Below are 72,089 nucleotides of genomic sequence, written 5' to 3'. Positions count from 1 at the left end.
TAGACTAGGTATTTGTTTATGCTTATAAGTGAAGGGATGCATATATATACACTACACAAAACGAATTTTTTCTAAAAAAATTACACTACCGAAATTTTTTTGAGGGGTATCCCGTGCTACCCCGAGATACCCCTTGGATCCGCCCCTGCATAGATGTGGTTTCAGAAGAAAAGCAAACTGAAGACAAGGATGAGGTTCCAACAAAACCAGTAACAAAAGAAACAAAAACTCAAGACGACGCGGTTCTAGTCGAGAAAAATGGAAACGGCCAAGATAGAATTCCAACAGAAACAAATATAAAAGGTGAAAGAACAGAAACCAAAGGTGATCAAAAGATCAAGAAGCAGTTATGCGGAGTTATTATGGACGGGAGTTGGTGGGATCTGTACATAATACTAATTGGCAATAAACATGTACTAACACAGGAAATCAACAGTGATGGTAACATGCCACTTCATATAGCTTTCGGAATAGGTAAGAACCGTATGGTCAGTGAAATGTTACGGTTAATCAAAGTTGAACAATTAATTAAAATGAAAAATAAGAATGGAAGCACATCCCTTCATATTGCTGCAATAGTCGGCAACACATAAGCAGCAAAGTTCTTGATTAAAAGAAACAGAGAGTTGTTGGTAAAAAAAGACCTTAAAGGCGAAGCACCTTTGCATAAAGCTTTTGACAATATGCATCTCGATACCGTTGAATGTTTGTTAAAAGCCGCCAAGGGGAATGAGAAACCGAAGAAAAATACTTCTTTGGATGATTCTGTTAACCCTGGAGTAAAAATCGTCGTCGAACTTCTTGTTAATGTTGTTTCTTCAAAGCAGTATGGTGCGTAGCATATATATATATATATATATATATATATATATATATATATATATATATATATATATATATATATATATATTGTTTGTGATTTTTGTGTCACCATGTCATTTTAAGTAACTGGAACTAACATGTGAGCTAAGGGGCTTCATGATTTGTACTCTAATACATGTACGGGGTTGTGTGGAGTGCACGCATGTATAAGATCGAGTTAGAAGCAGGTTTGATGACTAGTCGGGAGTCCGGGGGCAGCGCCCCGGGTCCGGGGTTTCCAAAGGGGCGGCGCCCTTTTGGCGGGGTCTAGGGGTAGTTCCCCTAGCGGGGTCCAAGGGGCAGAGCCCCTGGCTGTGGTCCCGCCTAATAAAACCCTAATCGTGTTTAGTATATAAACAACTCTTCCTTTTCAGAAGACGGACGTTCTTTTTACCTCTCGTTTTTCATCACACATTCACAGAACCCTTTAGCATAATAGCTTACGTTTTCTGTGCGTAGAAACGTAGTCCGCTTGGATTATCCTAGGCTGAATTTCTTGTAACCCAGGCATAGGGTAGAAATATCAGTTCGGAAAGTGATATCACGATCCACGCAGGTATCCAGATCTCCACCGCAAACCCTAATTTTCCCAGCATATATATATATATATATATATATATATATATATATATATATATATATATATATATATATCACCTAAATACGCGCTCAAAAGGCTTACTTCTTTCAATATTGCATATTCTTTTGAATTTGCATGCATATTTAGCAATAAAGTTGGTCAAAGATTATCCTGAATTTGTTGTTAAGTATGATAATGTACTGATGGCAATAGCTAGAACCTTTCCCAGCGGGCTAGACTATGGAGAAACACTTATATATCCAGGTAAGTTTCTTTCTAATGTACCAGATATAGTTTCTTTTGTATTCTTTTTTCCCTTTTCTTGACTATCGCTTTTTTTTCTTTTAGTTTTGGACAATATTTGTACAGAGATTGTGGAAAGAGCTAAGTGCCTGCTATTAATATTAGTAAGCCCATATTTCATTTGCAAGCAAATCCTGGAGGACGAAAAAGTGATATATTTTATTATACTACTGGTATTCATCATTTTAGGTGGTGAGCTGCTACTAACAAGTCCATACAAGTTGGGAATTAAGCATATATCTGAACTCACAAAGTATATTGCATTTTTTCAAATAAACATTTTGTGCTTCTGCAGTTCCACTGTTCATGCTTATATGGATCTGTCGATTGATGCGCCTCGTGATATTGATTGTTTATTTCCCATTCTTTATGATTTATTTCAGCTTGTGGAAGGTTGCAGCAATATTCGGTAAGAGCATACAAAGTTAATCAACCCATTACTAATTAAGCTTGAGAGATATAATTTCTAATAGTATAAATTTAATGATTCTACTCCAACTGATTATTCTTGTAACTTGCATCAGTTGCACGATTAAGCATATCGAGAAGCAAAAGAAGGAATGGGAAAGAGCAAAAGAAGTTCTAAAATTGGTATGTGAAGCAATAGACAAGTCCAAGATTGCTAATGCTCATTCTCACTATTACACCGGACCCATTCTTGAGGCTGCTCGTCAAAATGATTATGAGGTTGTTGATGCGATTTTATCGAGATCCCCTGAAGCAATTCGGTATAAAGATGAACAAGGGTATGACATTATACAGTTAGCAGTAATACATCGTTCAGAAAAGATTTATAACCTTATTTATCTCACGGAGGAGCGTAAGAGCATTTATGGAACAATCGAAGATTCATTAAAGAACAATATGTTGCACTTGGCTGGAAGATTAGCTCCTTCCCAGAAGCTCAAACGCAGTATAGGTGCAGCATTTCAACTACAAAGAGAGCTTCAACGGCGAAAGGTACTACATCCTAAATGAACTGTAAAGAATTAATATTTTCATTGTATATATAGTATCATAATCGAGTAAAATTAATTCTGAATAGGAAGTCAAGAAACTCATATTTCCAGCATACATTACCAAAGAGAACATTTTTAAGGAGACACCAGATATGGTGTTCACACGGGAACACGAGAATTTGATGAAGGAAGGAGAGAAATGGATGAAAGCTGTAGCAGAATCATGCAGCATCACCGCAGGACTAATTACCACAATAGTGTTTGCAGCAGCCATTACAGTGCCAGGTGGAATCAATCAAGAATTAGGCATCCCTTTGTTTATAGATAACACTGCCTTCACCATCTTTGCTGTATCAGATGCAATGTCACTATTTGCATCCAGTACAACATTACTAATGTTCTTGTCGATCCTCACCGGATGTTTTTCTGAGCAAGATTTCCTACACCGTTTGCCAAGAAGAATGATTATTGGTCTTGTCACCTTGCTCCTATCTACAACTGCAATGATGGTGGCCTTCGGCACAACATTGTACCTTGTCTTTTGTTATCAAAGACCATGGATGGTTGCTCCAATTTGTGTATTAGCTTTCCTCCCGATTGCAGCGTTTAGTACTCTTCAGATCCCCATCATAGTTGATCTATTTCAGTCGACATATGCACGCATCTTTGGCAAGCCAAGCAACAATTGCCGCATAGCATTTAATCCGAATGATATCCGGTTGTATTTTGGCAAGTGAAACTGAGTATGCATCTTGGAATTACGCATTCTCTTTTACTTCCCAAAGGGTAAAACAATCATAACTTGACTATGTTGTTGTGTATGGCGAGATTTATGAATAGGATTCTAGTCTAATGGAAATCTTTCAAACATTGCATGTCCTTTCAATTAGTGGTATTGATAATTATAGTAACCCCTGTGAAAATCTTTAAGGATTGTCAATGAAAGGTAAAAACAATTGTTGGGGATCAGATAATTGGCTAAGTGTTGAACTTGTAATATGGAACATAATGCATGTCTTATTTGCCCGAGATTTATAGTGTAAGAATACTTAGAAAAGTTGGATTCATCGAGTTTTCGATGCTCCATATTCGTTCGAATTAGACATGACGTTTCATGTTCGATTTCTGCCAGGTGTTATTGGTTCTAATCAGCTATAAAAAATTCAGCCTACTTACCTAGCTGCATGAAAACCTCCATCAAAATTAAATCCATAATTGATTAGTCCATATTTCTTTACACCATCCTTATACAGAATAATTATCATACAGTATTTTCATTGTCGACATTGATGGCTACTTAAAATATGAAGATCGATAACATAGCTAAGGTCAATTGAATGTTTCAAGCTCCATCCCAAATTCATAACCACCAATTATGGATACATTTGGTAACAAAATTGTTAATAGTAGAATAACCGCATGTCTCCTTAATTGAATGTAGGAGATGAAATATATTGTTTAGGAACCATTTAGTAATACAACAATCAGGTTTTGCTAATCGATTATGTAGAATATAAAACGATAAGATATCAAGTCGTGAATAACCATGTCGGAAGGAATGCAAATGAGTATTTTAGTAATTTAGTTAGTGAATAACCACAAGTAAAGAGTTCGATTGTTGAAAGGATTGCAAATGAGTATTTCAGTAATTTAGTTATAACCTAATTTAAAAAAATCTATTTGATTTTAAAGATAGATTAATTATGATTAAATTATATATTTCGGTATATATGTGAATTTTTTGGATTTATATATATATATATATATATATATATATATATATATATATATATATATATATATATATATATATATATATATATATATATATATGTATGTATGTTGGTGCATATTCCACTAAGGTTACCACGACGTGACAACATATGTGCCATGACGTGGCAATGGCAGATGAGCTAATCCCTAATTTTCGGACTTAAGGTCATATTTAAGGGAGGTGATGTGTAAGGTTTCCCTCATCCTCAACCTCCATTAACTCCAATTAATCATTGTGAAATCCTAACCTCCTCCAAGTTTGAGCTCATTTTCGTGATTTTGGTGTTCTTTGAGGGAAGAAGAAAAAGAATAATAAGTTTTGAGTGTAAAGATCAAGCAAGAAACTCCATATTACCATTGGGATCACCATCTAAACCTTTGTAAGTTCCCTTTTTCAGATCTTGTTGGTTGGTTTGTTCTAGATCTAGGTTTACAGGATTACCCTTCATGTTCTTGATGTTTCACTACAAGGAATGATGTCTATACAGATGACATTTTCAACCCCTATTGTAACACCTCGTTTTGAAAAGTACTTCGGTTGTGGTTTCAGAGGCTGAGGGCATAAGCAATTCGGTCTTTTATCGGTCCCTGATTTTATTATAAAAGTTTTAAGGCTTGGGTGTGTAGTTAGGAGCGTAGGGCTGCTCGCCACCTTTTCGTGGGTATAATGTTCATCGAAAACGAACTTAGAATAGAGGAATTATAGCACTTTGAAGTTATTGGCAATATTGGTCCATAATGGAGAAAGATGGAAAGAAAGGACCATGCATGCAAGGTGGTCATCATAAGTGTATGTCCATCGTAGAAGGGTTAAGTTATCGCGGGTGCGGAGGGGTGTACGCCCATCGTACGAGAACTATGCTCAACGTACGCTTAGAGTCCCCAAACTCTAATTTTTAGGGTATGCCATAATATAAAGAATATTATACTCTCAAGTGTTGGATTAGTGTCTAAGTCCATAACTATTTTGGTATGTACTTGACCCGATGGTGCATGGTCCTTTTGGGTTGCCTTCACCAAAGCAACTTGATAGGATGAATTATGGAGAGAAAGGATAAATATGATTTATTAATATATTATGAGAATAATATATTAAAGGAGAAATCATATTGTTTAATTAATATTAGTCAAGAATTAATAAGAATTAAGTTTGTGACTAAAAGAGATTAATTAAACTTAAGGGACTGGAATTGTAATTATAAAATAATTGCAATTGGGCTATGGATTGCCTTATATTATAAGGTTGGACGAATTCTATGGGGAAACCCACTAGAAATCGTCCAAGGCCTTTAATTAAAGGAGTCTATGGGTTGCTTAGTGCTTAAGCATCCAAATTAGGGTTTCCTTGTTAGATAACCCTAATAGCCTCACTATATAGAGAACCCTTATGCTCCAAAAATGTGGTGAACTGAAAATATAGGGTTTCCACACGTTTTTGAGAGCCTCCTTCTCTTCTCTTCTTCATCCTCTTGCTCTTGGTGTTTGTGAACCATTAGAGGAGTGACACTTGTGACTCTAAGCTTTCTAAAGTCATTACAAGGAGGATTTTTGATTGTTATTGCTACATAACAATCAAGGTATGATCTAAACCCTAATTATATGTTATCATATGCTAGATCTAGGGTTTATAGTCTTGGATAAATTGCATGTACAATAGAGAAACCTAGATCCAAGCATTAGAGTTTGTATGAGCACATAGGATGTTCTTATAGCTAAAACCCATCAGTGGTATCAGAGCCTTGATTGGTTTCTATTGTATTGATGCCTTGTATGTTTGTTCAAGTTGAAAAATTCGATTTTTGTGAAACTGGATGATGAACTCGGCCAATCCCATTGTGGACTCGGCGAGGAGGCCCCTACTCGGCGAGTCCATATGGGTACTCGGCGAGTTTGAGCGTCAGAAAGAGGGGATTTCGGGATTTCTTGCTGTTTTTCTCATGGATAATTGCCTTATCAGTTTTAGATCAACAAAATCCGATTTTAATCAATTTTATGAGTATATCCTTGATTAAACACAAGATATTTACCAATTAATTAGATAATTACTTCCTTATATGATAAAGTTTGATTATTTGTATTAATTGCGTAACTTATTTTGCAAGAAATTAAAATTAGGTCAAATATAGATAATGATGAAATTAATTGTTTAATTTATATTATTTGTTATTTGATCCTTGTATTATGAAAAGTTTCAGTTTTCCCCTTTAGGTTTTATAGTTTAAATTTAAACTCAAAAGTATAGTTTTGAAATTTAAATAGTTGAAACCCTAATGTTTTGAAAAGGTTTCAAAACTTGCCCTCAAGTTTTGGCATTTAAATTCTGATTAAAAGTTTAATTTTGATGTATATTTAAATTCTAAACCCTAAGTTTTTGAAATGTTTCAAAACTTGTCCTCAAGTTTTGGAATTTAAATTTTGATTAAAAGTTTAATCTAGGAATGTTAAATTCTAAAACCCTAGTAGTGTTTTGAAAAGTTCATATCACACCCTTATGGTTTTATTAATTAATTAAGGTATATAATTAAAAGAGGTTTAATAAATCCATAAAAGTTTTGGGTATATTTAATTGAATTAAAAGTATAATCGTTAAATTTGACCACCTAGTATTTTAAAAGTGTAAAATACACCCTATACTGTATATAACATTAATAGTCTAACATTATATATATATATATATATATATATATATATATATATATATATATATATATATATATATATATATATATGAGTAAAAGTCAGTCTTACCGTTAGTAGGCCTCATTCACGAAGCTGGTCTATTAGGGGTGTTTAAGGAAATTGCCTATAAAATGGCGAATGAATGGGTATCCATTCTTACCCACCGCACTCTTGACTAGTGGAGGGTCGTTAGCCGAACGGGTAGGGTAGGACAAAACCTTCCATTATAAGTATAATGAAGTACAAAAGTAACTAAATATTTTATGAATTCCCAATCTTAGTTACTTAGGCAAAAGTGAATTGATGCAATTCCATGAAATTACACTTTGTGCCCTTGCGAAGACGTTAGTGGAGCGTGTGTGGTTTATCGGCACACTAAATGGGTCTAAGCAAAGGTAGCAAAAGGTGACTCAATGTTTGTCATAGTTCGGTGGAGCGTTTGTGGTTTATCGGAACATCGAATAGGTGACTGTAACATGTGAGGGCACCATGTAAGTTTGCATGGTTATTCACACCCGCTTTGTGATCCTCGGCATCCCAGTCACAAACAAGAGGGGCATATCAAGATTTAAACATGCCATTGAAATGTTCAATGAATCTCAAAGGATCTAGGAGTTTTCATAAATTTAAAACTTAAATTTCTTTTTCGTTTTTCGTGGTGGAAATTAGTGAATCGTCATTCACTTACCTTCAAATATTCTGCAAACTAGATTACGACATCCCTTTTCTAGGTTGTAGCATATTGTGTTGGGTCCTAGCCTTAGTATCTCATTTGGGTGATTTACTAAGGGCTTAATCAATCAACTAACTTGAATTTGTTTTCTCCCGTTTTGTAGATGTCAAAGTACGACAACTATGGTCTTCCCAAATCCCGTGGAACAAGCTTTCCACATGAAGATGATATTTCACGATTCGATCGAGGAACAAGAAATCATGCTTCACTTCCTCCACCTCCTCCAACTATTCTCCCTAACCCACAAGTTCGAAGGCTTGAAAAGTTCGAGCTCACTCAAGCCCTTTTGGCAAGTAAACATGAAGAGGGAAAGTTGGTGTATGCACACGTCCTAGGGATGAAGTCACACATTGATAGGTTAAGAATGTTGGGATCCGTTGACTGTGAGGAGATGGTTGTTGATAGGGTTCTTCAGTCACTTCCTAACTCGTATAGTGAGTTCGTAAGAGAGTACTATATGATGAACTGCGACGTGACCCTTATAGATCTCACCTATATGCTTATTGCTGCTGAATCAGCAATGGTTTGGCGCAATAGGAAAGCAAAATTGATTGGTGAATCTGCCTTCAAGACCTCTATGGATATATAGACAATGGCAACGAAATACATGCTATGATCAAAAAGTTTGATCATAAGAGAAAGGCAATGTCTGAAGTAGTTCCATGTCCTGTTCCAAAATAGTCAATTTGCTTTTATTGCCAAGAGAAGGGGCATTGGAGATGAAGCTGTCCTATTTACCTAAGAGATCTAAGAGATGGGAGAGTCAAAACGTATGAGTCTACTTTAGGTAAAATCCGTTGACTAACTCTTTTAAGCTCCTATTCTAGATTCTTAATACATAATGTGATAAGATTACAATTGATGTATCGAAGAAAGGAGAGGAAGCTTAAGGGAAGAAGTGAGCAGAATCTAACCATGAAGAAATGGATTTTGATCGCATTACTTGAAGATTAGATTCTTGAGCTACTACTTAGAGTTAGATTGCTAAGAAATATGTATTAGCATAGTTTTTCAATGAATTGCATTGTAAGGAAAAAAAATTCCGCAATAAAATAAATTTTGACTTTATATTATTTATTTATTCTTGCAATGACGTGTATGAAAAATTGATGTTTGGATGTTTCTACTATTAGCAATAATGGATTTGATTCTTAATTATGGAAATGTCGAAAATTTACCAAATAAGGAATGTTTCTCATCGCCCAAGTTTCAATTGGACAGAAACTTGGAATCATGCAACTTGGTTGCATGATGAATGAGAAATTTCATATTTGGAAATTAGACTAATTCATTGACAAAGAGTCAAGTGAAGGACTAGGAGATCAAGTACACAAAGTTGCGTATTGATCAAGTCCACCATAAGAGTAACCAAGATATTCGTCATGATTTACTAAATGTTTAGTAAATATGATTATACTTATAAGATTAAGTGTAATTCTGAATTGATTGAAAATGTTTAAATCAATAGTAGAACGAACAAGAAGAATCAAGTAGGCAGAAAGATAAAAGTTTCTCCATTCTAAGAAGAAGGGAGAGTACCTTTTATGCTTTATGATAGGTCTTAATGATTAAAGAACCATATCTCAATTGATCCTCTCAGTAAGTCTTAGTACAATTGTATGTCTAAGAAGAGGAATCAAGAATTGAAGAAATGGTTAAATCAAGAAGTAAATCATACTTTGTTCCAAAACAAGTCTTAGAGTTAAGATTATGACATTGAGTAATAAGTATTAAGAAGGTTTATAACATTCATCAAATGTGGAAAGTTGTGATGTCTTGGATAAGACAAAGACCAACTAGGACCAATTTATGAAGTGTTTTGATAAAAACTACACTAACTCTTGAATATTTGTTTGTCAACAAATGTCTATTGACAAGAGAATCTTATATGTCAAGGAGTCAGTGGGAGTCTTAATGGTCTTGAAAAGTTTCAAGAACAAATCAAAAATAAACCTTATCGATCATCACTAGCACACAAGTTGAGGTTTACAACCTATCGTGTTGACACTATTTTGTTTCTATGCCATTCCAATTAAGTTAATTATGCATATGAGTTCTATGAGTTCTCAATTGAACGCATAAAAGGTAGGAACCTTGATCAATGAAAAGTACATTGATAGGAAAAGGTGAGCTGCTTAACTACTTGGAAGACATGGTGGGTAGCTGTGCTACCATAAGGCAAGAAATCAAGATTAAGAAAGTTCGGTCCATATGAGTTTGAATTTGTCGTAAACCTTGGTTTTGACAAATTCACATGGATAGAAACACATACACCATTAAAATCTAAGTGTCATAAGATTTTTTCCTTCATGAAAATGACTGTGAGAAAATGCTTTCACTAAGAGAGATTTTAAGAAGATAGCAATTGTAAAATTGCATTCTCAAATTTGATTATGGTTACGGTACCCCTCTCCATAATTCGAATTGTGAGATTTGGCAATTAGTATTAATTATTTAAGACACATATGAGCTATCTTGGATAAAGGTGTATGAGATTAAGAAGCCTTGATAAAGGATTATCAAAGCATTTAGTATTAGAAACATGAACTTAAGAAATTCAATAGGTATTGTTTTTCTGTAAGTTAAGCTGTTTTCAGAATACATGTCATAGCTAGTGGGAGCATAAGTGCTATGTTTATAATAATCATCATGATAGTAGGAGCATAAATGTTATGATTGTATGATTATTATGGAAAGTATTGCAAGTTAGAAATATTAATTATAGAAAAACAAGAGTTATACTTTGCAGAGTCGCAATAGTTGAAAAGTTGTTTTGCTATAATTAAGGGAGAGAATATTATGCTTCATTTCACAAATTTCGATTATGATTATGGCATTCCTCTTCATAGTTCGAATTTTGAGAACGTAGCACATAAAATATTATGGCAAAAGATTGATAAAGTATCAAATCTGTATGTAAGACATTATGCATCGTGTCCCATACGCTTCGGGTTTAGGATCGATTGCAAATGCTATAATATTTGACCATTCTAAAATTTTCCAAATGTCTGGCGCATTAAGAGGGAAAAGGATAAGAATCGGTTTTGACTAAGATAATTAAACAACTATCAAAGGACAATCCAAAGTTTGTCGAGGATTGGTTACTTGTGACTAGTTGGAAGTATAGTATTGGATGAAACATATCGACATTATTATAAATAGATAAGATTCTATTAAGAATAAGTTGCCATATGGAAAAATATGGAAATGTGTCCATATTTGGAATTGAATATTGAAAATCTATGTCTAGATTAGATACTTTTATGCAAAAGGATGTTCAAAGGAATGTACTTTGAGTGAGAGACATCATATCTAAGGAATTGTCTTGTAACAATCTCCGATAGAGGACTTTGTAATCTCGTTGGCAATAGTCTTTGTGACTTTTTGTGCTATGACATTACGAAAAGGATCATTGCATAAAATGTTAGAATCTAACATATTCTATAAGTGGCAAGAATTTGATATTCTTTCACTTATGAAAAAGGATTTGGAGTTGTGAAATGAGTATGATTGGAAATGTATTCATTTGATCTATTTCACAAAGTAAGAACCATAAGTAAAAATTGTGTGCATGATAAGAGCATGGGACAAGTGTAATAATTCAAGTAAGAAGTTGATTACCCAAAACAACAAATAATGAGTAATCGATATGGTGATAAATAAAAGGTGTTTTAATTATACTCAAAGGTTTGAGGCCATATGGGATTAGTATTATTCTTGTGTTTCACTTTGCATGTTTTGACTTCCTGAATAATTTAATTGGTTTAGAACAATCAAATTATTCGAACGGGCCACATTCGTTCATATGTTGGAAGTAGGTATGAATAAAGACTGTCGTGAATTGGTGTGTGGATTGTCTAAAGAGCATTAGACATAAGCAAATGTTTGCTGCAACGTTCATGAGTGCTTATGAATATGATTTGAGCATTGGATTAAACCCACGCTCACTTGGATCACTCCATGAATTGTATCACAAGTGATTGGTGAGACGATAACATCTTATATTCTTGAAACTGAGATGTGTGAGTTGTATCTTGCAAATCGGTTACACATTGATAATATGTAAACGCACCAGTAACTTGGTGTCATAAAACATATTCTTGTGTGTGATTCGGTGAGTAAGTGCAAGCGAGCATTGAATCAAAGTTTATCTATTCCTTTTATTCAGAGTAGGATAGAAGCGATATCTTTGGGCCCCTCGATGATTTAGTGATGATAAACGTAAATGCTCGGTCGGGCTAGGGCTAATTTGATTTGTTCAATTAGTCAGTCATCATAAATCAGAAGTCGAGAAATAGTACAGAAAAATGATTTGAAATCATGTCTTATACGATATCTAGAATGGAGGAATATATGATCCCTTATCTAAAGGACACGCGTATCTGATAAGATCAGAGTTGACAACGGCTTTGGAAAGCTATGATTGCAGATCAGGATCTGAAGTCATACGCATAATACTTATTAGACTTATCCAAGTGGGAGACTGTTGGATTAGTGTCTAAGTCCATAACTATTTTGGTATGTACTTGACCCGATGGTGCATGGTCCTTTTGGGTTGCCTTCACCAAAGCAACTTGATAGGATGAATTATGGAGAGAAAGGATAAATATGATTTATTAATATATTATGGGAATAATATATTAAAGGAGAAATCATATTGTTTAATTAATATTAGTCAAGAATTAATAAGAATTAAGTTTGTGACTAAAAGAGATTAATTAAACTTAAGGGACTGGAATTGTAATTATAAGATAATTGCAATTGGGCTATGGTTTGCCTGATATTATAAGGTTGGACGAATTCTATGGGGAAACCCATTAGAAATCGTCCAAGGCCTTTAATTAAAGGAGTCCATGGGTTGCTTAGGGCTTAAGCATCCAAATTAGGGTTTCCTTGTTAGATAACCCTAATAGCCTCACTATATAGAGAACCCTTATGCTCCAAAAACGTGGTGAACTGAAAATCTACGGTTTTGACATGTTTTTGAGAGCCTCCTTCTCTTCTCTTCTTCATCCTCTTGCTCTTGGTGTTTGTGAACCATTAGAGGAGTGACACTTGTGACTCTAAGCTTTCTAAAGTCATTACAAGGAGGATTTGTGATTGTTATTGCTACATAACAATCAAGGTATGATCTAAACCCTAATTATATGTTACCATATGCTAGATCTAGGGTTTATAGTCTTGGATAAATTGCATGTACAATAGAGAAACCTAGATCCAAGCATTAGGGTTTGTATGAGCACATAGGATGTTCTTATGGCTAAAACCCATCATCAAGGACCATCCTCCTTCTAATCTTTAGACAACCACCATGAAACCCTAACCCTCCCTTGAGTGTTCTTGGAGCTTTGAAGGTCATTAAAGACCATGTTGGTGATTCAGAAGCCATTTTCAAGCAAGTGAAGAGTATAGAAAGGTGGTGGATCAAAGGGGAAGCTATAGATCCGAGTTTGGAGTTCCATTTCAAATCACTTGGAGGTATAAAGTGTTGGATTAGTGTCTAAGTCCATAACTATCTTGGTATGTACTTGACCCGATGGTGCATGGTCCTTTTGGGTTGCCTTCACCAAAGCAACTTGATAGGATGAATTATGGAGAGAAAGGATTAAATATGATTTATTAATATATTATGGGAATAATATATTAAAGGAGAAATCATATTGTTTAATTAATATTAGTCAATAATTAATTGGTAATTAGTTTTGTGACTAAAAGAGATTAATTAAATTTAAGGGACTGGAATTGTAATTATAAGATAATTGCAATTTGGGCCATGGATTGTCTTAAATTAAGGAGTGGACGAATTCTATGGGGAAACCCATAAGGAAATCGTCCAAGGCCCTAATTAAAGGAGTCCATGGGTTGCTTAAGGCTTAAGCATCCAAATTAGGGTTTCCTTGTTAGATAACCCTAATTGCCTAACTATATATAAGACCCTTATGACCCAAAAACGTGGTGAACATTTATTCTAGGGTTAGAACATGTTTTGGGCAGCCTCCATCCTCTCTCCTCTTCATCCACTTTCTTATGGTGTTTGTAAGCCATTAGAGGAGTGACACTTGTGACTCTAAGCCTTCCAAAGTCAATTCAAGGAGGAATTGGGATTGTTATTACTACATAACAATCAAGGTAATATCTTAAACCTAATTATATGTTAATATTGATTTCCATATGCTAGAATTAGGGTTTATAGTCTTGGATAACTTGCATGTACAATAGAGAAACCTAGATCCAAGCATTAGGGTTTGTATGAGCACATAGGATGTCTTATGACCAAAACCCATCATAAAGTTCATAACTTTACCTAAGAGTTCTTAGATATAGTGTGGTTTAGTTTTGAAGTCATTTTGGTCTAAAGCTTGAAGCTTTATTGTCCAAAACCGATTTCTAGGCTAAGGATTGCCACCCTTGGTGCTAAATGACTCCCTAGGACAGAAAGTTGACATCTTGGTGATCTTAATGAGTTCATGCAAGAGTTGATACCACTTTCATGGAAGTAGAATATCATTTTTTGGATTTTGTACTTGTTTAGGGTATGCAAAGTCACCAAGTCAGTGACTTTATGGATTAAGTCGTTGAAAAGGACTTGGATCTATGATTGTAGCTTCTAGATCTGAGTATTAAGCACTTTATCGGAAAATGACTTAACAGGGGAGTACGTTGAGCGTACATGCAGGTACGCGTACATACCATTTGGCTAGTAGGCTTAGCGTACAAAGGAGTATGCCCAACGTACTTAGTCGATATAGGTTTGGCTTGTTTTGGGCCTCGGTTTGGGCTATGCATAGGATTTTGGTTCTTTGGGTCTTAGTGGGCCATCAGAAGTCAGATAATGTGGGCCAAAAATATGTTTGGGCTTTGGGTAAGGCCTATTAAAGGGTTTGGAACCAATTTAGCAAATTGGGCCATTAGTAGGGCACTAGTGGGCTTGGGAAGCCTACCTAGTGTTGGGCCATTTTTAGTACTTAGTTTGGGCCTTAGATATGGACCAAGTTGGACTAGGGGATAAAAAGATCATTTTACCCTAAGTAAGATTATTGATTTGGACTAGGTGATATTTTGGTATTGATAGCTCGGGGAGTGGAGGGATCAACAGTTTGGGGATCTGCCATCTAGCAACGAGGGGTTATTCGCAGGATTCTATAGTCAGCTTACGATGTGAGTTTTCTCCAACAGGAACGGGTCTAATGCACCAATGTCGGCATGTTTATGTATACTATTGTATATCGGATTTAGATCCGATGTCGATGTTAGCCTGATGTAGTTTATACGTTTTGGATTTCGGTCCGATGTCGGGTGGTACCCGAGGCAGTAGTGTATGTTTAGTGATACTTGTTTTCTTTGTGATACTTATAGGTTCCTGGTAGGGAGATGAGTGTGGGCGGGGGCCTGTATCTCATCACTAGTTGAGTGTGGATGGGATTCCATATCTCAATAGTAGCATAATAGGAGCGGGGCCTAAGATAGGCGGGGCCTTGAGACTAGCAGTTATAGTATAGCGATTGTTCGTTATGTACTAGTATGATTATATGTTATTATTTTATATGTGAAGCGGGCGGGGCCCGGAGACAGGTGGGGCCTAGTAGAAACAGATATGTATACCGAGCGGGGCTCAATGCCAGGTGGGGCCTGATGTCGGATTCGTCCAATGTCGGGCGAGGCCCGATGTGGTGGGCTAGCCCAATGTTTGTAGTACGTGATTATGTGTATGGTATGTGGTAGTATGGGGAACTCACTAAACTTCGTGCTTACAGTTTTCAGTTTTGGTTTCAGGTACTTCCGGTAGCGGAGGGAGGAGCTTGGGATAACGGCATGGCACACACAAAGAAATTTTAACTTGGGATGTTTACTCTGATAAAAAGATTATGTTTTGGGATGATACTCTGATTTGATATAATGATTTTGTTTATGAATGAAATGTTTGATAATTATGGTTTTTATTAATGATTTAAAATGAAATTTCGGACCGTATTTTTTGGATGTTTCACCTATGCCGATGACATGTCATGGGGACAACCTATACCGATGACATGTCGTCGGTATAGAGCTGTCACACAGATCACCATTTTTTATCCCCACGACATATCATCGGGATAGCTCTCTACCAAACGATATCATTATTAATTCTTGCACAAAGGAAAATAAATAAATCACAATCAAATAATTCGTAACCTATACCGACGACATATCGTCAGGATACCTCTCCACCAAACGACATCGTTAGTAATTCTTGCACCAAGGAAAAAAAATAAATCAAAATTTAAAAATTCATAACCTATACCGACGACATGTCGTCGGCATAGGTTTTCAGTCTACCACCAAAATGTTTTTCATTCCTACTGCACCTATGGAGATGAAAAGTTGTTGGAATATAGTCCGAGGTCAATGTTATTTGGTCAAAGTAAAATTTAGACTATACCAACGACATGTCGTCGGCACAACAAATTTTTTACCGACGACAGATGCTGTTGAAATAGATGTCGTCAGGAAAGATTTTTATTCTTGTAATGTTTGGAGTGGATGGATTCAATAATGTTTTTGCAACATTATTGATCATTGGGATCCCAAGGTGGTTTGGTGCTCCAGATCTGATGAATTTTACAACTTTGAGTGCATGCATGGAGTTTAACCCTATTTATAACCATTTTTGACATAGTTGAATAAAGGACATGCATGTCTATAAAATTTGGATTTTTATGAGCCTTTGGGAGACCCTAGAAGCTTTATGGAAGATATGAGTTTTGGGCTTAATGGATTTAGGACTCAATCCATTAAGTTGTCCAAGGATAGTAGCCACGACATGGTGAGTTAGGTGCCAAAACGTGGTAAGATGACGGATTTGTGATGGTTCTTTTGTATTGCCATGGCATAGTAGTATGCTGGCCAAGACATGGAAAACACTTAATGATCACGACTGAGACTAGAGAACGACGACGTGGCCATGGGTTGGCTACGACGTGGAAGTCAAATGGCCTTGACTTTGACTGTTGACATTTGACCTAGGTTGACTTTTAGTGAAGTGGGTAGTTTTAGAAGGTAGACTAAGGGTTTACCTTGTGCAATTTATTCGATGGTCTGTAGCACCCATTTCTTGGATGTACGAGTTGGTTATTTGTTGACTATGCTGCGAGGTGAGTCTTATCACTATACTATATATGTTGCTAGACCGTCTGTGTAACTTTAGCATGGAATATCGTGAGAGGATGATGACACTTGTATTAAAGACCATGGGATGATCATGGCAACCATAAGGAAGATGATAGTAGGACCATAAAAACGAAGAATACAGGAGGACTGCGAGAGTGAGTGATTGTAAGACTGTAGGAGGACCACAACATTCACACATTATGTGTAATATTCATAATATGTGGTATTTTGGGGATCTTACTTAGCTTGGTTCTTACAGTTTTATGTTTAAATATTTTGGATATTTCTGGTTCCAAGGGAATGGGCCTAACATGACTGCATCGCATCCACCAAAGATTCCACATTTATGATTTTGTATTTACTCTAATGTTATGTTGAAATGCCTTTAGATACTTAACTATCTTTTGGGAAATTATGAATGACTTATTTGGTTGATTTGAAAATGAAATTTTTCTGGATTAGGGTGTCTAATCCAATAACTAAATTGGTATATTCTTTAATTAATAACAAAGTCCTTTTTAGGTTGTCGTCAAAACTAGTAACCGAATAGAATGACTTTTCGAGGGACAGGCTGATTTATTAAATTATTATATGATTAATAAATTAACTATAAAACAAAATAAATGATTTATTAATATATTATACAATTAATATATTTGATGTGACCTTGGCTCCGACCATCGGCTCTCGAAGTGTTTGCTATTGGCAGAGGGATCTGTAAAGTCACAACAAAGAAGGCCGTCAGTCGTTTCCCGGGAGGAGGTCCCAGAAATACACTCCGATGGTCAAGTCAGTGGGAGATATCTAGGTGAGAGTGATAAGAACTTAGAGAGATAACTTACTTCTCAAGGTAGGGAAAAGACCCTTTTATACTAAGGATCCCCATTGTTCCATACACGGAACAGGGACTGCAGTTCGGATAGGAACCGTTACTATGGTTGGCTACTCGTGTCCCCTGCTATGTCGGGGCTAAGGATTGGCTCAGGAGTTAGGAATATGGGCATACTCTTTGTCACCTGGTGCCGTTATATTTTTCCTGTAACGGGACACTCTTGACGAAGGCCGACTTCTCACATGGGCGTTCCGCCTTGAGGGAACGCCAGAGCGTTACAACTCTTGTTAAGGTATCCGGGATGGGCTTCGCTGGGCTACCTGGAGGATCCTTCAACCTAGGGATCCCACACTTGGCCCGCGCTAGGAGTCGCGTCATCAAGTCCCGTAGTCTAGTAGTCACAACATTTGCTAGCTAGCTATGATGTTCTGGACTTAATGGCTATACACACATGTTCCGAAGTTGTTCGCTCGTCGCTTCAATTTTGGCGATGTGATCGCTTATCCCTTTTGGCGGTTACGTCATTTGTCAGGTTTTTGAAAAGCCCTGCCCTCTAGCTTCTTTCTTATATTTTTGAGGAACTGTTCATCTTTCCCACTTTCTTTCTACAGTTTATCTTCCTTTTCTTCTTTCCAGTGATTTCTTATTATGACAACTCCATCTTGTCTTATTCCTACCGCTTCTAAGTTTCGCAACCTGCAAGAGACATATGGTTTGTGTCCGACGGACGGAGTGGAGTTCCTTGTTCCTGGTGTCGTGATCACTTCCCCTCCAACCGGGAAGGTCGGTGTTTACTTAAAAATGCTCGACACTATATTCGCCTGCCTTTGACCGAATTCCAGGTGGAGCTCCTCCACCGTAATGGTTGTAGCATCCAAATGTTGTGTAACATCCTGATATTCAGGCAATTTTCAAATTCATTCGTATGGTTTTAATTTATGTGATTTTGGTCCATGTAACTGAAGGAACTATCCATCAAAATCCCTAGTAGCAATTTTGTAATTATGGGACATGAGGAGTATGCTAAGTGTAAACGAGGGTACGCTGAGTGTACTACGGCATGCCCTAGTATGCTGGGCGTACTCATGTCTGGAGGAAACCCTAAGTTTTAGGGTTTGAGGTGTATTTAAACATCCTTATGGCTCATTTATCCCCACCTTTTCAGCCTCCAACGTCTTAGATCTATTCTTGAAAAACCCTAGCCTGTCAAGTGTGTGTTTGAGCTAAAAAGTGTGTTTTTGGTGTGCTTAAGGAAAAAGGTGTTGTATCAAGGAGCTTAGCAGTTGAAGCAAGCTTGTGGATCTTGGATCATTACCTTCTTAGGTGTAACACTCGGAATCTAGAAGGTTGATTATGGAAATTAATCCTCTTTTCTAAGGGCCAATTAGTCGAGTTCTTGGAGGGGAACTTGATGCGTTGGTGGTCTTTGGCACTCACATTCCTAAGGACCAACTCGGTGAGTTAGTGAAGGCAACTCGATGAGTTGGACGATGTTTGAGAAACCCTAATTTTTAGGGTCTTGCACCATATTTAAAGGCCATAAGTCTTTGTTTTGGCCTCCTTACGAGCCTTCATTGTTCCTAAAAACCCTAAATTGAATTTTAGCAGTTAGGACATAAATTTTTGGTTTATACTTTGATTTTCAAGGCTTTCATATTTCTTGGTTTAGGACCAAAATCTTTACGATATCGGTGGTGTTTGGACTGAAAATCACCATTTGATTTTGGTTGGGTTATTGGGTTGGGACTTTCTAACTGAGTATTAGGTATAAAATGTTTGTTATTAGCTCATTCTAGGGTGGCTATTTTTCAAGAACAGGGAGAGAAAGAGAGAACCGAGAGTGTAATTGTGGATCTTATGTACTAAACTATTATCAATATTGTGTGCATTGAAGATTCATCACTAAGTTCTTATTTCATATTTAGGATTTGTGGCATTCGCTTGATTGGGATTCCTCAACAATTAGAGTGATTTCGATTGATACATTCAGATTGGGTATTACAATTGGTATCAGATCTTGGATCGGTATCAATCGATTTGGCAATGTATTATACATTTATTGGAGTTTTTCTTGGACTTTCTAGCGTTTTTGATTTATTTTGACAAAAAGTATTGTTATTTGTTCATCATGTTCTTCATTATTTTAGAGTTTTTGATCGAATTTGGTTTGAAAATTTGAAATTTTCGTGTTTTTGGCCAACTTTGGTCTCAACTTTGAGAGTTCTCGGCGGCATACCTCGTCCTCGGTTAGGGTTTTAGGATTATTCAGTAGTCAGCAAAGCGGCTTCGGTTAGGTTTTGACAGTTCTCAGCCAGCTCCTCGGTTGCACCTTCATTCTCGGTTCCTATCTCACAGTTCTTGGTTGCGACATCTCATTCTCGGTTAGGGTTTGAAAGTTCTCGGCGGCAGCGATGGTTCTCGGTTAGCATCTCGATTTTTGAGATTTCAGCTATTATATTAGGTCTAAAAGCCTCGTAGTCGGCCAAGAATCTAAGTTCTCGGTCAGATTTTATTTCAAAAAAAGGGGAACGTTCTCGGTTTCATTTTTTTGGTTAGAGAAGCATTTATTTTTAATTTTTAGTCAAAATCCATTTACGCAATCAGATTTTGTTTGTTGGTAAATAATGAGTTCTTACAATAATACCAAGTAGGTAAGTAAAACCCCATGGTCTCAGGCCTGTGAAGACAAAATAAATAAATACTGTGAGCATAATGAATTATTGATTAGGGAAATTGAGGATCTTAAATATGAATGATATACTCTCATAAAGGCCCAAAAACCCTTAAAAGAATATTTGGAGGCTCAAACCAAAGATCTAAAAAGAATTAAGGAAGAATACAACACTAAATGTGATCACTATGATTATGCTTAAGAAAAGATTGTCAGTCTAACTGTCGAGCTTGACGCATTGAAAATTGAGTTTGAAAATACAGATTTTAATTTAAAAAAATTTGATGTGTTAAGCAAGAAATTTGAGACAATAATTGAAAAGAAACTTAGATGGAAAGACAAAACGAATGTAGGTCTAGGGTATGATAGTGTTCCTCCTCCATTCAATGATAACTACACTTTCACTCCTTTGACTGAGGAAGAATTAGCATGGGAAGCGCATCTACGGTATGACAAAGCTATTGTAGTCGAGACAATAAACAATGATAGTGTGGACGATCCTAATGCTTCTACCTCATGTGCAGAGAAGGTCATAGTGCAAGATGGGCATGAGCAGAACAAAAATAATTCTAGTTCTGCTGAAAATGATTCAAAAACATATGATGATGATGCTCCCACTGTTGAAAATCTCAAGCCACAAAAATCTGTTATTAAGTATGATAAATGTTCACGTGCTTGTGCTTGTGGAAGTTCCTTGAAACAAGCTTAATTTGGACAGGGACTAAGTAACAATCTTATTTATTTGAAAAGACGGACTTGTTTTAAGTATGGGACTCCCGGTCATATAGCTAGAAATTGCCCACATTGTTCATATGTTTCCTACTATGAACAAGGTTGGCAGAACGTGCTTAGGGGGAGATCTTCCAAAAGAAATCCTTTGAGGTTACGTTCACACAATAGTGATTGGATTGCTAAAAAGGCCGAAAATCAAACTCCCAAGGACAAAAAGGGCATAACGGACAAGAAGCCTAATTCAAGAGATGGTTCAGCCAAACTGAAATCGGTAAGGTCAATGTAACACCCTGATCTAAAAATAATCGTTTATGGATTTCAGAGGCCAAGGCTAGTGTCATTTTGGTCTTTTAAGGGCTTTAAGTTTTATTTGAGAAGTTTGGACTGATGAGTGTTGCTAGAAGCGTAGGGCTTCTCGCCACCTTTTCGTGGATATAAAGTTTGTCGGAAATGGACTTGAAACGAAGAATTATAGCACTTTGAAGTTATTGACATTAATGGTCCCTTAATGGAAAACTTGGCAAAAAGGACCATGCATGCAAAGTGGAAGGTGCGTAGGTACGCCCAACGTATAAAGGAAAAAGGATCGCGGGTGCTTAAGGCATACGCCCAATGTCCAGAAACCCTAATTTTAGGGCCAAGCCATTATATAAAGAACATAACACCAGGTTAATAGCCTCCATCTCATCTTTATACAGCCACCATGAAACCCTAAATCTCTCTTGAGTGTTCTTGAAACCTTGGGGGTCATTAGAGAGCATTTTGGGTGTTGTAAGGCCATTTCCAAGCAAGTGAAGAGATTAGCAAGGTGGTGGATCAAAGGGGAGGAAGTAGATCTAAGATTGTGATTCCATTTCAGACTATTTTGAGGTATAAAGTCTGAAACTTTCCTTAGGTAATCTTAGATCTAGGTTTATGGAGCTTTGGACCTTTTTCGGTCCAAAGGAGGGACCTTTATGATGCAACATCGTCTTTAAGCTTGGGGTTGCCACTCTCAGAGTTAAAAGTGTCCCATAAGCAGTAAAGTCTCAATCTTGATGGTCCTAATGAGCTCATGCATAAGATTTAACCCTTGTTATGGAAGTTGGTTGTCACCTTTTGATTTTGGGCTTAATTGGTGGTTTGCAAGCCACCAAGGTAGCAACTTTATGGATTAGAACATCGAAAAGGACTTAGATCTATGTTTGTAGCTTTTGGAATGGCATATTAAGCACTTAATGAAAAAGTGGCTTAACAGGTCTGTACGTTGGGTGTACAAGGAGGTACGCACAACGTACAAGCCATCAGCTAGTACGCTTAACGTACATAGGAGTACGCCGCACGTACTCTGTGAGTTTGGGGTTTCCATTTTTGGGCCTCAGCTTGGGTTGTGTTTTGGACTTTGGGACTCTAGGCCATAGTAGGTCAGCGTGAGTCAGCTGATATGGGCCAAAAATATGTTATGGGCTTAAGGTAAGGCCCATTGAATGGATTGGGCCCAATATAGCAAATTGGGCCATTAGTGGGTTTGACAAGCTTACCTAGTATTGGGCCTTGTGAATCATGGTAGTGCACCTTGGATATGTATCAAGTTAGGCTAGGAGGGGTAGAATGGTCATTCTACCCTATGAAGAATTATGGTAGTGGACTAAGTGATGTTTTGGTATTGATAGCTCGGGAAGCCGAAGGGGCAACGGTTCAGGAATTTTCACATAGCAGCCAGAGGGATATCAGCAAGGGTTCAGCAGTGCAAGGTCAGTTTTCCTCTAGTAGGAATGGGTCTAAGGCACCAATGTCGGCCAGTTTAAGTAGTAGAGTATGTCGAGGTAAGCCCAATGTCGGGGTTAGCCCGATGCAGTTTGTATGTTTCCAGACGTTGATCCTATGCCAGGGCGGTCCCGAGAAGTAATTATGTATGCTTGATGTCTCTGTGATTCATGCATGTTTATGTGTTATGTGTTCCGGACTCCGGTCCGATGCCGGATAAGCCCGATGCAGTATATATATATATATATATATATATATATATATATATATATATATATATATATATATATGATTAAGTTATATGTTATGTGTTCCAGGGTAAGCCCGATGCCAGGGCAAGCCCAATGTATGTTAGTAATTATGCCATCTATTATGTATTTCGGGGCAAGCCCGATGTATGCTAGTTTATATGTTTAACGTTGTTGTTATGGGCTTCGGTCCGATGTTGGCGCAAGCCTGATGAAGTTTACGGGATTATGTTATGTGTTTATGATATATTTTATGTAGTGTATGTGTCGGGGTAAGGTCGATTCTGGGGTGCGCCCGATGCCTGATGCGGTCGGATGTCGGGGTGAGCCCGATGTCGGACAGGAGTCTGATGTCGGGTAAGCCGATGCAGGGATTCGTCCATATGTAGTTGGGAAGAGTCCTAGAGTTATGTGATTTGTTACATGTGCTTTGTATGGTATGTGGTAGTTTGGGGGAGCTCACTAAGCTTCGTGCATATAGTTTCAATTTTGGTTTCAGGTACTCAGTTTTCAAAAGAAGAGCTCGGGAATATTGTAGTGCACACACCATCTATTCAGCCTAGGATGTTTATACTCTGATATTTTGACAATGGTTACGATATATTGAGATACACTATTTATGACTTTTATATGATGTTCGATAACTATGGTTTTATTATTAAATTAAAACGAAAATTTTAGACTGTATTTTAGGGATGTTACAGACAAATTCATCTTAAGGGTCGTCTTCTAGCTCACACTCACAATAAAAGCCTAAATCGAAAGGTAGTCACATCCCAAAGGTAAGTGAAAAAGGTCCTGATCCGTTGAACAGGAAAGTTCACAAACTTAATTACCAATGGCTTCCCAAAGGTCATGTTTCAAAATCAACGGAAAGTCTTGTAACTTCTTTATGTTCTTTTTCTAATAAACAGGATATATCATGGGAAATAGTACCTTGTCTAGATAGTAATGGTAAATCCAATTTCAAAATGGACTAGGTTCCAAAAACCAACTGATCTCACACTGTGTCGTAGCAGCTTTGTAGGAATATCATCAGACTTGGTATGTTGTTAGTGGTTGTTCTAGGCACATGAGACTTGGTATGTTGTTAGTGGTTGTTCTAGGCACATGACAGTAAACATCTCTTAACTACACGACATTCATAACTTTAATTGAGGGTAATTATTAAAAAAAATCAACTTATTTATTAGTTTAGTATAAAAATAGTTTAATTACTATGAATAAATATTAGTAATTAAATAACTATTTACTTTTTAATTAAAATAATATAATTTTTATTAGTTATTACAAATTATCATAACTATTAGTATTATAAATAATAATAATAACTAGAAAGTTTCCACCCGCGTTGCGGGGGGCAGAAGGTGTTGCTTTTGCATCAAATTAAAGTACATTGCCTAAGTTGTTAGCCACAATAAAATACGTTGCCATTGTAGGAGATTTGTCCATTTACAAAAGTGTAAATGCTATAATAAGAAAATTTTGAAAATACAATCCAATAATTAGATAGAATTTTCACAGGACAATGTGTTAATAAGAAATGATATCAAAGTGTTGTTGTATGCTATAAAAAAAAAAGAATTTACATTGCTAAATTGAAAGAGATTATACAGCAGGTCTTAACAGCCCCATCCATCTTCCCATCCTATTCAAATTTCCACGATGAAATTAAATCAAATCATTATCTAAGACTAAGACCGACATCCCATGCAACTATCAATTTCTCCAATGCTAAAGTTCATACGATACTGAATTCTCCACTTGTAAGATTTATTCCACACAAAAAAGTGTAGATCTCGTCTGTTGAATGAAGAGAAGATGAGAAACCGTAAACATATCAGAAAACCACCAAGGCAGCCATCATCACAAGGGCAAAAAAGTTAACACACCTTCACTGGCCATTTGTTTAGGGGTAATTAAGTCAATTGTAGTACAACCACCTTCTTTAGGGAGTGATGTTGAAGCATCACTTGGACCTGTGGTGTTGAACTGTGATTGAACAAAATACATATATAACAATTATTTTTCCACAAATATTTTAAAGAAAAGAAGAAAAATGAAAACTATTATTACCTCATTGATCTCAAAATGATCAATGTCCTCAAATTGTAGAACGGCAGCCTTGGCTGTAGCTGGAATCGCCAGAAGGTCCAATTCCCATAATTACTGGTGGTACACTAACAGAAGCAAAAGTCCTAATAGTAAAATTATTTTGATGTATGACATTCTTGGTTTCAACATGGTACCGGGTATTTTGTATTTTGTACACATACAAAATAATGAAATTAACAGGAAAAAATTATTTTGTTATATGACATTCTTGGTTTTAACTTGGTAACAGGTATTTTGTAATTTGTACACATACAAAATAATGAAATTAACAGGCAACCACAAACAGAGATGATTTCTAGCTAACGAAAAGTAAAATTGAACTTCAAATTACAAAGAAATATCACAAAGATCAGATGTACATACTTCCCATGTTCCTCTTCTCAAATCATAGGCAACACTGTTTTCAAAACAAACTACCTGCAACAAGGAAATCAAACAATAAAACAAATAAACATAGGGTCTCCTGATGAGCAAACAATAACAAATTACAGAAGAAATCAAATAACCCAACTGAACTGAATATTTACAAAACGCAAATGAAATAATTAAATAAATAAATAATAAAAAAATTTGTCAACCAAATCTGGTTAAGTCGAATTTGAAGCTTTTTTAGGGGAATTAAATCTTGAAAACCGAGATGTGTAGCAATACGTATGTACAAATTCATAAAACATAGGTGGGTCAATTGAAAGATGTAGGTTGACATATGTATGTACAAATTCATAAAAGTTAATCTGAACAACAGTCGAAATGTAAAAGATGTAGGGTTTGTCATTTATTATAGAAGATCACCGGTAGAAACAAAACTAAAACTTGTAATTTTATTCACCAATTAAAAACATAAACCTGAAAATATGGAAAATCAACAACTTACGGGTCTATTGATTGGTGCTATCCCAACGAGAGAAGTTGATGAAGTGGTGGAGACATCGAATTGCAGATCGTGGTGGTTTGGATAGAACAGAGGGTGCATTGTTATCATCTGATTCTCATTCTCTGCCTTGAAAAATACAATGCAAACCCTAGAAAATAAGAAATGAAAATAATATGTTGCAAAAAAAGGAAAATGAAAGTCCATTGCTAATTACTGCATTTAACTCTAATATATTACACACAGCAAGTAATACATAAAGAAAAGGAAAAAAAACTGTTTTATTGCATTTAGACCATGATTAGGCTATATGCAAGAAATTACAACGTAGTTTTGTTTTTTGGACTTTATATTATTGTAGTTTCTAATTTGTCCCTGGTAAGCATGTAATAAAGTAGAACAAAACTTTCTGAATTATGTCCAACAATTCAAAAGTTAAATGTAAGAGGTAGCAATGCACTTTTATTCATCTGATTATGGTAAAATCCAACTTGCATTTCTCCCTATTACGACATTGTATTTTGGAGGAAAAGAATGTCTTAATGAAAAAACATAATGAAAGTATAGTAGTAAAGACTAAAAGCAAAATGCTACAATACATAATTAAATGAAAGTACATTACTATTTTTTGTATTTAGCCCAAAATAGAATGTTTTAATTAGAAAAAAATGAAACTATCAAGCTATTATATATATATATATATATATATATATATATATATATATATATATATATATATATATATATATATATATATATATATATATATATATATATATATATATATATATATATATATATATATATATAAATGAGAAATAGAGTCGGTTAAAGAGATTATAGTTGGGGGTGAATGATAGTAAAACCCATGCTCACAACCTTAATACATTTAAGAACCCTTTCATGCAAAAACCCATGATCATAAATCATGAGATTTCGTTATCTTTTTTTTCAAAGTCTATAATCTCAACCGAATGGAACAGCTAATTACAAACAATGTGCTTACTATACCTTCTTTGCATTCATGGAAAACACTTCATACCTGCAATATTATTTTATTAATTAATTAATGTTTTTCTATTTTAATAATCAATTTTTAATTAATAAATTTTATGTTTTAAAAGATTTGTATATTATATCCAATTGTAATATATGTCAATAAGGCCACACTCGTAAATAAACTCGAAGAGTATTTGCCTCAGCAGAAGTAGGAACAACATTCATAAGCCACAACTTGGAGGAATGAATTCCAACTGCAAATCCTTCCAAAGCAGTATTCATATACATTACATTCTGATACCTTCTAGAATCAATCATTCCATTCATCTGTTTATAATCATTCCCATGTATATTCTATTTTTTTTACCATCCTCCATGTATTTCTCAACCGACAGACCTGGAATCAAGCCGCTAACTATCCTCGGTGGGACCACATCATAAAGTCGTTCAAAAAACACCACCTAATCACCTCCACTTCCAGGACTCACATGATTTGATTTTCTTGTATATATATATATATATATATATATATATATATATATATATATATATATATATATATATATATATATATATATATATATATATATATATATGGTTTAATTCAATAATTAATAAATCAAATAAAATGTTTTTTTTACCAAATGTCAACGGGACCCAGTACCCACCCGGTTCTCTTCCATAGGTAAGGACCAAAACTTGCTACCTAAAAACAATGCCAAAAAAGAAAAAATCACAATTTTAAAAAATCCTAAATCAAACAAAAAACATTTAGAAAGAATTGAAAATAAAAACATACGTACCCCACAACCGGTGTCAAGTGTAGTCCTCACAACAATTCATTAAAACAATTCGTTAACGAATCAAAATTTTCAACCCAAAAATTAAACTCGAATGTATCTTATGAATTTTTTTTCTGATTTATAAAATTTATTTAATTTGATGAAACATAAATAATCCAACTCCAATAAACACCAGAAATAGATCAATACATTCATTGCTGTTAAATTAGATTAGAAAACTAAATTTTAGGTTTTACTAAAAAAAACTATTAAGCGTACCAACGACAAAAAAGAAGGTTTAGGAGTAACGAATGAAGCAAGAGATACAACAGGTGCAACTGCAATCGTCAACACCATTATCACTTGTATAATGCAGATCTCCATTTAAATTTACTGGAATGAAAAAAGATAAGACAACTATCATTAAAGAAACTACCAAAATAAAAATGTCTCAGAAGATAGTATGTAATTTGATTCATGGGTGGGTGTAAAGAGTCATGGTTATTCGTCCACTTCTTCAAGCTCCACTCCCATCATCACTTGATCCATGGAAGTGGTGATTCCATTCCTAGGTTCCTTGGTTGAAAAAGAGTAAGACACTTAACCCAAGGGTTCTTAATGGAACCTGAGAAAAACAAATAGAAGAAGCATTGTAATAATAATTTAAATTAATAGCAAATGAATGAAGTCAGAGAACTTATAAGCTTTACCCTAATATTTAAACTGGAATTCATGAGTAAATGATATGAGCATATCAACTGGAAGGGAACAGATAGTGTAATCAATCAGCATAAAAACTTATATTATATAAGATCTATTTATTAAATTTGTTTTTATTGAGATCTTTTTGCCAAAACTATAGTAGTAACAAAAAAAAAGGTTATAAAAAATCGAAGAACAATACTGGTCGAAGGCTTCACATGGGAGTCAACGGCATAAGGCGGAGAGCGGGGGACGATTCTCTTACCCGGGTTCCTCTTGAAAAGCGCTAAAACAGAACACGTATCAACCAGGCACGTTTGACGGGTCACCTGGCTTATGGTGGTGGTACGGTGACTTACAAACAATAAGAAATTAGAGTTACAGAGAGTAACCAAGTAAAAAGAGTCATACCTGTGTCGTTTCCTTTCGCTAATGAGTACTCCAAACTGTAAATTGATTCACACCGAAAATAAATTGTAAATTAATTGTAAAGGAAGGAATGATAGGCTTCAATCGTCTACATAAGTATTAAAATCCACTGCATACACAAAATTGAAATGAAATTAACATGTAATAGGAACTGAAATCTACAGCGAAATCAAATTAACATGCAACCTTACAGCCTTCACTTGTATTGGATACAACCAGTCGGTATCCACAGTTCGTGTTACATCTTCCATCCCAGGCAAACACCATCTGAAAGTCTATGGTTTTTAGAAATAAAAGCATCTGCAGTCGATTGCGGAAAGAAACCAAACAAAAATTCACATCTACGATTGAAGGATGGCAGTTGAAGGCAATGAGGATCAGAAACGGTTTTGATGGGGTGATGCAGGGTGGAGAAGGCGTATTGTCATTGCATGCCACAGACATCTGAAGAGCAAAGCGAAGGTAAAATGAAAACCCCAAATTGAAAAATCTATTCCACTTTATATGGGTATCTGGTTTACAACACATTAACAAATGGATTCAAGAAATCTGTCGCATATGGAAGGAACGATGGGAGAAGAAGTGATATAGGAGCAGACGTTGAAGAAAATATGTACCTGAAATAGCCGATACCCAAAAGCCTTTATGTCGGCAGCGACAGGAATCAGTCTTCGACACAACCAGATGCCGACTACCTTGGAGACTCCTTCATTTTTCTCTCCAACCTGTTATTGATGCACCCATTTAGAGACGGTAACGGGTAGACGAATATTAGAAGGGAGAAGATGGATCGTACATAGGAAGTAAGTGGTGGAGGCAGTGACCATGGTAGACAGTAACTCGATGAACACCCGGTTGGGTAACAAAAGTGGTGGAGCACTTGATCGGGATAAAGGGGCGGTGGGCATAGAAATGATGGCGGTGCTCAATCGCTTCTAAAAAGAACCATGTCGAAGGATCGAGATGAAGAAGCGGTGGGAGATAAAAGGAAGACGGCGGAAGGATCGGGAAGTAAAATGCTTAACCATGAGGTAACTGAGAAACAGTAACAGTTTAATGGGACTAAATTGGCAATATGATAAAGTCTAGTGTTAAAGATCTAAAGTATTGAAAATATAGAAAGTTGTGGACTGATTTTGCCAACCCTCAAGATTCATTTCCTTTATATCACTACTAGAAAACATGGGGTTTTCCTACAAAAAATAGCTACGGAATTGCTAAGGATTAGCTACAGAATGGGATGCCCTAATTTAGTAACGGAATAGCTATGGACGTCACTCTGTAGCTATTCCGTAGCTAATTAGCTACGAAATAGCTACATATGCTAATCTGTATCTATTCCGTAGCTAATTAGCTACAGAATGGCTACGAGATACCTACAAATACTATTTACCTACGGATTAGCTACGGAGTATGCTTTCCGTTAGAATTCCGTAGCTAAGTAGCTACGGATTAGCTACAAATTTTTCTTATTTTTGATTTTTTGGGCACCAAACGTCGTTTTTTTTTGCTTCGTTTTTTTCACACCTCTACTATAGATGATTATCTATATTTTCACCAACCTATAGCTATTAATATCGTTCATAAAGTCGTGTGCCCTTTCAGGATCAAGTACTCATTTCACAGTTTAACATTGTAATGCCTATACTTTTCACCAACTTCTGATGGATTATGTTTGTATATATATATATATATATATATATATATATATATATATATATATATATATATATATATATATATATACATGAATGAGTTGTGGTATATGTGTACGTGTATATGTGTATGTATACGTGTTTGTGAGATGTATGTGAACGTATTCATAAGCATTATACACTACTGGAAAAACAGTCTTTTACGACGCGCAAACCACGACACTCATTAATTTATGTTACGCAACCGAGAGTGACATTAAAAACGTGTCATCTCTTCAGAAAATTTAAGGATTTAGGTCACGCATTATTGCGCGCCCTTAAATTAGTGCCCTAAGAAAAAAAATTAAAAACACGGAGGGCGCTGTATCTTAAATGCGCGTTCTCTGTAGGTGTCGCTTTATAATTTTATGAACGCGCGTTCCTTAGCTACAAGCGGGAAAAGAAATGCCAAAAAATTAGAAAAGCCCGCTACCCTCTTTGCCCTAAGTGTTTTGATGCATCTTCCATTCCCCTCTCAATGTTGTGCAACTTCTCAATCACAGATCCATGGTTACAATTTCATCTCCATCTCTCGACTTCATCATATCAATCAAGCAAAATGCTTCTGATTTCCATTCATCTACTTCATCTCTGCTGTGATTTCACCTGCTTCATCTCTGATATTCTTGAGAATACTCACCAACAGTGTTCTTGCATTATTCCTTCGACCTGCTTCTTTCTGTATTCTTTTCTCCATAATATCTTCAGAGATATTCTCACACGCTTTCTCAAAAAATCTTTTGTTCTCTCTCAAGAACCCTAGCCATCACTCACACCACCATATTTGTAGTGAGTTCGGTTCGGATGTATAGGCATCGATGAAACAAGGAACTGTGATATGGAAGGCCACCCAAGTATTAACTCTTCAAGATTCAGACCGCCAACACCACCGCAAAGACATTCTCACATGCTTTCTCAAAAAATCCAATCCTTGCCGCCCCCAACACCCCATCTACATCGGACCACCAACACCACCACAAACAAAGGTTCGAATTCCCCTTTCTCACAAGATGGAAGATCAAAAGAAGTTTTGTGGTTAATTTTGTAAACTAAGGGTTTATTTCATTCCAATTTCCGTTGAGCAAGTCGGTAATTTCTCCATTTATCTCTTCTATTTCAGTTTTTCTCAAATTAGGGCTTGCTATTACCAGTCGTCATCTTCCTGATCATCTTCAACTTCTTGTTTAACAGTCGTCATCAATGGCGGATTACCAGATTCGTTGCTATTCGATTCACAATTATCTTTGACCATTTGACTACTCGACCATTTTTGAAGTCTTCAGAATGGCTGCACGTTGTAGTGGAGTCACAACTTGAAGCACCATTAGGAACCACCATTGATTCAGAATAATATGGTTCGACAGTTTGGCAGATTGAGACGAGCACAAGGACCATACATGACTCGGGCAGCTTCATCATAAGCTAGGGTAGCTTCAACTACTGACCCGAAAGTTCCAAGCCATAATCGACTACCTCTATTGGGTTCTCGAATCTCAGCTACCCATTTACCCCATGTTCCTTGTCTTATACCTCTGAAATTACACCTCAAGTTCTCAGGTCCTCCTTTACCTTTCATGCAAAATTCAATTTTATCTACTGGGTTTATTTTCATTAAACCAAATAAAAAAAATCAAAATTCAATTTTATCAACTGGGTTTATTTTCATTCCAATTTCCATTGAACAAGTCGGTAATTTCTCCATTTATCTCTTCTATTTCAATTTTTCTCAAATTAGGGCGTGCCAACTATTTGATGAAATGCCTAATAGAAAAATTACAACCAAAAGTGCATTTTGATTCACTTTCAAACACTTCAACTAACTGGCCATATTACCCTTGTGGTAGTCAACTTTTGTATCATTAGTGAACTGAACTTGGTTCTCTGTAATGTGCAAACATGATTGACAGGTACATGTTGCTGATGCATCTAGCTTTGTTCAGCCACGAAGCATGATTGACAGGTACATTTACTTGTCTACATAAAAAGGATTTAAAGTCTAATGTTTACTAAGTTTGTTAGATATTGTTTGTTATACTGTAGAGAAGCATTACAAAGAGGAAATCCAACACTATTAATGTTCTTTATACCTTCTTTTCTACAAGGGGTGAATTTGACTTAAACAATTTTAAAGACGGTAGAAGAGAGAACGCTCCTTCTTGTTCAGCCAGGAAGCATGATTAACAGGTATACCTTCTTTATACCTTCTTTTCTACAGGGGGCGAATTCCTAATTCTTACATGTATCTTAATATCAGTTATTTTGTTTGTTGAAAGATTCCATGGAGAGTACCTTGGTAAGTATGTTGCTGTCAAGATTCTTAGATCTGAACATTTAAATGATGAAACATTGGGGAATGAATTCTCTCATAAAGTAGCAGATCCAGGATTTATTTATTTATTTATTTATTTGCATTTAAGCATAACTAACATAAGGAAGGGTAAAGGGTGTACCATGAAGCCTCCTATCTCTGTTTGAGTCTTGTCTCCATTTACATGTTAGGAAGCTGTCAATGGTAGAAAATGAAAAATAATTAAATTTTATTTATAATTTTTTTTATTTTTTTATGACAGGTGTGAGTGTGAAGAAGAATGTGATCGTGACAATCTCTTCTTGAAGCTGCTCTTCCAAATGAATCTTTTAGACCTTCAAGAAAAGACCCCTTCAGGCTACGAATTTAGCATGCATTTCTGAAATCAGCTAAATAAATTAATGAGCTAAGCTTGTTAAAATTACCGTTTTGCCTTTGTTTTAACTTTTTCAATGACTTTTTAGAGTAAAATACAATTTTGGCCCCTGAGTTGCACACCTTTTTATCAGTTTTAGGGTAAGCATTTTTTTTACATCTACAAATCTAGTTTGCCCAAATGGATTATGTATGCAATATATGGTAATAATGTTTAGAACATTACATATATACATTTAGGTTTACAATATCAGTTTTAGAGACTAGCCCTCATTTTCATCAAACTATGGGAATTGCAAATTCTAGAAATTACTTGGGGAATAAAATTGGTGGCACATTTCTCATTTGAGATTAAATCTTTTCAGTCTCTTGCACAAAGGCATATGTTAAGATAATGATATTCTTCTTCCTTAACCTTGATTGAGCTAGAAGAGGTCCAGTTGGCTCTGATGCCCATTCTTTTAAAATGATTCTATAGAACCAAATTTTTTGATTGATAGAATCTTTAATGTTAGTTTCAATTTCAATGTTCATTATATGAAACCAAATACTTTAACCAACAATGTTGAAGTAATCTTATACTTGTACTCCATTTACTCGCTTATATATGCATATAGGTAAATATATCTTATTCTTACATATTTTTCATATTGCTAGCTGTTTATTTGATCATCAATCGGCTATCTTCATGTTCTTCCTTGTTTTATTAATGTTGTCATGTGTATATTGTGGTTTCGTATTTACTTGGCAGCATTTTTTTTGTAGATTCTGATATTCTATCTTGTGATATTACAGGATATAAATCACAGTCTACAAATGCATTCATCATTCATTAGAAGGCTTTATTTGGAAAGAGAACTGGAGGTGTGTACTATGTGCTTAAATCTTGATATATCATGCAAGGGATGTTTTTCTATTGGAATCATAACTTTGATCAGCACGTTAGTGTCAATTACCTTATGTATGTATTGCTCCATCCAGGAGAAAGGAAGAGAAATGAAAAGTATTTTGATCACTATGAGAAAAATTGAGATAGAAACCTATACGCCCTAACCTTTTTATGTTGCAGACTCTAGATATACATCTACTTGTCTCTGTTTACCAAAATTTGATAAAGAGTTGATCTGTGTTGTTTTTCAGGCGCATCAAGGATGTGTAAATACTATCGCTTGGAATTCAAAAGGCTCACTATTGATATTTGGATCTGATGATGCTCATGTACATCTTCCTACCTTTTTTCTTCATATGTATAAGCAACCTGTATGATGCCTGAAAACCAAGCAAAATGCAGCTAATAATACTTCTTTTTTACATGTAGTTTTTTTAAACTAGCGATGTTCCATTCTGTTTCAGGTAAATCTTTGGAGTTATGAAAGCCGCAAGCTTTTGCATTCCATTGACAGTAGTCATAGGAATAATATATTTTGCACATAGTTTGTTCCTGAAACATCTGATGAGTTGGTAGCATCTGGAGCTGGTGATACTGAAGTAACCCTCCTCGCATTTTGTTCATTGCTTCATTCATTCACATGTCTTCTGATAATCTTAACTCACACCTGTAGGTTCGACTATTCAATTTGTCTCGCACACATGAAGATACTGCTAGTAACCTATCAGCTCATTTTCAATGCCACAGCAGGAGAGTTAAAAAATTAGCTGTAAGATATATATATATATATATATATATATATATATATATATATATTGTTTTCCCCTAACAAATTTACTAATATCATCTTCTTATCATCATGGATTTTCTGTTTCAGGTAGAACCTGGTAATCCGAATGTTGTCTGGAGTGCCAGCGAGGATGCCACTCTGAGACAGCATGATCTCCAGGAGGTCACTTCTTGTCCCCCCTGCTAAGAACTGTAATGGACTACTGGAATTTACTTGTGTACACTGATATTAGAGTAGAGATTTTCTAATAAGTTTTTATTATAATAGTAAAAGTGTTTTTATGTTTTAACAATGGAACTAACTCAGAGTAGAGATTTTCTAGTAAAGTTGTGGGTTCTAGATCTAATCTACTTATTACAAGGGGCATATATGGGCTATTACTGCAGTCCATAATCTATGGTTAATATAACTAAATATTTTATTTATGATGTTCTTTTCAGCCTATTTGAACGGGGTCTAGCTTATGTTGGAACTGATTATCTTTCATTTTCTTTGTTGGATAAATACATTGAATATGAGTATCAACTATAGAAATGGTCGAATCTTGCCATGATTCACACACGAATATTGGAGATTCCTAATCAGCAGTTGGATCGATATTTCAACAGGTGATGATTGATATATGTTTTTGCAACACAATCTTTCTTTAATTAGTCAAGTCGCATCTTTTCATTCTACTTTTTTTTTTTTTTTACTTTTGACAACTTTAGCTAATTAGCTGCTAGTCGCCCTTTATCAAAACTGAGAATAGCTGAAGAACTTGAAGTTGCAGCAAGGGCAAAAGGGGAATTCAAGAATCAAGAAAGTGAGGGTGAGATCCATCCGAATGATGGATTCACAGAAGCTAAGTAGTTGGAGACCTATATTTCCCTTATAGAAGACCTTTATAAAAAAAACTAAGGATTTCGATTCTAAAATCATAGATTATGAAACAGCAATCAGGAGATGTTTCTTATCACTGATAAAGATAAGGAGGTGAAGTTTCTCTTTTGTGATTCCATTAGATGTTTCTTATCATATACTCATTTAAGTTGTAAGTTTTTTGGAAAATTGTAGGTTATTAGCACATGGGGAGTGCGTAACAAGATTTTTGCAAAGATAGAAAATTTTGAGGACGGATGCCCACATTTTTCAAGTTGTATGTAATCAAATTGTCTCTTAGGTCACATTGGGGAGATTACTTTAATGTCACATTGAAATTTCATCGAATAGTATAGCGATAAATAGAAGAAATAGCAATGTACTTTCATCTATTATTTGTATGACATTAAACTTTATGCAATGAATTTTATTTTTTTGTATATGGTATTTTATTTTTTATTATGAGACATTAAATACAAATTTGATTTGAAAATTAGTAAATCTATAAATAATATTTTTTTTAAACATTTAAAATTATGATACGCAAAAATGTGTGTCATCTTCATTTATGACATGGCCTTTCTTGACAGGGGCTTTCTTGATACGCATTACGTGTTATTAACACGCGCGTCGTAAGGTTACGACACGCGAATGCGTGTCGTCTTCCTTTATGACAGGGCCTTCCTTGATACGCATTGCATGTCGTAAACGCGTGTCGTAATTGCGCGTCGTAAATGAGCGTCGTAAATGCGCGTCGTCTCTCTTTATGACAGTGCCTTCCTTGACGCGCATTTGCGCGTCGTCTGAGCCTTTTACGACGCGCAATGAGCGTCGTAAAAGGCTGTTTTTCTAGTAGTGATAGTGTTAAACCACTAAACGAGCAATGATTCCCGTATGTTCACACGGCTTTATAAATGATATTAATAACTATAAATTGGTGAAAATATAGATAATCGTGTATAATAGAGGTGTGAAAAAAATGGAGCGAAAAAAACGACGTTCGGTACCCGAAAAATCAAAAATAAGAAAAATCCGTAGCTAATTATTTAAGAGAATATTTATAAATGATTAATAACTTAATCCTCTCTAATAAAAAACGTCAAATAAACAATCATCAATATTTTTAATTTTGTAATAAAAGATTATTTAGTAAGTTACTATTTATATTTCATTGAATATATTTTGAATGATATAACCAGTTAGAACTCAATGTTTTTCACGTTCATTGACAATGTTTCTGAAAGTAAATTATGCCCTCTCAAGGAATATCTTAATTGACAAGAACAAAGAGTGATACAGTGAAAAAAGTTAAAGCGGAGAGTACTTAATGCAAGAATGGAATACATCAAATATATCCTGGTGTGAAAAACAACATGTCCCTCTACTTTTATACTTTTAGTTGCTCTATATATCTCGGTGTGGTAATTAGTTATACCGGTGCTGATTAAGCGATTAGTTTCCAGGATTATTAGATGGAGTACTGATGTTGTTTAGAAAGGGGCAAACTTTGTACTCCGTCTCCAGTTTCCTGCAGCTAGATCTATTCTTTTCATAATATATGCTCTGCCATTGAAAAAAAATTAAGAAAATCTTATTCATTAGCAAAGCACTCGATCAACTGTGTACTAGGAATATGTTTAGCAAAAAGAAAGTGAAAGGAAGAAACAAAGATAAAGCTAAGACTAATTAATGCACGTATCGAATATAATAATTAGCCCTATATGCATTATATATAAACCACGAAGAAGCTCATCAACATGCCACCCACACACCACTACAAGAGGATTGGGCAACAGCGGCGACACGTGTCGTCGCTAAAGGTGGGGCTTGTCGCCGCTAATACCTTTAGCGGCGACGTGTCGCTGCAAATGCGTCACCGGTATTGTCTCATCGCTAATGCACTGGTTGTCGCCGCTAATATTCACTGTCGCCGCTAATACTACGCGTCGTCGCTAATGCCTTGCGTCGCGCTAATACGTGCCTGTCGCCACAATAGCCGTCGCCGTTAATACTTTTTTGATTTTGATTTTTAGTTTATTTATTTAAATTAAATTTATAATCAATCCAAATATTAATCCATATAGCATTTGAAAAATCTCATAAGTTTTTATAAATCCATACCATATTAATCCATATTACAATCAATCCAAAACATTAATCCATACCACATTAAGTATTCTTCTTCCAAATTACAAAATGTTGAATAAAATCCTAAACTAACTACTCGTCCTGATCATCACCATCTCCTTCATTATTTGGTTGCGGCAATGAGCGAAACCACTCTTCCAATACTGCAGAACAGGTCGGGTCCTGTAGTATTGTTTGCAGCATTTGCAACTATAAAAAAAACAAAATATATTAACAATATATCAAAATAACATTATAATTAATTATACCATTCTACAAAATATCAAAATATCAACATATCAAATACACTTAAACATACATCTACTTTCCATTATAGCATTTACTAACAATTACTTGTGATTGTAGTTGTTCTTGTGTCATTGGTTGTTGCTGGTCGTACATGGACACAACAGTAGGAGGTTTACGCCCAATGCCTCTGATATGTCCGCGTCGAACACCCAAAATTCTTTCAAAACAATCTTTTATATCAGTTGGTGCTAAACCGCTTGCCTCAGAAGTAGCTTGAGTTCGTTGGTTTATCTCCTCGAGTATAACATTCCGTATTTTTTAAAAATAATAAAAATCATAAAAATTAGATTACTAAATACCTTTGACGATATAAACACTTATATGAAAAATACAAATTAACCACTTACGTATTGTTGCTCAACTGCAGGACTATAAAATACCCCTTGGCGATTGGAATTAGCCTTACGAAAAGCCTCGATTCGACTAATATCCTATTTAACATTAAAATTTAGATTACTTATACTTTAAATAAATATTTAAATATATCATAACTTACTTCTTTGAAACATGCATTGTTGTATGTGCTCGAGTCCCCTCTGTTTACAACTACTTGTTTTGCACGACATTCTTTGTTTGACGCCTAACGCCTTATAAATTCTGGTGTTTGAAAATGTTCGACTGCCTTCGCCCAATCTTCATGTAACATACCGTTAGGGGGGTTGTTTAATGCGGCTTGAATATCTGCAGCCCCCCCCCCCCCCCCCATTTCCTAAAAATAAGAATGAGCTTTACTTTTTCGGCCTCTGTAAACTTTTGCAAGACTCGAATTAATGCTCTGCAACAATTGAACATGCTCCGGATCCATGTTAACCTTATCCAAATCAAATTTATTCTGCAAAACACAAAAAATTTAGTTAATTAAATAACAATCACAACTAAACTTAAAATTGTATCCAAGTTACATTTAGATGTACAACTGCTGCGTTCCTTTAGGCGGGGGAAACATTTTCCCAACCAGATACATTGAAAGGGACATTGTTCCACAAATACCTCCCAATTTCATGTGTGAACCAATTACCACGCTTCCCGACAGGGGAATATGTGATCTCCCTGTCGAAATCCAAATCTACGGGCTTTCCCTTATTTTCCCTTATCAACTTTCCCAACTCAATATTTTTTGACATGCCCCTTCTTTTTTTTGGAAGCTTGGCTGAAAAAATACAATTAAAAATATTAGTCACGATAACTTATTATAAAATAATAAAAATAGTTAATAAATATATCATAATAAAACTCACCATCCTGTTCGTGCTGACCACGACCAAAGCCTCCTGGAGGTGGTGGATCCCCGACTCCATCACCTCCATGTCCAAGCCCCATAACATCGGCCATCATGGCCAAGAGTATCGCCCAAGTAAACCTCATCTGCAACTTGTAAGATGTATGAATAAATGTTAGTTACCCTGTGAAATTGGAAGATATACAATATAGACAAACAACATAAATAAAAGTTAGACAAACAATATGAGTTAAAGGTACATTTCAAATAAAGTTTCTATTACCAAAAAAAATTGATTTTTTTAATCAGAATCTTTATCATATACTTCAATGTCTTCTTTATCCGTATCATAATCAAAATCGCCATCATCATAATCAGTCTCTTCATCGGAAACATTATCGATTATACCCGTTGGCGGGGGTACTTCAGTCTCGTCTTCATCGTCATAATCAGCATTGTTTTGAGCTACGTCAACATTGCTTTGAAAGTATTATGAGAAGTCGATAAAGAATCTAGCTCCAAATGAAGAGTTGTTTTGAACTATGTCAACATTTTCGGCCTCCACATTGTCGACATCTTGGACAGAGTCACTGTAAGCATTTTGAACACGAGCATTGTCGGATGGTAGATCCCAAATATTTAGATGATTAACATGCTCGACGACACAACGAGGGTTGTTGTTTTGGTTTCTTCGATGATTAACAAGCTCGCGGATGTAGAACACTTGTTTGGCTTGCGAAGCATATATGAGTTGATCATCTTGGTACGCTTCTTTTTCTGTGTCGATACTTATGAAATTATCATCTGGAATATCTCCCGTATCGAACCACTTGCACCGAAATATTATAGTCAAATAATCATATGGATATTGCACCTCCATAATCTCTTCTAACTGGCCATAATATTTCTCTCCATTCTCACCAACCGTTAGAACCCCAGAGTTTTGCGTTTTGCGTTTTGTGTTGTGCATCACGACTAAGTACCATAAACCTAACACCGTTGACTATGCATGCAGTGTAAGTATAAACATCCATTTGTGAACCCATTGAAAGGGCTGACAACTCTTTGTGGAATTCAGGAGAGTTTTCTTTTTCCATCTGATAAACCTATTAAACATATGTTGATGTGTTATGTATTCTTGATTCGTTAAATTTATGAAAGATATTTGTTTGTTAATTATTATTACCTTTTCAAGAAACCAGTTGGAAATTCGGTCTTTTCATCACTTTCAGGATGTTCAGATTTGAATTTTCTATATTGAAGAATATATATATATATATATATATATATATATATATATATATATATATATATATATATAATTGATTTATGGAAAAAAGTAACAATAAATAATGAAAGATAATTAAAAGTAAGAACACTTACTCGATGTATTGTCTGACTTCTTGACAACTATTCAATATAAACCATTCTATCTTACGTTTCTCCGTTATATCAAGATGTTTGATTTGCGTTGCGCTCGTCGGTCGACACTTGGACTCAAACATCCAAAACTTTGTTTTTTCAATGACAACGTCTTCGTTTCTTTCAAGGCGATTGACATCTCGAAGGTACATCGAACAAAATGTCAAAGCTTCTTCATCAATATAACCTTCAACTATACAACCTTCTGGCCTCGCCTTATTTTTGACATAGTTTTTTAGTTTTTTCATATACCTTTCAAATAGATACATCCATCTCATACATACCTGTCACACCCCGAAACCGAAAGCAGAAACGTCTCGAGGCGGAGGTGACTTCATGTGAATATCATAACCAATGTACATAGTAAGCGAAGTAAAACACAAAACATTACATTACATAGATTTCATTACATTCGTTTAAAAGTAAAGTGATACGAGTTTTATAGATACATAAGTTTAACAAAAGAAAGACGTGACTTCCATTCGCTCCATCTTCTGCAAAAGGATGTGGGGTACCTGTCTAAGTAGAACCTGAGAATACAAGCATTTTAAAAATCAGCATAAAGCTGGTGAGTTCATAAGCGGTTTTGTTTTCTGAAAATGTACAAGTTCCTTTCTGTTTTCTGAAAAAGTTTCACACCAAGAAAATCCCATATTTTCTTAAAAGTAATATTATCGAATCCAAAATGTAATGTAAAAGATGTACTCTGAAAAACATGTTTACCCTCGTGAACTGTAAAGTTTAGTTATCTGGGTTATTACACGGTTCTGATTATGTACAAATGTTATCCCAAGAAAATCCCATATTTTCCTAAATGTGTGTGAATTGTTACTGAATCTGAAAGTAATATACAAGTATCTACCATACTTAAAATGTGTGCGTGGAGTCTCCTGAAAGTCTGATTACCTTTAAATGTACATTAGTTCTAACACATAGATAAAACTAATAAATAAGTGCAAAGTGTTCATAATCTTGATTGCAAGTCCTTAACCATACTTCAGACTAGATATGACTCGGGCCGTGGTCAGCATCTTTTTATGACTTTTGTCACCCTTGAACCTTGCGGTTCGGCTGTAGCTAGCAGCCAGGTGCGGGATAGTCAGTCTCGTATAGATCTATACACTCAAGACTTGAAAAAGAGTAGGGGTATGAACTCACCGGACGAGGAAATGTGTCGACTGGGATGCTAAACGTCGGATCAAGACTTGAAAACGTGCGAGGTTCCTATGTAATGATAAATGATACACAAATGTATCTAACTAGAATTTAAAACACTAATCAGATACGATTTTACACTCCAAGACGTGAAAACACTTCAAAATAACTGTTTGGAGTGACCCGGGTGACGTTTCTGGACATGAATGGCTAAGATATGGAGTTTACTCTTCAAGAGTAAACTCTAAGGAGTGTTCACGACCCTATACACCACATCCCCATGAGTTTACGGCCGTAAACTCATGGTGGGGTGTTCTTATGTACTAAATGGCCTTAAATCAAAAGAGGGGTGTTGCTAGGTTTGGTTCTAGGGCATTTGAAAGGGACTAAATCAAACATATGGACTAAATGATGAGTTCACGGCAGTAAACTAAGTGTTTACGGCCATAAACTCTCACCCACATCATTCTTAAGTGTTTTGAAGGTCAATGATTTATCATAAGTGATTCTACTCAATTTTACAAGCCAAGGGGGTGAGTTTAGGGCATCAAACAACCCATTTATAGGAGTTTACGGCCCAGGAACCCATTCTTGGGGGGTTCACAGCCGTGAACTTCTTATGGAGTTGTTTTCATCAATTTTATGGTCCCTAACTTGTTTGTGGTTGCTTCTAGATTTTATTCCAGGGCTTATGAGGTGTGTAAGCTGCATTTTAACACCCAAAAAGGAGTTTACTCCCCATGAAATGGTGTTTACGGCCCAAGCTTGTTCTTGGGCAGTAAAATCATGTTTACTCCTCAAATGTTGAGTTTAAGGTGTCCTAAGTCCAATCCAATAAGTCCTTAAGCCATGTCTAAGCTCTAATGGTGATTTGGAAGGGTTTTAAGGCTCAAAAATCCCATTTACATGTGTTCACGGCCTAAGACTGTTCCAGGGCCGTAAACACATGTTTATGGTCCTCTTCCATGATTTGAACACGAAAATGAAGGCTAAGGATGTTATACTAGGAGTTAGGATGATTACCTTGGTGTTTTGAAGCTTGAAATGGATGATTTTTGGACTTAAATCTTTGATTGAGGAGAGAGGTTAGAGAGAGAGTGAAAAGGCTCCAAATGAGTCTTAATTCACTTTAAATATGGTTTGAATTTGATACACGGTGGAATTCTACCCGATACTGATGTTAACCGAGGCTTTAGGTCGCACCCGATTAAGTTGTCGTTACCCGATATGATCAAAACCAAAATTTTTCTAATTACTAGTTTGGGACGTTTTCACATGTTTCCAACATGTTTGGATACTTACAAGGTCAAAATAAAAGTCTTAACTTAATTGACCTAGTTCAAAGCCGAAATCGGAACAATTCGCTTAAGACGAGTTTTACGGAATGGGTTGCGGCGATGGAAAAACTTCAGGTTGTCACAATACTGGGCCTCCGGCAATCGCCTCATCAGGTGAATGTAAACTAAATGAATCATAATGTCAAAAAATGCTGGCGGATAAATCAACTCTAACTTGCACAAGATTCTAATAATGTCTTCTTTTGCTTTCCTCATATCCTCCACCTTTAGTGTTCTGGAGCAAATTTGCTTGAAAAACATACAAAGATCTACAATTGGTGTAGAAGTTTCTTTGTCTAGTAACGCTCTAACTCCAATCGATATCAAACGTTGCATAAGAATGTGATAGTCATGAGATTTCAATCCAATAATGTTAGTATCATTATCTACCACTTTCTTACTGATGTTAGATCCAAACCCATCAGGAAATTTAACATCTCTTATAAATTGACAAAAGATTTTGCGGTCAGGTTTCTTGAATGAGTAGCTTGCATGTGGTCTAGTGAACTTGTTACCCTTTTTTTTTTGCAACCATTGATTACGCCGGATATTCAAAATTTTCAAGTCCTCACGTGCATTGGATGTGTCTTTACTCTTATCATTCATCATAGAAGTACCCAAAAGACTCACCCACATTTTTCTTGACATGCATCAAATCTATGTTGTGCTTCAGCTGTAAAGAAGACCAATACTCGAGCTCGAAAAATATGCTACGTTTCGACCAGTTCAACTCGAATCCTTGCCGATCCATGTTTTCTTTGAGAGTGTTAGGATGTTTACCCGGTTTACGAAGTATTAGACGACCTAGTTGCTCTTGTATGTCCTCATTAGTAAAGTGTCTCGGAGGGGGTCTTGTCTCTGGTTGCCCATTAAATTTCAAACTCATCCTTAATGGATCATCAACATCTAAGAACCGACGATGACCGATATAAACGACTTTATTTACTGCACGGCACGACGGAGTGTCTTCATTGCAAGTCGAGCATGCTCTATACCCTTGTCCGCTCCAACCCGATAAACTACTACGAGCTGGAAAGTCGTTTATTGTCCATAACAACATAGCTTTCATCGTGAAGAATGTGTTTGTCGCTGCATCTTTAATGCGTACGCCTGATTGCCTTAAAAACTTAAGCTCTTCCACTAACGGCCTAAGGAAAACATCTATGTCCTTTTCGGGCGCTTTAGGGCCGAGAATCAACAAGGCCAACATGAATGGTGACTCTTTCATACAAAGCCATGGTGGCAGATTGTACGTGTTGAGTACAACCGGCCACGTACTATGCGAATTACACATGTTACCAAATGGATTAAAGCCATCGGCTGCCAGCCCTACTCGTACGTTGCGAGGTTCACTCGAGAAGTCAGGGTAATCACATCAAATTTTTGCCAAGACTCTCCATCAACGGGATGACGCATCACACCATCTTCTGATCTCCCAGTACTATGCCATATCATATTTTTGGAAGTGTACCGTGAACAATACAAACGGCGTATTCTAGGGGCAACTGGAAAGTACCGTAACACCTTATGAGCCACTTTCTTACCCTTGGTGTTTTTATCAATCCACCGACTCTCTTTACAAACGGGACAAACTTGCAATGACTTGTGTTCCTTCCAGAAGAGAAAACAATCGTTTTTGCACACATGAATTGACTCGTACCCCAAACCTAACTTCTTCAGTTTCTTTTTTGCTAAATAATATGAACGGGGAACCTTGTTGTCTGGTGGAAATGCCGAATGCAACAACTCAAGGAGTTGATCAAATGAACTATCAGTCCATTTGTTGTTGACCTTCATATGCATTAGCTTTGCTAAAAAAATCAAGGAATGAAAACGTACAACCAGGATATAACTTGTTTTCGACTGCCTCTAACAACTCTTTAAAATCATCATCAGCACCACTACCCCCTGTATTCGAGGTTCCTTCATCGAGGTTTATATCGTTTTCTCTCGACTCCCACATAACATCATCAATAACATCAGTCATCTCGTTGCTTGGCGATACGACATCTACAACTAGAGGGATTAAAGATTCACCGTGATATATCCATGTTTTGTATGATTGACTGAAACCATATATACGAACATGACATCTCATTGCTTTTGGATTCAAGAAGTAACGATTAACACATTTCTCACACGGACATTTGATTTCACCTTTACAATCTAGGTGTAACATGGATCTCTCGACAAAAGTGTCGAGTCCTAGCTGGAACTCGGGAGATTGACGATGTGGATTAGTATCCAACTTTTATCAATAGACATGATGCAACTGAAACATAATTAAAGCTAAAGTTGTAATGACCAACATTAAGTCACTAAAAGTATATTTATATTATTTTCTAATTAAGTTAATATTTTATTTTTTGTTATTAGTTTATTTTTTTTAAGTAATTTTATTTTATTTTAATATTAACATTAATTTTATTTTAAAACTACTTTAAGTTGATTTTACAATTAATTAAAAAAGTAATTTTGTTTTATTTTAATATTAACATTAATTTAATTCTAAAGGTAAATTAATTTTATTTTCTAATTAATTTTAATATTTTAATTTATGTTATTAGTTTATTTTTTTAAAGTAATTTTATTTTATTTTAATATTAACATTAACTTGATTTTAAAACTACTTTAAATTGATTTTACAATTAATTAAAAAAGTAATTTTATTTTATTTTAATATTAACATTAATTTCATTCTAAAGGTAAATTAATTTTATTTTCTAATTAATTTAATATTTTATTTTTTGTTATTAGTTTTTTTTTAAAGTAATTTTATTTTATTTTAATATTAACATTAACTTGATTTTAAAACTACTTTAAGTTGATTTTACAATTAATTAAAAAAGTAATTTTATTTTATTTTAATATTAACATTAATTTGATTCTAAAGGTAAATTAATTTAATTTTCTAATTAATTTAATATTTTATTTTTTGTTATTAGTTTATTTTTTTTTAAAGTAATTTTATTTTTTTTTAATATTAACATTAACTTGATTTTAAAACTACTTTAAGTTGATTTTACAATTAAGCTAATTTCATCCAATTAAAGCCAAACATTAGGTCACTAACAAAATTAAGCTCTTTGAAACCATATACAATACATTATTAGAACTAAGTTGCTATTAATAACCTAATTAAGCGAAATGTATACATCCAATTTGCATATTCCAATTTCATCCAATTAAGCCAAATGTATACATCCAATTTCATACAATTTGCATATTCCAATTTCATCCACTTTACATATTCCAATTTCATATAATTAAGCCAAATGTATACATCCAATTTGCATATTCCAATTTCATCCAATTTCATACAAATTTATACATCTAAATTTCATTCAACAAAATTGAATGAAATTGAAAATGCATACAATCCAACAAAATTTATACATCTTAATTTATACATCTAAATTTCATAGAAATTTATACATCTAAATTTCATTCAACAAATTTATACATCTAAATTTCATCCAACACACAATCCAACAAAATGCACAACAACTTCATATCTCAAAATAATAACATATCACTCAACAAAATTGAAAATTACTCACAAGTTATCATCTAAATGAACACAAAAATAGAAAAATCATAAAAAAGAGGAGGAATTTGACCTTTGATTGGGGGCAATTTCGGAATTTAGCTAAATATCGCCGGATTTTGGGGCTGTGGCGATCTTGTGGTGGTCTTAGGGGAAGGATGGGCTAGCACCGGTCCAACAAGCAATTTCTACTCCACCAAATTGGAAATTACACATGAAATTGAAGAACGCCCAAGAGAAAAATGAGAGGAAGAACAGAATGCAGAAAAAAAATGGCAAAAAGGGAGTCTGGAAAGGGATATTTGCGTAAAGCATTAGTGGCGACGGGCAATAGCGGCGACGCTAGGGCATTAGCGGCGACACTAGGGTAATAGCGGTGACAAGTGGAGGGAAAAGTCAGCGCGTCTTTTCGCGTACCTCTACAACCGTTGGATTGAAATGAAATCGGACGGTTGGGGTTAAATTGATGCGGATCGCTGTAACAAGGCATTAGCGGCGACCCCTTTAGCGGCGACACATAGCAATAGCGGCGACATGTAACGCGTCAACTACGTGTCGCCGCTATTGCTATGTGTCGCCGGTAATGCCAAGGTTTCTTGTAGTGCACATCTCTTCTCCATTCAAATGGCAAGCCCATCAAACCCTTCTTCATTTTCATCATCTTCGTCAGCACCACAAAATCAAGACTCGTATGCATTTAATGCGAATGTTTCTAACCTCGTTTCTGTGAAGCTTTCTAGTGAACGAAACCACCATCTATGGGAGAAGAAGATCTGATGACTCCTGAAGAGTTACAATATTTTTGGCATTGTATGTGATCCAATTATCCCAGACTTCTTATGACAATTTAGCACCAAACACACTTACAAAAACTCGTTAAAAAACCCTAGTTTTCAGTATGTGTGTGGTATAGAGGCCGCAAAAAATGTTGCAAAAACTCATTTGACTGGTTTTGAAGGGGATGTGGAGTCAGCAAGGGCTCCCTGTGGGTATGGATCTGCAGTGTTGGAATGTTGCTATTGACTACTTCTTAACAGAAAAGCATCAAAAACAACCCCCTGGAAACAAATAATTTCGAAGAAGCAAATAATTAAGAATCAATGAGGGACGTGCGGCTACGGTAGTGCTTGTTTTAAAAACATAAGTTACGATAATGCTTATTCAGTTATAACATATTTTGTAAAGTGTATTCAAGTATAACATATTTTGTGATGTTAAACGGAATTTAAATAGACTTGAAGTATTTCATCGTGAGCATGTGAATAAACAAGGAGAATTTGTTGATCCTTTGGTTGAAGACCAATATGTAAGTTATTATTACTTAAAAATGAAGTAATTTTTTTGTTTTAGTTTTATCGTATATTGACAATCTTTGTGAAATACAAAATGCCTTAGTTGCTGAGGTTGCTCTACCGACTCATCACATAGCCAACTCCGATGGTGATCCAGACACCACTGATTGGATCATAATATTTAAGAAGGTGTTGGGTACTCATAGGGGGCATATGAGAGGCATTGAGCCTAAACTTTCTTCAGCAGCAGGTATAAGTTCTTAATCGCAATGACGTCATAGTCATAAGCACCACAATCAATGCAGGTACTTGTTAAATTCTTAAAGAATTTGGTAGTTTTGCTATATTGTTAAGAACTTGATACATTTATAGTAATTTTTGGTAGTTTGGTAGTTTGTTAAATTGTTATAGACGTAATTGATTTTGTGGTTTAATAGTTTTTTAAATTGTTACCAACTTAATTCATTTGGTAGTTTGATGGTTTGATAGTTTGTTAAATTGTTAATGACTTATTGTGCTTGTGACTTAATTGTAGGATCCTGATGTGAATGCTTTTCTTCAAAACCCGGCATTTGTGATGGTCATTGGAGACATTATCCGGTTGTTTAAAAACCAAGTCAACAACGAAGAAAATTACGATGTTGAAGACGCAGACACATAGTATTTCTTGTTTTATGGTATGGATGATGTTATTTGGGATTTATTAGATACTTATATGGATGATATATTAGATGTTTATTTGGGATTTATTAGATAGTTTATGTAATGTGGTATATTTTGATATTTTATGTAATGTGGTATGTATTTTTATTAAAGTTGCATTTTATAATATATATAAACTAATATCATAAATGTTTTTTTTTTCAAAAAAAACTAATAGATAAACAATAGCAGTGACACCATTAGGGACGATATTGACCAATTGCGACGATAACTGATTCCGGGAAGAGTAGCCGGAAAAACTCCGACCGCTGCCCAGAAAGATAATAGAGACGATGGCAATAAGGACGACAATGACCATTTAGGGACGACGAGCATTAGAGACGACACTATTTGCGACGAAAAAGGAGTATTAGCTACGAGGTAAAAGCGACGACAGGTGGCATCGATTGCGATGATTTTTGTACTCGCTAAAGGGTACTTTTTTTGTTGTGTTAGTATGTTACTATTTATAGTTCATTTAATATATTTTGAATGATGTAACCTGTAGAACTCAACGTTTTTCACGTTCATTGACAATATTTCTGAAGCTAAATTATGCCCTCTCAAGTCTCAAGGAATATCTTAATTAACAAGAAGAAAGAGTGATAGAGTGAAAAAAAGATAACGGAGAGAGTACCTAATGCAAGTATGGAATACATCAAATATATCTTGGTGTGAAAAACTACACGTCCCTCTCTACTTTTATACTTTTAGTTGTTCTATATATCTTGGTGCATGTGTTAATTAGTTATATCGGTGCTGATTACGCGATTAGTTTCCAGGATTATTACATGGAGTGATCAGTGATGTTGTTTAGAAAGGGGGCAAACTTTGTACTCCGTCTCCAATTTTCTGCAATTAGATCTATTCTTTTCATAATATATGCTCTGCTGTTGAAAAAAAAATTAAACAAATCTTATTCCTAATTAGCAATGCACTCTAATGTGTACTAGGAATATGTTTAGCAAAAAGAAAGTGAGAGGAAGAAAAAAAGATAAAGCTGAGACTAATTAATGCACGTATCGAATATAATAATTAGCCCTATATGCACTATATATAAACCATGAAGAAGCTCATCAACATGCCACACACACACCTCTTCTCCATTCAAATGGCAAGCCCATCAAACCCTTCTTCATTTTCTTCTTCATCGTCAGCACCACAAAATCAAGACTCGCATGCATTCATTGCGAATGTTTCTAACTTCGTTTCTGTGAAGCTTTCCAGTGAACGAAACTACCATCTATGGGAGAAGCAGATGGGGTGCCTCCTGAAGAGTTACAATCTCCATGGCATTGTATGTGATCCAATTACCCCAGACTTCAATACGCGATCTAACAGTCTGGTAAAGGGTTGGATTTTCAGTACGATTAGTGAAGAGCTCCTTAACACTGTTTTTAATCTTGAATCAGCTAAAGACGTTTGGGACAAACTAAAATCCATCTATGATCCAACTATAACGCATTCTACAAAAGGTACGCTCATTCGCTAGCTGCTTATTCTAAACTCACTTAATATTGAAACATTTTAACTGTCAACACCTGCTTAATATACATGAACGTGCAGTTTTATGTCTTCATTTGACCATTAATATTATATAGCCTGTTTCACATATGCGTAAACTTTTAAAATTACAAGTTCGACATCATGAACAGTTTGGTGCACATTTAATTGCAGCATAAACACACTATTACATAAAGCTTCTATAACTTGCTGTTCAGAAACACAAAGCCTTAACTAGGAACAGTTCTTTTTTTTATTTACGAACAAGATCTGTACTTTTACCAGATAAAAAAAAAAAAAAAGTTCTTAAGATCTCTATACTACAAATTAATATACACATACAACCGATCAAAACTTCTTGAGCACCAGGCTGACCTCTCGGTCAATTTGATAATGGAATTTCAGCCCTGGTCATAAGAGAAATTAAATATCTTTCGGTATTTTTTCGTACTTATCCTTCTACAAATATTAATTGTGTTACGTAAATGTATTAAAGTACTATTATTTTTATTAAATGCCACACATGTTCTACAACAACATTTATATAAAATCCACATATATGATAGATTTGTTCACAGATATTTCATCAAAATCACAAATTCGGTCGTTATATTCATGTTTTATGCATCATATTTAAGGTTACACCAAAATATTCCAATGTAGTTATCATGCAATCATATTTCAGGCTCATATGTACATGCATGTTATTTTATTTAGACAAAACTGCAAAAATGGTCCATATGGTATGCATTTTTTGAGGGTTTTAGTCGAAGCCCTGGTTTTTTGGATTCGTGGTTCTTCTGGCAATGTTTATACGTAATTTTGGTCCCTCGTAAAATTAAAATGACTATAATGCCCTTTTGATATATTTTTTTATGTTTTTTCTATTTAATTTAAATGAAAAAGAAAATAAATAATTAATGCGGGCCCACATTTATCTCTCTCTCTCTCTCTCTCTCTCTCATCCTATCGTCTTCCTCCTTTCGACTCAAATTTCTTCCTGGAAATTAAAACACACACACACACAACGCTTTACAGGAACCTACATACATACCTGCAACTCGAAATATACACACAAAAAACAGACTAAAGTTTTAAAACCTCAACAGTTACAACAAATCAACAAACCAATACCAAAATTATTTAAAAACATTATCGGAGTTAGGGTGAAACCCATTTTTGATATGTCATACATCTTTCAAACACACTCAGAAATAACTAAACAACTTACAAACACACTCATAAATAACTGAATGGCGAGGGGACAAGAGATAACATGAAGATCTGGGTTTCAGGTGTTGCTTGATAATTTTGGTTGTGATTTTAGCATTGTGTGTATCTGGTTCAGCTCTTTATTGAGAGCTCAAAACGGTTTTCTGGGTTAACACTTTAACAAACACACACACACCCCTTTCTCCTCTTGCAAACACCAAAACAACAACAAAATAAAAGCTTCCGTGTCTCGTTCGTATACCTCAGTCTCACCTTGATCTTGAAATTTAGAAGCGATGTTATAAACAGTATCCAAGTAGAGATCATCGCACAACGACCAAGAACAACTAGAAACAATAGTCTCTTTCATCTTATCATCATTAACAGTGCTAGAATAGAAAGGATTTGATTGAGACTAACCTACCTGAAACAATTTTGTTTCCTGAAAGTTTTTGTCGGGACCTAGTTCACGATCCAAGCCGAAATCGGAATTCTCAAGGAGGACACCAGAGTGCAAGAGGCAGGAAGACGACAAGCTTGTGCAGTGACCGCGACCTCCTAGAAGAGAGTCCAGTTAAGTGACATAGACGTCCGATGGGAGAAGACTGAAGACGGCGTCGAGGATCATTTGATGAAATTTTTTCTACCAAAAAATCTTGCGAAAACACATCGAATTTCTTATCAAACCACTAGTAAAACATATCAATTTCTTGTTTGATTCGTTTACTCTGGATGAACGAACTAGAAGAAGAAGCGTTAGGTTGGAACTCTCAAGTCTAGGGCTAAAGGTAAATTTGACGATCTGAAATCTGAATTAAGGATTTGAGAGAGAGAGAGAGAGAGAGAGAGAGAGAGAGAGAGAGAGAGAGAGAGAGAGAGAGAGAGAGAGAGAGAGAGAGAGAGAGAGAGAGAGAGAGAGAGAGAGGGCCCCTTGTTTTTTTAATTATCAAAATAAATAAATAATTATTAGATTTAAAAAGAAATGAAAGAAAAATGGAAAATAAATACTCAAGGGTATTACAGTCATTTCACTATTCAGAGGGACTAAAAGCGCAACGAAACTAGCTCAAAAGGACCACTAATCCAAAAAAGTCAGAGTTTGGACGAAAACCCCAAAAAAATGCATACCACAGGAACCATTTTTGTAATTTTGTCTTTTATTTATTTCTTATCATTAGTTAAAATTCGTAATTTGAATAAACTTTAGTAAGGATCAATGTTTAAGAAAGGTTATTATATATGGTTTACATATATACATATATAGTGGACATGTAATTGAGATTTAAAAAGGGCACGTCAAATGAAACTAGAAGGGAATTAACGGAAATAAAAGACATATATAAATAAAGTTTGAAATCCAATGAATAAAAGAAGGAATCGATATGTTTTTAGCAGAAACAAAGACTGAAACGAATCAAGATGAAAGCGCAGTTCCAAAAGATCCACTAACACTATATGGCGAAATTGTGATTAAATCGGACGAAGAAATCAAAAGCTTATTAAGGTATAAAAAGAAGGTAAGGGCGGCAATAGGGGGGCTATTCATAGAAAGAAAACCTAAAGTCGAAATGACAGAAGAAGAAAAGACGAAACGCAACAAGAAGTTGTCTAGTGCTATTGTTGAAGGGAGATGGGATGACGTAGAATCCATGATAAATGAAGACGAAGATGTAATCACAGAGGCAATCGACAGTGATGGCAACAGCATACTTCATATAGTAGTTGGGATAGGTCACAATTCTTTTGTGAGTGAGATGTTATCGAAAATCAAAGATATAAAATTACGTGAAATGAGAAATAAAAATGGAAGCACAGCCCTTCACATTGCTGCAATTGTCGGAAACACAGAAGGAGCAAAGCTCTTGATTAAAAGAAAGAAAAATTTGTTGGCAACAGAAGACAATAAACATGAAACACCTTTGCATAAAGCTTTTGAAAATATGCATCTGGATACCGTTGAATACTTGTTGAAAGCTGCCGACGAAGTTGGAAGAACCGACAACATCCCTCAACCTATTGATGTAAAAAAAGGCTCCAAACTTCTTGCTAATGCTGTTTCTGCAAAACAGTTTGGTGTGTAGCTAGCTAGCCAAAAAAAATCTATATCACATTCACATAGATAAGACTTGCTGATTAATTTTCAACATGCATGCCTGCAGATTTAGCAAAGGAGTTAATTCAAAAGTATCCTCAATTTGCTGTGGAAGGCGATGAGGTACTGATGGCAATAGCTAAAACCTTTCCGACTGGGCTAGACCATTGGCAAATACTTATATATCCAAGTAAGTTTTTGATGTTTATATATATATATATATATATATATATATATATATATATATATATATATATATATATATATATATATATATATATATATATATATATATATATATATATATATATATATATATATATATATATATATATATATATATATATATATAGTTTTTTTTTGTTATTCGTTTTTAATTATGTTTCCGGTAGCAGCTTTAATTCATTCTAATTAAAGATCGGATGCATGCATGCATGTTTCATGTATGATTGGATATGTTTTTTCTGTTTCAGTTCCGAATCATATTTTTGAATGGATGGTCGACAGAGCGAGGATAGTGTTTTATGAATTAGTAAGATTCCACAAAATCCCAATTATGAAAATCATAGAGGATGTACCTAGCAAGAAGATTTTGAGTATTTTGAAAGTGGTACAATTCACCGTTATAAAGGGTGAGTTATCAATTGACAACCAACGACTATATAGAACTCGAGAATTATATATATATATATATATATATATATATATATATATATATATATATATATATATATATATATATATATATATATATATATATATATATATATATATATATATATATATCGTATTACTCTAAGAATAGTTTGTGTTTTTGCAGTTCCATTATATATGCTATCTTGGATCTATTGCTTGATAGTTCTCCTCTTCATACCGATGGTTTATTTTCCGCTCTTTATGTTTTATTTTTCTATGTGGACGATTTTAAAAACACAATGTAAGAGCGTATATATGAAGTTAATCCACTTATATAATTTATACAACAAATTTGATATTTTTTTACCTTTTTTCCATGCATATACAGTTAAATATATTGCCAATATCGAGAAGAAACACAGGGAACCCGAAGAAGCAAAAGAAATTTTAAAATTGGTATGTGATGAAATCGACAAGTTAAAGACCACTGATAAACCTCATGATCCTCGATATTACAAAAGACCAGTTCATGAAGCAGCACGTCAAGATGCTTATGAGGTTGTTGACGAGATTTTAATGAGATGCCCCGAAGCAATTCGGTATAAAGATAAAAGTGGGTATGACATCGTACAGTTAGCAGTAATGCACCGTTCAGAAAATATCTACGAGCTTATCAATATCCTTGGGGAGCGTAGGAATGTTTATAGAACTATCGAAGACTCTTCACAAAACAATATGTTACACTTGGTTGGAAGATTAGCTCCCACTCATAAACTAAAGCTTAGAACTGGTGCAGCACTACAACTACAAAGAGAGCTTCAATGGCATGAGGTATGGATTGTAGGACTGGAATTATATATTGTTGTGTTGGAATTAATGTACATAATTTTGTTTCTTTTGTATAGCTTATCATAGTTGAGGGACTAGTTTGTAAATATATTCAGATTAGTTAGCTGGTAGATAAGTCGGTTAGATCTGTAATGTATATACAGAAAAGTTGTTTTCATTGTAATTATTAATTGAAAACAGAATTCTTTACTAATTCTCTCGTTCAACATAATTCTCTCGTTCAACATGGTATCAGAGCGGTTCGTGATCTTGATTTTTTTTTTTTGCATTCTATTTGATTTTCATCAATTCATGATTCTTCTTCATTTTTGTTTCTCGTTTTGATTGCTTCAATCATGTCTGAAAATAGAAGTGATCCGATTTCTTCGAATTCTCAATCATCTTCTTCATCTATCATTGAAGTTTCTAATCCTCTGTTTTTAGCTTCATCTGATAATCCGAGCACTATTTTAGTTTCAAAAGTTTTTGATGGAACTGGTTTTGCCTCATGGAAAAGATCCATGACTCTAGCTTTATCTGCTAAAAATAAGATTGGTTTTGTCGATGGAACTATTCAAAAACCAGATGAGAATTCAAATCAATTTGAAACCTGGAATCGAGTCAACTCTATGGTTATCAGCTGGTTGTTGAATTCTCTCTCAAAAGACATTGCTGAAAGCGTTTTGTTTTTACAAACTGCTTGTGATATTTGGAATGAAATCAATCAGCGTTATCAACAAGCAAATGGTGCGTTGGTCTATCAAATTCAGAAGAAGCTGTTCTCAACTACTCAAGGATCTGAAGATTTTTCATCATATTTTACAAAAATGAAGAAGATATGGGATGAGTTGAACATGATTCAAGAAGTTCCGGCTTGCACATGTGGTTCTACAGCCAAGATCAAGAAGTATATTGAAGAACAAAGACTTATTCAATTACTTATGGGATTAAACGAATCTTATAAGTCAACTCGTGGTCAGATCTTGATGATGAATCCTCTTCCTAGCATTGCTACGGTACATTCTTTGTTAATTCATGAAGAGAGACAACGTGATATCAATTCAATCCCTAACATAATTGCTGATTCAATGGCAATGAATGTTAATCATCAAACTTCAAATTCAAACAATTCTTTCAATAAGAAGAATTTGCAGTGCACTCATTGCAAGAAATCTGGTCATGTCAAAGCAACATGCTACAGGATCAATGGCTTTCCATCCGATTTTAAATTTACCAAATCTAAGAGACAAGATTCTACTGTTCAGAATGTTATTGACAATTCTACCCCTGGTGGAGGATCTAGTAGTGTAGATAAAGCTTCTATTGAAAATTCTACAATTTCTACTCAGCAGTATCAACAATTGATGCAGCTCATGAGTAATCTCAGCAACAATTTCAACAAATCTGTCAATTCTGTGATAACTAATGGTGCTATGGATAGTTCAGGTAAATTTCTTGATTCAAAGGGAAAGCATATATCATATGTATTCAATGTTGTTCGTCACAATAAACAACAAACTTCTTGGATCATTGACTCAGGGGCTACTGATCATATTTGTTGTGATCAAAATCTCTTTTCTTCAATTCATACATTCAGTCATTCTCATTCTCTCAGTTTACCTAATGGTCAATCCATTAATGTCACCCAATATGGGAAAGTTCCTATTCATGAGAATATTATTCTTAATGATGTTCTATATGTTCCTCAATTCAAAAATAATCTCATATCAGTCACTAAGGTCACATCTCAGTTGAAAGTCTGGATTCTTTTCACTGATGAATTTTGTGCCATGCAGGCCCCTTCGTCGAAGAGTAATTTGATCATTGGAAAAAGAGTTAATGATCTCTACATTCGTGATTACAAGTTTCTCAAACAACCATCAACATTTCATTCTTGCCTTTCTTGTAATAAAAGCAATGCTCTAAATCTTTGGCACAATAGATTAGGGCATTTGCCATTCAATAAGTTGAAACTTTTGTCTCTTGTTTCAAATGAATGTAGTTCTTTCTTTGATTCTTGTAAAATTTGTTCTCAAGCAAGGCAACATTCTATGTCTTTTTCAAATAGTGAAACTGTCTCTAATCACCCATTTGATCTTGTTCATATTGATATTTGGGGGCCCTACAAAGTTCCTACATATAATGGTCATAAGTATTTCTTGACCATTGTAGATGATCATTCCAGATGTACTTGGGTACATTTACTCAAAAATAAAAGTGGTGCTTTTAGTATTATCAAAGCTTTTGTTACATATGTCAAAGTTCATTTCAAGACTGAAATCAAAACAATAAGGACTGATAATGCTTTTGAGTTGGGATCCAGTCAAGAAGGAGCATTATATTTTCAATCTGTTGGTATTTCTCATCAGAAATCATGTCCTTACAAGCCCCAACAAAATGGGATAGTTGAAAGAAAACACAAGCATTTATTAGAGATTTCACGAGCTTTATTTTTTCAATCTGGACTTGGCAAATCATATTGGGGTGATTGTGTTCTCACTGCTGCATACATTATTAATAGAACACCTCTTAAAGTGATCAACAACTCAAGTCCTTATGAAGTTCTTTTCAATCAAAAGCCCAATTATAACAATTTAAAAACATTTGGATGTTTGTGTTATGTGGGCACGCATTCACACAACAGAGATAAATTCATGCCACGATCCATGTTTTGTGTTTTTCTTGGATATCCTTTTGGACAAAAAGGGTATAAAGTTCTTGATTTACAAACAAAAGCCATTTCCGTTTCAAGAGATGTGAAGTTTATTGAAGATGTTTTTCCCCTTCAGCAAATGTCAAGCTTCAATAATCAGCCAGGATATCTTCCTAATCTTGGTTCAGACATTGACATTCTTGATAGTTCAAGTACTGTTTCAGAACAGATTCAAGGTTCTCATCAAAATGACAATATTACCCCCGATCAATCAACTCAATCAGAAGATATTCAAGCTCCTAATGTGGTTGATTCAATTCAACCAAGAAGAACATCACGAATTCATCATCCTCCTGTTCATTTACAAGATTACATTTGTTATAATGTTACAAATGACCAAAATGCCCCCGATTCTTGTTATCACACAATTACAAACTTCTTTATTCATTCACCTGATATCAAACACTTTCATTCATCCAATCATGTATCTTCATTTACCTTTCATACAAATACCAAAATCACTGAACCTTCATTTTATTCTCAAGCCAAAAATGATCCATTATGGCAAGAAGCAATGAAGAAAGAATTTGAAGCTTTAGAAGCCAATCAGACTTGGGAAATTGTTTCTTTACCAAAAGGAAAGAAACCTATAGCTTGTAAGTGGGTCTACAAGGTTAAATATAAAGCTGATGGATCTGTGGAAAGGTATAAGGCTCGTCTTGTAGCAAAGGGTTTTACTCAACAAGAAGGTGTAGATTATCACGAAACCTTTTCTCCAGTGGTCAAGTTCAATACAGTAAGATGTTTAGTTGCTTTAGCTGTCAAGAAAAGGTGGCCAATTCATCAATTTGATGTTAACAATGCCTTCTTGCATGGTGATCTTCATGAGGAAGTGTTTATGAGATTACCTCCTGGTATGCAAACTTCAAATAAAAATCATGTGTGTAGGTTGAAGAAGTCTTTATATGGTCTCAAACAAGCTTCTAGACAGTGGTATGATAAATTGTCATCTGCTCTTATTCAAAAAGGATTTAAAAGATCAACAAATGATTACTCACTATTCAAAAAGAAGGCTGCAGATTCTTTTATTCTTGTTGCTGTTTATGTCGATGATGTCTTGGTGACTGGCAATAATCAATCCGAAATTTCAGATCTCAAACACTTTCTTCACACAACATTTCAAATCAAAGATCTTGGTCAAATCAATTACTTTTTAGGCCTTGAATTCAATACAGTCCCTGATGGAATGATTGTTCATCAGCATAAATTTCTCAAAGATCTATTAGAACAGTATGGTATTCAAGAAGCTTCTAATGTGAAATCACCTCTTCCCACCAAAATCAAAGATCTTCATTCTTCATCCGATTTCTTACAAGATCCGACTTCATACAGGCAATTAATTGGCAAACTCAATTTCCTTGTTCATACTAGACCCGATATTGCTTTCACTACTCAATTTTTGAGTCAATTCAATAGTCAACCTACACAAACTCACATGAATGCTGCCACACATGTATTACAATATCTCCATGGAACTATCTCTCAATGCTTATTATTCAACAACACAAATAATTTCAAGCTTGAAGCTTTTTGTGATAGTGATTGGGCAGCTTGTCCTCATACAAGGAAATCTGTTAGTGGTTTTTTTATCACCTTGGGAGGAACTCCTATTTCGTGGAAATCAAAGAAGCAATCTACTATCTCTTTGTCATCCGCTGAGGCAGAATACAGATCAATGAGAAGAATTTGTTCTGAATTAACATGGCTCAATAGATTGCTTGCTGAGTTTGAGATTCCAGATATTACACCCATTCCTCTTAAATGTGATAATTTGGCTGCTATATATATAGCAAAGAATCCTGTATTTCACGAAAGGACAAAACATATTGACATTGATTGTCATTTTGTCCGAGAAAAAGTTCTTGAAGGTCTTATTTCTTTATCACATATCCCCACCAAAATACAGCCAGCTGATGTGTTAACAAAAGCCTTGGGAAGTAAAGATCATGCAGAAGCTATTGGCAAGTTGGGTTTTGTTTCACAACTCCCAACTTGAGGGGGGCTGTTGGAATTAATGTACATAATTTTGTTTCTTTTGTATAGCTTATCATAGTTGAGGGACTAGTTTGTAAATATATTCAGATTAGTTAGCTGGTAGATAAGTCGGTTAGATCTGTAATGTATATACAGAAAAGTTGTTTTCATTGTAATTATTAATTGAAAACAGAATTCTTTACTAATTCTCTCGTTCAACATAATTCTCTCGTTCAACATGTTGGTTAGTTAACCAGTTAAATAATTCTATATAGGTGGTGAAGAATATGGTATCTCCAGCATACATTACTAAAGAAAACATTTTTAACGAGACACCGGATATGGTATTCACAAAGGAACACAAACATTTGGTGAAGGAAGGAGAACAGTGGATGAAAGCCGTAGCAGAATCATGCAGCATCACTGCAGCACTGATTGCCACAATCGTATTTGCAGCAGCAATCACGGTACCAGGTGGAAGCAAGCAAGACACAGGCATCCCTGTGTTTACAGAAAACGTTGCCTTCACAGTCTTCGCTGTAGCAGACGCAATCTCACTATTCGCATCGAGTACATCATTACTAGTGTTCCAGTCCATCCTCACTGGCCGTTTTTCTGAGCAAGATTTTCGGACCAGTTTGCCAAACCGATTGATTCTTGGTCTCTGCAGCTTAATGATATCAACAACTGCCATGATGGTGGCCTTCAGCGCGACCCTGTTCTTTGTCTTTTGTCATGGAAAACGATGGATGCTTGCTCCGATATGTGTACTCGCTTTCCTTCCGATTCTATCTTTTGCGACTTTTCAATTACCCTTGATGGTAGATCTCATCTACTCCACATATGGCTACTACGAGTACATCTCTAAAATGGTAAGGAACAAAAACAGACCTAGATTACTTCCGTATGGCATCCGACTGTTTTTTGGCTAGTCAAATAAGTGACTGCACACACATGCATCTTCAAATTACGTACCTATATATTTTACTTCATTTTCCCAAAGATATGTTGGGTAAAACAAGTAATCATAAATTATTTCCTGTATGTCATTGTGATCAAGAACAAGAATTACATTCCAGTTTGCGTTTAATATAAACGTTGTTGTAAACATAATACACCTACCGTCAACCTCTTTAATTTGTCGAGCTGACTACTTTTTTCTTCATGTGCTAATGTGACTGCTGCTATATACAAAGAAAATTTGAATGTGCATGCCTCAAAACACTTATATATATATATATATATATATATATATATATATATATATATATATATATATATATATATATATATATATATATAGGGTTAGGTTTATTTGAGATCACCTATATTTTGTGAGACCGTGAGACGCATTTATTTATTTATTTTTATTTTTTTTAGTTAATTCATGTTCCGAAAATAATATTTAAAAAAACAATTTTTTGATTTTTCCATTTATTTTGCATTTTAAAATTATTTTTAGAATATGTACAATGTAATATTCTATTTACAATATTTTACGTATTTTTCAAAAAAAAAAATAGAATTTTTTTTTATTTTTTTTTATTTTTTTTAGTTAATTCAAGTTCCGAAAATAATATTTAAAAAAAGAACTTTTAGATTTTTCCATTTATTTTGCATTTTAAAATTATTTTTTAGAATATGTCAGTGTAATATTCTATTTAGAATATTTCACGTATTTTTCAAAAAAAAAACGGAATTTTTTATATTTTTTTATATTTTTTTTATTTTTTTAGTTAATTCAAGTTCCGTAAATAATATTTAAAAAAAGAATTTTTGGATTTTTCCATTTATTTTGCATTTTAAAATTATTTTTAGATTTGGTCTCACGGTCTCACAAAATTAGAATGATCTCAAATGCACCTGAACCTATATATATATATATATATATATATATATATATATATATATATATATATATATATATATATTGGACTAGGATTAAATGTGAACTACAATTATTATGTGAATATATGAACAGTTCTTATCCACTTGATTAAAAAAGATGAAAGATTATAACTTTAGGATACATTATATTAACATGGGATAGTCTATACCATATCATTACACTTAATTAATTATAAGAATAAATTAGTCAAATGTCATAACAATAATTAATAATTTATGGAAAGTGAGTGTATTAATGAATGCAATTTGAATTAGATTTCAAAAAATCAAACTAAGAATTTTTACATTATAAATTAACTACTATATCCTTCGATATTATTGTTGGTACCGTCTACAATTTTTTTTAATTTGATTCTAGTTTGTTGTTTATGAATTCTTTAAGAATATATTGTATAAGAAACTCAAAATATTGAAATTTTTTTGAAGAATGCATTGATTCTTTTGGTTGATTTATTGATTATTTTTTATATATTCTTTAAGAATACAAATTAATACTTTTGAAAATTAACTTTCCTAACCGATTTCTTGGAGATTGATTTGAACTTTTTCTAGAGGACACAATTAAATATTTATTTTTATCATTTTCATTCTTCAGATTTTTATTTTTATCATTTTCATTCTTGAAGAATAAAGTACAGATTACAAGTTCATAACTAATATTCTTTAATAATAAAATTAACATTCTTGAAAAAAAAAACAACATTCTTAAAGAATTTGATATAATAAATCTTGCATATTGGATGTTCTTTAAGAATACATTCATTCTTTTGGTTAATTTTGTTGATTATTGTATCAGCATTCTTTGGTTAATTTTGTTGATTATTGTATCAGCATTCTTTTAGAATTAATCATTCTTAAATAATTCAAGTTCTATAAAGAGATTTTATATGAATTAAACATTATTAAAGATTATGACCGAATATATTATAAATAATAAGAATATTCTTACTTCAAAATTGATAGATTCTATTGAGAATCATATAAAAATTATTACAAGTCAAAATATAATATGTTGTTTTAGTCTATAAAATTAGTAATACATGCTCAAAGAATAAGATTTCTTTGTGATGTCCATTTTGAAAGAATATCACAACAAAAAAAAATGGAAAAACTCAATAACGACTTTTATTTCTCTTTTTCTTTGAATAACTTAGAAATGATTAGAAAAATAATTAATAATGACTAGAAAAATAATTAATAAACATTATGAATGAATATGTATCTTTTAAATAATTTCGTATTATGCATTCTTAGATTATCATATTATGTATTCTTAAAGAATTTGGATAGCAACCATTCCTTTTGATTATCGAATTGCAGATCCTTAAAAGCTATTAATCCAATTTGTGCATGTTGTTCTCAAGAATAGAAGATTTGAGTGTGACTTGGTTTCACCCTGTTATACAAATCAATGCAACGACCAAAACAAATATAACATATTATAAGGATATAATTTCACTTCCATAATTAGAGACTTAGTTTCTATAATAATAGGCTTACAATTTTAGTATGTAATTAATTAGTTAATGAAATTTATTATCTGAAATGATTGGTTAAGAATTTGTCATACATTCACACAATAATTATAGGTGATATATGATCCTAACTCTCTCCCTCCCTCTCTCTCTCTCTCTCTCTCTATATATATATATATATATATATATATATATATATATATATATATATATATATATATAGGGCTAGGTTATAATGTGGATGGACAACTATTGTGTACACGTGTGGATAATGTTATTTTATGAAAATTACTAAGAGAACTATACATTCAATCTCACAGAACTATTGTTATTTTAATGGATTATCACAAATTCTAATTCATTTTTGTTCTCATGCATCATTTTTTATTTTTTTGAATTCTTATAGAATATATCTCAATAAACATCCTAATAACATTCTGACAGAATGAGAATAATTAAAAAAAGTGTATAATAACCTTATATATGATTTGATTAATGAAAATGTTTAATAATTACAATAATTATATAAGATTAAACGTATTGATATTATCAAACAACATATTTTCTTTGTCATTCTCAGAAAATAGCATTATCCACACGTCCACATAGTAGATGTCAATCCATATTTGAACCTAGCTCTCTCTCTCTCTCTCTCTCTCTCTTTATCTATATATATATATATATATATATATATATATATATATATCATGGTTGTAAAAATCGGTCTAGGCTGCCGATTAATCGGTGCCTAGATGCTTGGCGGCCTGTAACTACCTACGAATAGGGGTTAGAGGGTGAAGCTAGGCAGAATTGGTCAATATCGGTCAAAACCGGCCCAACTCAGACCTAATCAGTCCAAAATACTTTAAAGGACCCACCAACTTATGGAGCCGGCTTACCAAAAGCATAAATGTGTTTGTTTTCGTAAGGAGGATTCCCTTTATATAGAGTATGTTTTCCCTGATAGAATGTTCCAGCTTCGATGTGGGATGCTCAAACTTTTACTCTTTCATATATGTTCTTTGCATCTCGTTCTTCCCCCAATTTTCTTGACGGATCGTCTCCTCCCCTGTTCGACTGCTCCTCCCCTGATGAAGTATCGGACCCAATCAACAATAAATAATCGCTTAATCTGGAATCAATAATCGTCTTCTACCACGAGTTCTCAAGTATCAATTTTCTTGATGGGTCTGTCCTTTTCCAGGGAGGAGTTCATGTTTGGATTCAGGTGTCATAGAAAAGATATAGGTGGGGTATGAGGCCATTTTCAGTGGTGCTTTCCGAATTGTAGGTTCGAGCTATGTGTGAATGAAGAGCGATTTCGAGGGTGAAATCAAGTTAAGTGGGGGAGAGTTGTAACATTCGGATTTCCAGGTATCATAATTTAAGTATTTATTTTTAAGTTAGGAAGAGGGGCTTGACGAGTTGACGCGTAACCTCATCGAGTAGGATCGCGACTGATGACTCAGATTAATGAATAAACTTGATGACCCGGTGAGTCGACTCGACTAGTCCGCGATGTGGACAGAAACCCTAAATCTATGGGCATGTGCCCTATTTAAGGAACCTTATGGCCTTCATTGGCGGCCATACACATACTTGAGAGACCCTAACGAACCAGAGAGCATAGAGAGTGAAGGAAGGAGCTAATTACACCACCATAGTGCATTCTTGTAAGGAAGGAAGGGAGATTCAAGCTAGGCTGCTTAGAGGGGGCTCAGAACTTCTTCTATTTCATCAAAGGCTTCTGTTTGAGGTAAGAATCCATGCCTATTTTTGTGTATATAGTAGATCTCATGAATCTAGGGTTTCTTTACCCCTTTTGTTGAGATTATGGAGCACGGGGAGTCCCATTGTGGCATATGACATTAGATATGGACCTTGATAGGTCCAGAGAGTCCCAATCATCCAGCTTTATGCAGTCCCATTGGATTTTTGAGTCTAGGTTGTCATTTTAAGGGCTATTTCTTCAAATAGAGCTTGATGTGTGGTGCATGGACATAAAGATTGAGCCTTTACGTGACTTTTGGGTGCTAGAAGGCCATATCTATAAGTTAGAGAAACAGATCTGACCTCAGAAACTCAAATGAGTGTTTCCATGGAGGAAACTCGCCGAGTCCATAAGAGGACTCGACGAGTCGCATCGGGTTGCCCCGCGATTCGTGATCAGTGGTAACCCGTCGAGTGAAAGGTTAACTCGACGAGTCGAGTGAGGCCTTAGGAGGATTCAGAGGACACGCATGGACTCGCCGAGTTACCCGAGTGTACTCGACGAGTTTAGTCAAAGTTGTTTTGTTGACTGGAGTTGACATCTTTTGACCTTGGGGGTTTGGTCAAACTGATTCATGAGAGGCCATGGCAGGGTAGAATGGTCTTCTACCCATTCTTTAGAGATGAGAACATGAGGAGAGTATTGATTAGAGATATTATCATTTTAATAGACAGAGGCTAGGTCGGGGATATCGAGCACGAGAGTTTACTAGACATCATACGAGGTGAGTCTTCTCACTATACATTACCTAGAGTGGTATCTATATACAAATCAGAGGGTCTTATGTGTTATGTGTGTGTTTGAGATTATGTGCATTGTGATATATGTATGCTATGTGTTATATAGATCGGACCGGAGGGTTCAACGGCTTACGAGGCCAGAGGTTCCTCAAGTAGACCAGATCGGAGGGTCCAACGATTTAGATCGGAACGGAGGGTCCAACGAGCTAGACCGAACTGGAGGGTCCAACGAGCTACGGGACTGGAGGGTCCCGTTGAGACACATTGACCGGAGGGTCATACCGAGTTATAGCCTTGAGTGGCTTATGTGTTGTATGTGGTATTTTGGGGAACTCACTAAGCATTTATGCTTACCATGTTATGTGATATGTGTTTCAGGTACTACCGAGGATTGCGGGAAGGCGCCGACATCATTTGTACTTACTGGCAGAGGATTATGTTTTTTTTTTTATTCAGGGATATGTTTTATTGTTATGACATTGGATACACATGAGATTTTGAGAATATTATATGAGTTTTATTGTGTTTGAAAAATGAAAAATTGTTTAAAATTTTACGTCGTTACAAGTACTTGTATTCAGATGGCCCAACAAGACCCCATGCATCTAAGCCCAATGGAAAGGTCCACACTTGAAGCCCAATAAGTGAAGCCCAAACGGACTAAGTACATGGGGCGTACTCAGCTGTACGCTAAGTGTACACGCTAAATGGCTTGTATACGGCATGTACAGACTTCTACGCCCAACATATTCACCCATTGAGCCCTAAAGTCACTTTTGACCCTTAATCCATTAAGACATTTTTCCAAAGTGTAGATCTGACTTCCCTGAGCTAGATTATCACGTAAAGTTGCTAACTTTACGTTCATGCATGGCTAAATGAAGCTCTTAAGCTTAAAAGGGAGTTAGTAAGTGACTTAATGCATGCATGTGACCAAAAATCCCATAAAGCTTGCACCTTTAAGACTAAGGAGTCCATAATAAGCTCATATCTAAAAGAATAAGTCCTTAAAACGTCTTAACTCTTCAATCAACCCAAAAGGGACCAAAAGCATAAAAAATAAAGCCAGAATGAGATCTAAACATTTACAAGCCAATATATGAATTTGTTACCTTAAAAAGGTTGCAACAAGGGTGGTGATTCTGGATCTATAACCTTCTCACCAAGCCAAGCACCTTCAATCTTCTTAACTTCCTTCACAATGCGCAAAACAACCATCAAATCTTCTTAAGGACTCAAATGTACATCAATGGAGGCTAAAGGGCCGATTTAGGGGTTTTAGGGCAATGAAAGTTGGTAAAGAGACCAGCCCTTAAGACTTAAGGTGCTTATATAGGGTGCAACACCCTAGATTAGGGTTTCATTAAATCTTAGGTATGCCTCGCATACATAGATGTATGCCCTGCGTACGTTCCTGGAGTCCCGATCAAAACCTCGCATCAGTATGTTAAGCGTACCGTGTGGTACGCCCCGCATACTACCCAGGGGCCAAAAGTGAAACATTTAAATATTAAAGGGACATAATGAAACATACCAATATCCAAATGTTACAGAGACGGTAGAGAGGGATGCAACAAGAGGGAAGAGGGCTACTGGAGAAGAATGTCGTGGGAAGGAACATCGGCTGAAGGGACAATCTCCGGAGAAGAATCGAGGGAAAAGAACACACAAATCAAAAAAGGCAGAGGGAGGATCACTTTATATGGGTTAAAAATAGCAGCGACACCAAAAAATTGAAGGATTTATTCGCGGTTCCTTTTTCATGGTTTTCGCGACGACATCATCTCCCTTAAGAGTATCACCGCTATTGGTCATTCACAATTAACATTAAACCTTACCTGTTGGATATAATGAAGGTTACTTCGCTAATGGTTAAATTTCTTTTTGTGCAATCCAGATTACGATTAGTCAATTAACATATCCTATTAAGATAGATAATTTTATATCTAATCTATTTTAATCCTATTCATGTTTATCAAATTCTTTATAATCTTTTTTATAAAAAAATGTTTATCAACTATTTCACATAGGATTTAACTTAAAAAGTTAATACCATTAACCAAAAGGACCTTCAGTGTCAATTTTTTTTGGGAAGAGATCTCCATTGTTCATTTGAAATGTGAGAAAAATCCCTTTTGTATAAAATTTCATAAAAGACATGTAGTAGTACTCTTTTTAAAAACTACAAACACCAAATATGGAATTTTTTTCTTATTTTATATGAACTAGGATTTGTGGAGGTTGGCAACTCGCATGGTACATCATCTTTGGTGGTGCTGCAACGTTAACGAGGGTGGTGAGGTGGTGTAAATAGGCACAAGATGATGGAAGGGCAGATGGGTCGTGTTTGGCAGGCGTTTCCAGAGCAATCGACATACCTGAAGAGAATGTTCGAATAAAAAATAAGTAGGATGCACCCAGTTCAAGAGTAAAGATTTTTGTATTCAAAAGGTTAGAGTTAAATTTATAAGAATCGGTACCGGTACGATAACATACTGAGGAAAAAGGAAATGACGAAGAAACGAAACTGGGGAAGGGAAAATTCGAAACTTGTTCGATCTTTCTTCTTTCCCTAGTTTATACCACCCAAAAAACACATCGGAAACTGGGGAAAGGAAAATTCGAAACTTGTTCGATCTTTCTTCTTTCCCTAATTTATACCACCCAAAAAACACATCGGAAATAGTGATCAAGTATGAAGTGAATAAACAAAATTTGAGTTCAAGGCCTTTACCTAGAATGTCTGGATCAAAGTGATGTGAATTGTTATAGAGATTTAGAATGCAATTATGATTTGTATGAATGAAAAGTAAGAACACAAGAAGTAAATATTAATCAGATCTTATATTGATGAAGAAACTGATTACAATAAGTAGAGAGAAAAATTATTCTTTCTACTTCTAACCTTAGTCCCTATTTATAGGAAACCTGAGTGTACAAAAAATATACTAAGTCATAAACTGTAAGCTTCGCACAAAAGAAGACTTAGTAAAATAACTAACATGCGAAACAAAAGAAACAACCATTTCGACTTTTACAACTTTTATTCTCTACAATCTCCCCCTTTGTAAACAGTCGAAACTATTCTGTCTGTGAGACGCTGAATAGCTGAGTTCATTGTTCTTCGGATTTTAGAATACCAAGTAATAATCTTTTTAAGCTCCTTCCTGTCTCCTTCATTGTTCTTCGAGCAATTATTCATACGAACTATGAAATTCGTATATTGCAAAGTTGTATATCTTTCAATCTCTGAGACTTTAAACAAAAACTTCTTTGGCTTCCCCTTCGTATCTTTCCCTTCCCGACAACCTTCACATCTTCAACTTTACTCCCTTTTATTTCTCCCCCTTGCACCCCTGTGAAAGCAGGTGGGGCATTCTTCGGCAATAGAGAAGTAAAGTTGGTAATCGGGGCCAACGCCTTTTGATTTGCTTGCTCCAGAGTATTAACTTTGAGAGTTAAAAATTCCGGAGTAAGAATCGTTTGTTGAGAAGTCTGCGAAACACAACTTTTTAATTCAGTAGCCAACTGAATTAATTTTGAAAATTGCTCTTTATTCTCTTGATGCTTGGCTTCGATCAATTGAGCAGACGGTTGATAATAAGTAGCAAGCTTAGTTACTGCTTCAACAATAATATCAACACGTTTCTGGACCTCTGAATTTTTCAAATGAAGGTCTTGAATCTCCTTTGCCACTTCAGCCTTTAACTCCTCAATTTTGAAGTTAACATCTTCCCAGACCTTCTTTACATCTTGTACAAAAAGAACATGGCGTTCTTTTGTAACAATTTTTAAATCCTTGATAACACCATCAAAAGATTTGCCTTGAGCTTGAATAAGAAGCTCATTATTTTTGTCAGAGTCATCGACTTTCGCAATGATCCGCTTCTCTGCAGCTTTTATCATAGATTCAACCTCCAAGCCCGAGATAGATGACTTTGTACCAGCATCTGCTTGTGATTGAATAATGGCATTCAACTTGCGATTCAGTATTTTAAACTGCTTACCTGACATAAGCATATGATAAGGTATTTCCTCCTCTTCTGAATCAAAATGGATGGCTGCAAACATTCCTCCAAAACCACCTCCTTCGGTTTCTTTGTCAGACTGAGCATGCGAAGGTATAGGTTGTGGTGCTTCAGGTGATTGAGATGGAAACAGTGTAGTGAAGGGATGTTTTAAAAGATGATCAAATATGGATGATATGGTTGTTTGAGTATTTGGAAAAGGAAATGGTGGTAACAAAGTAATTGGTTCTGTGATTTGAATATTTTTGATAGGTGTCTCCGTATTAGATACGTTAACAATACTATCAAAAATAAGTTCTTCCTCTTGAACTGAAGTGTGTGTAACAACTTCCAGTGGTGTGGATGTGGTAGTCGAAATTTGCGAAATGATTGGAAGAGAAACAGTTACCGTTGTGGAAACATGTGGAGTTTCGGGAACCACTTCATCTGATGATTCATTTTGAATAATCATATTTCGTTTCTTGTATAGCTTCTGGGTAATATGCTTCGCAACGTCTGTGGCTCTTTTTCTTTTTGAGCCAAGAGAAACAGGAGCTGGAACATCTCTAAAAATTGCTCCTTTACTACTCACCTCAGTTTTGCGAATAGTAGGTGAAGTAGTTGGCGTTTGTGATAATTTGTGAAGCTTCTTTAATACCCCTGATTTTGTTGGGATTGTTTCCTTCGTCTTGGTAGGAGAAACCACCTCTTTCTCAGCCCCTTCATCCTTCGCCACTTTGGAAGATTCTTGTTTGGCTTTCTTTTGAGTTTGCTTCTTTTTCTTTGAAGATTCATCAGTAACTTCAAGCAACACTCCAGTTCGCACATTATGATCAAATGTTTTCATGTAACGAACCAAGACTTTATGAGTAGGCGAAACTTTGCGAAGCATCGCATCAGGAATTCTTGCGACACTCGTGAAGATATTTTCATCATCTTCAACAACCTTTGGAAATTGGTACAAAGAGAATTCTGCAACTTCTCCGTCTTCAGGAACTTGAATTCCTTCTTTTTCGTATACTTTCTCCAAAATTAAGCTCCAGTACCTAGCACAAGAAATCCCCTGCTCAACACTTGTATTTTCAAGACTTTTATTGAACTCCTTCCAAAGCTGAGTTCCATAATCCACACTCAAATCGTAGTAAAGACCCATCACCATAGCATAAACCTCCATCCTTCCCCTGTCTAAGCCAACACTCCTCCCAGTCAAACACCCAAGAAATATGCCAAATAAGAAGTTCCAGATGCACGGTAGGCTTGATTTGCTGAAATCACTTATCTTTTCAAGAGTGGGTTGATGACCCATCTCATTGAACATAAAGATAATCTGTGAATTTGTTGGCTTAAAGAACGGTGGGTTATTTGGAATGTACAAGAAGTTCATGAACATATTCTTGGTAAGACGAACTGTCTTGTTGTTCACAAGATTGAAGGTTATTACATCAGTAGTATAATTGTATGACGCAGTTGATGCTGCTATTGACAACCAAGACATTGGAACAGAGAAAGAATTGAACATTGCAGTAGATAAAGGTGACCTTTTTAGAGCAACTACCAACATCTTCAGTTCTTCTGGGTAAGATGAAACAGTAGGATCAACTTGGTAGTTTGTGCTTTGAATCTTCATAAGGGATTGTGAAACAACTTCTTCTATGTTGGATTGAGTAGCAGCCATTGTTAGGGTTTGAAGAAAAGAAAGAATCAGAGAATTTGGGAATTTTTGTGTTTGATCGCGTAACCGTATAACACCCACTTTAACCCCCTTTTATACATAACCCTAATTGATTTGAATTTGAAGCGGGATGCATTTATATCCGACGTGACACCTTGAAAATCAGACCATTACTGCAAAAAGTTAGCCATGTGTGAAAAAGCACCTATTACATTGCCTAGAAAACCGCGCAGAATACCATTCGTCATGTATACACAGCCTGTCAATATTCCCTTTATTGAAATGCAACCGTTGGAACCCTTCGCATGGATGCAATGCTCTTTCACTTTTGGGATGAAAAGCGAAGTCATATGCCAGACTTGCGAAATC

General features: G+C 35.0%; 2 protein-coding genes across 2 annotated transcripts; both read left to right on the top strand.

Annotated features, from left to right (window-relative positions):
* The first annotated feature begins 53,286 nt into the window (after window positions 1-53,286).
* LOC111889279 (uncharacterized) lies at window positions 53,287-55,585 on the top strand. The gene is made up of 4 exons (XM_023885415.1): window positions 53,287-53,977; window positions 54,064-54,186; window positions 55,021-55,463; window positions 55,538-55,585. The coding sequence occupies exons 1-4, from the start codon at window positions 53,287-53,289 to the stop codon at window positions 55,583-55,585; spliced, it is 1,305 nt and encodes a 434-aa protein (XP_023741183.1).
* A 226-nt stretch (window positions 55,586-55,811) lies between these two features.
* Window positions 55,812-57,532, top strand: LOC128127118 (uncharacterized). The gene is made up of 2 exons (XM_052765486.1): window positions 55,812-56,906; window positions 57,257-57,532. The coding sequence occupies exons 1-2, from the start codon at window positions 55,817-55,819 to the stop codon at window positions 57,274-57,276; spliced, it is 1,110 nt and encodes a 369-aa protein (XP_052621446.1). The 5' UTR covers window positions 55,812-55,816; the 3' UTR covers window positions 57,277-57,532.
* The last annotated feature ends 14,557 nt before the right edge of the window (window positions 57,533-72,089 follow it).

Source organism: Lactuca sativa, chromosome 7, assembly GCF_002870075.4.
Source record: "Lactuca sativa cultivar Salinas chromosome 7, Lsat_Salinas_v11, whole genome shotgun sequence".
Taxonomy (NCBI): Eukaryota; Viridiplantae; Streptophyta; class Magnoliopsida; order Asterales; family Asteraceae; genus Lactuca; species Lactuca sativa.
The sequence above is the reverse complement of the archived record's forward strand: the minus strand, read 5'-3'. Positions and strand labels throughout refer to the sequence as shown.

Coding starts and splice junctions, on each gene's coding strand:
- LOC111889279 (XM_023885415.1), top strand. CDS start 53,287: ATGTTTTTAGCAGAAACAAAGACTGAAACGAATCAAGATGAAAGCGCA. Junction 53,978..54,063: donor TGTTTCTGCAAAACAGTTTG/GTGTGTAGCTAG, acceptor GCATGCCTGCAG/ATTTAGCAAAGGAGTTAATT. Junction 55,464..55,537: donor GAGAGCTTCAATGGCATGAG/GTATGGATTGTA, acceptor TCTTTTGTATAG/CTTATCATAGTTGAGGGACT.
- LOC128127118 (XM_052765486.1), top strand. CDS start 55,817: ATGTCTGAAAATAGAAGTGATCCGATTTCTTCGAATTCTCAATCATCT. Junction 56,907..57,256: donor TGGTGCTATGGATAGTTCAG/GTAAATTTCTTG, acceptor TGTGCCATGCAG/GCCCCTTCGTCGAAGAGTAA.